Here is a 72089-nt window from a genome sequence, read left to right on the forward strand (position 1 = left end):
TTATTTATAGATTTGATTCAACCATTTGTGTTAAAATTTATCGTATTTCCTAAAATTTATATTAAAAAATGACCTAGGAGAGCAGAAATTATTTTGAAAAAGAACACTACCAGATTTTAGGAATTTCAATAATGGTAGAGCAATCCTAACACTACAGATGGGTTTAATGACTGCTCCATCACCTATATAGATCAGTGCAACAGAATAGACTGCTGACATTTGAAACATCTAGCGTAGGGTAAAAGTATTCAATGAATGGTCTGGAACAATTGGGTATCTGTATGTAAAAAGTGAACTGTGACCTAAAACTTACATACAGACCTACAAAAGGAACTTTGTTAAATTAGACGTCTTAAATTCAAAACATATGCTTATTGTAAGATTTTATGAAGTAAGTGTAAAGAAAAAGCATACGGATTGAGGAAAATATTTGAAAAATGCACATTTGATAAAAGACTAGTAGCAAATACAAAGAATTCTTCAAAATCAATAGTAAAAGACAGACTGCTCAAGATATAATAGAAAATTATTAGAACATTTTATCAAAGATATGTATATGTTACATAAACACAAAAGTTCAATCCAATTAGTAATGGGAAACACATATTAAAAGCACAATGTGAGATTAATAAACTTACTAGAAAGATGAAAAGCAGAAAGGACATAAGAACCTAAGGTCAAGGAATGTCTGCCCTGGTGTGGAGCAACTGGTCCACCTACCCATCATTGACACAAATGCAAAATGGCGGAACCATTTTTTTTTTTTTTTTTTTTTTTTTTTTTTTTTTTGTGGTGCTGGGGATTGAACTCAGGGCCTTGTGCTTGCCAGGCAAGCACTCTACCAACTGAGCTATATCCCCAGCCCTGGAACCAGTTTTGAAAACAGTTTGTCAGTTTCTAACTAAATACACCCTTATAATGAGACCATAATAGTGAAATGAAACATATCATGAAACTAATGCTAATTATTAAATCACATTAAATGAAGAAGGGAAATATTGGATTTTTGTAATAATTGCCAAAATATGGTGAGAAGAATCTACCAGACTTTGAATAGATAACAAGTTGTGGTACAATCATATAATGGAACAGGACTCTGCACTAACATCAAATATTTTGTAGAAGAGTATTGATGAATCACAAAGGCACTATGTTAAATGAAATAAATGAGACACTGTAGCTATGTATGTATGACCTAAAGTAGAAGCCACTCTGAAAATGCAAAATTGTAGAACAGAAATCAGATCAGTATTTTTCAGAGGTTCTGTGTGGGGATGGAGATTAATTCAAAGTTGCATAAAGGAGGTTTGGGGGTGATAGCAAAGTTCTCTGTCTTGATTATGGCATGGTTAGAAGTCTTTTAAATACCTTGACAAATCTTTTTAAAATGTACCCTTACAAATGGTGAATTTTGCTATTTGTCAATTATTTTTCTGGCAAGCTGATGAAAAAGAAAATGGAAATTCTTATAATAATGTGGTAAATGGTAATAATGTGGTAATGTGGTAAATTCTTTCAAAACAAGTAAGAATACATTCTGTGGAATCTAGGGAGTTCAGCTGGTAGCAAAGACAGTGTGGAGAATCATTCCTGCTTCTAGTTGGTTAAAGTAATTAAGATTTGCAATACAGATCTGATGCTCTATTGGAGCTCACATCAGCTATTGTGGTGTGTACTTAAGAACAAACCCCAGAAAGGTGTACAATGTTACATTTTAGTAAAATGACTCACATAATATCATCTCAGCTTAAGCAATGTTCTCATTTTTTTTATGTCCTCCTATATCACTGAACAAATAAACCTGTAAAAAGATACTGAACACGGATGCGAAGACTACATCTCATGTACTAATAGGAATGCTTGCCCCTGAAGTCTTAAGAACTCTTCCTTCTCTGATTTCACAGAAAGAATGTTTTCCTTTGTTGCTACTTATACTGTCTCCAGGGGCAAAGGAATAGATGAGCTGACCCCTCTGGCCCACTGGAATTTTAGACACTTTTGATAATGGACTTAAAAGAATGATTTTTCTCATATAGTTAAGTAAGAGTGAAAGAATTTTCACCACTTTTTTCCAGTTTGATCCACAGTCCTTTGGCATAACTTTGTTAACCAGTATCCTTTTGCCAAGATTTGATTTTAAAATTAGTTTATTTTTAGTTGGCAAGCTGAGAATATTTTGAGAGTACAGTGAGATGATTTTTCCTATGCACACAGCATAAAAGAGTCAACCAAGTGAATACACGTCATTTCCCTAACTCACCATTTTTTAAATGATGAGAAGGTTCATATATATTTCTTGAGCATTTTTGAAATACCCAGTGCATTTAGGTTAAGCATGGTTACAGTGTAGTGCAATGGGTCACCAAAACTTAGTACGAAATAGGACTGGGAATGTGGCTCAGTGGTGGAGTGCCTCCGAGTTCAATCCCTTGTATCCGTGTACCCCCCCAAAAAAAGTATTCCTCCTGTCTCACTGAAACTTTGTCCCCTTTGAGGAGTACCTCCCTCTGCACATCCCAGACTCTGATATTCTCTTTCCCTCTCTGTGTCTATGGAATTGACTTTTAGGGTCCCACACATGAGCAGGGTCATTCGGCATTTGTTTCTCGGTGCCTAGTTTATTCCACTTAATAAGTATTTCACAGTTTCCATCCATGTGGCCCCAAAGGAAAGAATTTCCTTCTTTTCAAAGACGGTATAGTGTTTTAATTGCTTTTGGAATCCCGAGTATCTTGAAATAGCTCATTTTTCACTTTCATCTTAAACAATTGAACATACTCCCTCCTGGTGGCTCTGGCGTCCACTCGTTACCCAACCTAACGCTGTGCTGAATCTGATACCCCAGAGAACAGTTGACAGTCTGCCTGCATTTAATACAGCTAATGGAAATTTAATGTTCGCACAATTGTTTTTGCCCTCCCAGCGGCACTGAATTATTTATGAATAATTTCAGATCTCTTTAAGTAAAGCACAGTTCTTCTAATGAGTCAAAGCCAGACCTGCGATCGCAGTTCAGTCCAGGGGGCAGCTTCTGCCAGCCCAAATAAACACCTCACGTCAGAACCGCTATCTCCTGGTGGATCCCCAAACTTTGTCACACAGTCTCTGCTCCCGCCTCACCTGGTAACATTGCCTTGCTTACATTAAAACTTCCTCTCTCTCTCTCTCTCTCTCTCTCTCTCTCTCTCTCTCTCTCTCTCACACACACACACACACACACACACACACACACCACTCAAGGTGGACATCCGTCTGCCTGTGTGAGAATGTGGCCTCTTCACCTCAAACGCCTGACATCTTCCATCTCTGGGGACACTGTGCACCTCCCCTGGAAGGTAACCTTACTCCCCTGGGACATGTCAAGAGAGCTTAGCTGTCATGATGAATTGTGGAGACAATAGTCAGGTTTGCATCTCAGCTCTGCACCTTGAAGATGACACGTAGCCTGTTCTTCTACAAAACAGAACAAAATAGTAATTACCATATGAGGCTATTGTGAAGATCCAAGAAAATATTCCTAAAATTCCTTATGCATAGAAGATGCATAGTAAGCAGCACCTGCTGCTCTTTCCATCGTATTATGTGTGAATACTTTAAATAATGTTTGTTTGAATGAGCTTTGCCATATCCTGACAACTGTAGCTGTAAGAAAACAAGCAAGGCCCTATAACGTAATGAGGGTTGGATCCTATTAGACATTCACTGTTACTCTTTGAGTGAGGAGGGGAAAAATAATCTATGTTGACTTAATTCTGGTGTTAAAGTATCCTTATTTCTCCACTCTGGTTATTTTGTACGTCCTAAGTATTCTGTGTCCTCTTGGTTACCTCCAAGATTTATTTTTTCATGTACTGGAAGAGGCTAGAAAGAACACAGGTGTTTTGCCCAAACGCAGACCTACTTTTTATCCTTCTATGACCTGCCAGCTGATTTCCTCTAGAAAGGATTTCCTGTTTAAGCTAGTCCAGTATCAGAGCTCATGAGTCTCTATTATGAAAGTGTAGGTGTTTCTTCAGACAATATGTGATCACAAGAATACAGCCTAATCTTGAACAAGAAATGTTAAAAAAAAATGGAGTCAGAATGAAAAGTGAAATTGTTTTTTATATTTATTTTAAAACATTGTTGCTCATTTTTCATGTTAAAATATCTGGAAAAATAACACATAACAAATCACCAGCCCTGTCCTTGCTGTCATCAATAGAAGACAGGAGTGAGAAGTCCGTTCTGTGGCTTCTCATAGGACAGAGTGGCCCATGTTCTGGGAAAGCAAAGAGCCCCCCCCCCCCCCAGATGAGCCAGGCCACTGTAAACAATTGGTGTCACTTCTACATTCTGTCAAAATTCTAGTGGAAATCCTGGTCCTTCAGATTCCCTGCCATGAAGGTGGAGCTGATTCATCATGTCAATTGGAGCCACACCTAGGTAGGATGCCCAAGCACCCTCTTCTGCACTTGATGGGATTTTATATAAGACTAAGTCTGTGCATGGACTATCAGAACATGACTACAACTAGCACACCACGGATTTTAAACCTTAGATAAGCAAGAAGTCATTTAGTAATGTAAAGAGAACTTCTTTCACTAGAGTTCATTTTATTGCAAAAAAAGAGAGTTAATATTATTTCAAAACTCATACAGAGTTCTTTTCATGCTAGTATCACTTGCATGAGTGAGATAAATGCTAATCACAACCACACTAAAGTTACACACAACATAAACTGAAGACCGTTGACCCATTCCTTCATGTATTATCAAATTTCCTTGTATTCTGAAATGCATACACTACATGAGGTCTTAGGTGGGTTGGCATTGATGTGTAAAAAATTTCATTTGTCCTGGGGGAATTAGTCGTCTAAAAAAGAGTAGTCAGAAACATAAATAAATGCTCAGAGAAAGCGACATGGTACTGGACAGACATTTACAAAATACAATGGAAATGAGCAATTAAACATTTTTTTTTTGAGAATCCATATCACTTTATAACATATGTGGTATTTGAAGTGGATCTTAGAGGACTCAAAGGTATTTGGGATGTAGAAATGGGTTGATCCATGAAGAAGAGGCAAAATAAACCCTGGTTACGTCTGGTGATGTCCCCGAGCACTAAGAAGAAACAGGTAGTGCTGGCAAATCCTCATCCCCAGACCCTGAAGATCAGGCCAACAGGGCAGCAGTCCAGTCCGTGTACCTGTGGTCTGACAAGAGCAGCACAGCCCTCCAGGATTCAGGAACAGAGAAGCCAATATTCAAAGCTAAAAGCTGGAAGCATTTTCTGCGGTAGAGGTCTCAGATCCTGGCTCGGCTCTCACAGGGAAATCAGCTGCACATAGGATTTCCTCTGAGAGTCTCTTAATTGCTTTGCAGGTCTAAACATACCCCACACTGTTGTCAGGGATTGCTATGGATAGCCAACGCCATTGTGCTAAACAAAACCAGTAATTTGGAAAAATTACATTCTTGGAAGCTATCATCAGCAACATAAGGACAGCTTCCCCACTAACTGTTAAAAAAGGAAAAAAAAAAAAAAAAAAAAAAAAAAAAACAAAAACTGGCAGCACACCCAACCAAGGGAGTTCTTTTTGTAAATGTAGCCTGTGATAACTCTTTGGAAAGGAAGCATGATAGAACACTGAATATCTGATGATTTCACTTAGGATGGTGGCGTCACAGAAACCTGTCATTCTTTCTTTTTGAACAGTTATTTTGAAACAAAAATGACATATTCTGCTGTCAGTGTTAACCACAGTGAAGCGCTGTTTAGCAACTGTACATAATGATGACTTCTTTGGAATAGCTGATTACTCATGAAACGGATATTTATGGGCTTCTGGCTCCTTTTGCTTGGGACTCCTATAAACACAGGCGGGCGGGCACATTTGGGTTATAAAATCTAAAATAGGATGCCGAGTGTCACATGTTGTCTTTATCCACCTCACTCTTTCTGGATCTGCTCTGGAATTGTGTCAATTTCTGAAAAATCTCCTTAATTCAAAATTCCTTCTGTTTGCCCCACTCAGTATCTTTATTGTGGCAAAAAGAATATTCCCAGCTCTGACCTTGTCCTCCTCAGACATGGTGAAGAGCCATGAAGAGGCACTGGTAGGCAGGTGAGTGAGCACTTCCTGTGAGTGTTCGTGGCAGGCTCAGCACCCCCATCAGAGCCAGAAGAGGTTGGCGAGAGCAGTGATCTGACAAGGTCCTATTTTCCATTCAGGATGAGCACACTTTAAAATGATGTCAGCTGTTCCCTCGCTTCCTCTTAATCTCGAAAGGTGCATGGCTATGAGTAATCTCCATGTAGGAGGGAAAAGTTTATTTTAGCTCACTGTTTCAGAGGTTCAGTCTACAGTCAGCCAACTCTATTGTTCTCGTTCGAGGTGAGGCAGGACATCATGGTAGACGCAATTGGCATAGGAAAGCATGTGAGAACATGGCAATCAGGATGCACTCCCTGGGGAGAAAATATGAATCCCAAAGTCATACTCCCAGTGACCCCCTTCCTCCAGTCAGACCCCACCTGCCTATTACCACCCAGTTAATCCATATCAGGGGATTAATCCACTGATTAGGTTACAATCTGCACAGTCCAACCATTTCACCCCTAAACATTCCTGCCTTGTCTCACACAGGAGCTTCTGGAAGACACCTCATCTACTAACATAACAGCAAAGGATGTAGGTCAAGTCTTCTCTGTTGTCATATTGTCTAAGCTGGGATTTTCATCTCCGTAAGTGTCTTTCAAATATTTAAACTTAGGAATTATTTTCCACCTGACATCTTCTAATTTTTTATATTATTTTTATTTGTCCTAATCAGTTATATGTGACAGTAGAATGCACTTTGATGCATTGCATATAGATGGAGTATGATTTCTCATTCTTCTGGTTGTACATAATGGAGAATCCCACCAGTAGTGTAGTTATACATGTACATAGGGTAATAATGTCTGATTCAATCTACTCACCTTCCTACACCCATACTCCCACCCCTCCCTTCACTTCTCTCTACCTAATCTAAAGTAACTCTATTCTTCTCTAGCACCCACCCACCTCCTGCCACTTATTATGAATTAGCATCCACATATAAGAGAAAGCATTTGGCCTTTGTTTTTTTGGGGGTTGGTGGCTTATTTTGCTTAGCTGCTATAAACATTGATGTAGCTGCATCACTGTAATATGCTGATTTTAGGTCCCTTGTGTATAAACTGAGGAATGGAATAGCTGGGTCAAATGGTGGTTCCATTCCAAGTTTTCTAGGGGATCTCCATGCTGCTTTCCATAATGGTTGCATCAATTTCCATTCCCACCAGCAATGTATGAGTGTATCTTTTCCCCCACATCCTCACCAACATTTATGTTTGCTTGTATTCTTGATCATTGCCATTCTGACTGGAATGAGATGGAATCTCAATGTAGCTTTGATTTGCATTTCTCTAACTGCTAAAGATGTTGAACATTTTTTTTTTCATATATTTGTTGGCCATTAGTATTTCTTCTTCTGTGAAGTGTCTGTTCAATTCCTTAGCCCATTTTTTTAATTAATGAATTAATTTATTTATTTTTTGGCATTCAGTATTTTTGAGTTCTTTATATATCCTGGAGATTAATTTTAACTTCATCATTTTATTTTTTCAAATTGTTCAGCCAATGTTTATCTGATCTTACCTCCAGACACCTGAGTGTTCTTTTCATACCTTGAGGCACTCCAGGTATGGAATTCCAGATTTGGAATGATGCTCTTTCCAAAGCTGTGTGGGAAAAATAAAACAAAACTGTTTCAGGTTAGGTTTTAGGAAGCTATGACCTTTCCGTACCATGCACCCATGAGCTCACATAGGCTTTGGATCATTTTGATGCCATTTCCAAATGTTCTTCCTCATTATGAAAGAGAAGGAGGGAATCCTAATGTGTAGGCAAAAACAATGGTAGATTCAGAGGCACAAAACTAGTGTTAGTGAACTAAACTCAATGGTGTGTTCTACAGGGGAATTTTTCATGTGTTCCTGTGAATTTGGAACTTGTCCTTTTAAATCACTCATAATAGTGATTTAGTCACAAATCACTATTTCCTCCCTCCATTGGCTAATAACCACATGAAAACTGAAGACTGTATCGTATTTCAAACACAAGCCAAGATTATAACACAGTCTCTGCAGAGAGATATTCATATGAAAGTTCAATACAATGTCTGGGGTGTTTACAATGAGCCACAACTTATGTGTAGTATTTTGTCCTTGTTAAAAGGAAATTTGGTACCACATTTTGAAATCTCAATCTGAAAAGGAAATATGCAGACCTAAACAGAAATCCTTAGACATATGGTCAGATAAACATGCAACTTCCACAAAATCTCCATTTCATCTGCTAATCACGATTGTGCCAATTCTTCCTTCTTTATATATAAGCAACTCAATGGAACTGAGTATCTTCGATGGATATAGTGAAAATAAGGAATCCTCAGGGTCTTTCCCAATGTGGTGGGATTCCAGAAATCCTCTATGTATTTAAATGTCTGTGGATTTTGAAATGAATTAATGATTCACCTGCATCTGTCCATTTCAATTTGAGACTTTGGATAATTCTAATGACAGACTTAAGTAAGAAATAGACTCCTGTATATTGTGAATGAAATATCTCAATAAAATGAAGATCAGCACAGAAAGGTAGAAAATTATCTAGTCTGTCAGGACAAAGGACACAGAGTTATGCAAATACTTCCTGTGAAAACAACCAACTATAATGTTCATAGAGGAAATTCTTAGATTCTGTATTAGGAGACCAAATGCCTTGAGGCTGGCTGGAGATTGCTACTGTCACTACTTATGAAATCATTTTTGCTGCTGTTATTACACCTAATTGTTAAGCTGTATATTGAGCTTTAGATTATCATATGTCAGACAGAACAATAACAATGTTTTGAGCAATGATGGCCATACAAGGAAGAAAATTTTACTCTACTTGCTTTGCAAATGAGGAAATTGAAGCTAGGAGGTAGAATTTAGTTTCCCAGGGCATCTCGTTTTTAAGTCTGATAGTGTATGCTGTGGAAGGCTAGTCTGACTTCAGAAATGTGGATCTCACTGCTCCTCTGCCTTGCCAATAGATTGTACTCTGGTTTCCTAGCACTAACTAGAAAATCTAACTATCTGAACAAAATGAAACAATAAAACAAATACAAAAGCTACCTTGTGTATTCTAAAACGCTTGGTTTCAGCAATAATTAATGCATCCATCCACTGGCAATGCTGTCTGTTGGGTTAAAGCTCTTGGCCACCTCATACAAACCTGATTCTCAAAATGTGTCATGTTTACTAATGAAGTTGGGAATGACAGCGTCTTTAGGGGAAAATGTATACAACTGCAGCTAACAAGTAAGAATTTATCTGATTCATAAAATTGGCACCTGCAGCCTTATTTCCCTGAGCAAGTGTTACATAAATGTTTTCAAAACAATAAAATGCACAAAGCTCCAAAGTATTCTGGTGAGTTCAAACTCTGTTTCCCGTATCACGTTTCAGGAACATCAGCTCTTTCCCTTGTCTCTTGGGCCTGAGGACAACCAACTAAATGGGCAGTCAACTGAACAGGAAGGACACTGTCTGGGGCCTGCAGAGATGCTGAAAGCTGGTGAGTCAAGGGGCCAGAGGGCCAGAGGACTGGGACCTGGGACATCTGACTCTGCTTCCTCAACGATGGGATGAAGGAGTTTAATGGGTGCTCTCTCAACCTCATACCAGACTTCAGAATTAGATGCTAGACTTGTGGAAGCCTGCTTCTTTCTAGATTTAACTTTCACTTCAAGAGCATTTCAGCAGAAACAGAATTCCATAGAAAAAGAGTTCCTTACTGGTTAATTCTGTGCATTGATTCCATTAAGTTTGGAGAGCAAAAACTCCCACCTGGTTCCCTTTCTCAAAAACACTCAGTGAATAAACAAACCCTCTGAGTCTCACAAGTGAAGATTTCGGTGCTCTCCATAGCTTCTGGGCTATGTGCCGTGGCCACTCTGTCACACTCTGTCACAGCTGTCCCTTTTGAGGAGTTTCACCCCACAGCTGTTTTCCACTTGCCTGCGCACTGGGGGGGTGCCCTTTTCTCTTAACTGAGGCTGAGTCCCCTTCCCACCCTTGTTCACCCTCCTTGCGGTGAAGTGATATTTTCCTTAGCAAGTGCTTGGCACAGGGAGCCTTCTGGAAGAAAATGGATATGGCAGGAGACGACAGCTCTTTGGAAACACTCTTCCCAGAAAAGCTTGTACTTTATGTGCGGTGGGTCAAACCGCTTTAACTACAAGCAAATATTAAAATCATTTTGGAAAGTCATTCGATTTATTTAAAAATTGTAAGATGTTTGGTTATAAAAAGAGAAGGGGGATAGAGAGGAATAATCTCATAAACAGCCAAATATCCAGGACCCAGAAACGACAATTGCTATCTCACACCTGTCTTATAATTGTAATAATAGACATAAAATATCACAGTGAGTTACATTCTCCAGTACTATCATTGTAAACCCTCAAAAACAAAGCACATTCCTTCTTTAGCCCTGATCTGCAGGTAAGCTATGGATGTTGCCTCTGGCTATCTAGCTATCAAGCTGATGAGGGACCCCTGGGCCCATAGTTATTGCCTATGGGTCAGAGAAAAAGACTAATGACATGTTGCAAATCAAAATACTTGGGGTGCTTTAGAATTTCACCACTGCCCAACAGAGACTTTAGAATTATATTGCATCCAGGAGGTATTTAATGAATTAGTTATCAAGGAATGTGGTTGGCTTCAGCCCCTGTTATGGTTTGGATAGGAGGTATCCCCCGAAAGCCTACGTGCAAAGCAATGCAGAAATGTTCAGAGGTGAACTGATCACATTACAAGAGCTGTGACCTCATCAGTGGGTTAGTCCATTTGGTGGATTAATAATTTGAAAGGACTACTCTACTGGGTGATAGTTGGGGCATTGCTGGAGGAGATGGGACACTGGGGTTATGATGTCCTGGGGGATTGTACTTTGTCCCACGGCCTCTTGCCTCTCCCTCTCTGTCTCTGCTTCCTGCCTGCCATGAACTGAGCAGCTTTCCTCCTCCATAGCCTTCCATCATGATGCAGTACGCCACCTCAGGCCCAGAGCAATGGAGTCTGCTGACCATGGACTGAACCTCTGAAACCATGAGCCAAAATAAACGTCTCCTCCTCCAGGTTGTTCTTCTTTGGTGTTTTGGTAACAGTGACAAAAGGGTGATGAAAACAATCCCTTATTAAGAAGGATGAAGTGCTGAAATTTCTAAGTCCCCATTAGTCATGAATAAACACTGGGTAAATAAACATATTTCTTTATATGGTTCTTCTTGAGAACAGAGTGAAGGGAAAATGTGTTGTGAAGAGCCACAGGCACTGTACAAGTGTGGCTGAGTATTGCAGTCACCACCATCTGGCAGGGTTTGATTTTTTTCAAGTCGAAGTCTTAGGCAGGTATTCCTGATTCTGGGGTTGCAAGTGGCAGCGGGTGTTCTTGTTATTATGAAAACTCATTGAGCGAGGCACGCGTCACTCGCCTCTCTGTCCTGCATGCTACCTTCACAGTTGCAGGCATACATAAACTGTTCAATAAATATTTGTTGATGGAACCCCGAGGGGAGTGACAGAGAACTGGAATTAACATAAGGGGGATGATAAGCGATGCCAGAGGCATTTTCTAGATTGCTGAACCAGAAAGCTCTCTGGAATGGTACCTAGAGACAGATGGGAGAACAAAACACCTACCATTTTATTTTAAAAGAGAGAGGCCCGTGTTTCTTTGCCATTCATCTCCCTCCTATCTCAAACAGCTCTGCAGCTCCTTCCATCCCCCCAATGAGTGCTTCCTTAATCTCCTCCACTTACAGTATGCTTAATGCTTTGCAATCTTTGGACAGGGGGAAGCTTGCAGGATCAGGATCAGAATCATTGGTTCCTACTTCAGCACGCTTTCTGTTTCTACACTACCAACTTAAAAGTAAAGTGGGCACTATGCCTGAGAGCATCCCGGGACTGCACTGCCATGACCAACCTTGTATAGGTTCACTTGAAACTTTGGCCTGTGTATTTCAGGGTGTTTTGTGCTCTTGGGGTTGTGGAAGATTCCATAGCTTACATGTTCAAATTCTTCTCCTCTGTCACATTCGGAATTGCTGAACAAAGCAGCAAGTTTCCTCTCTGTCTCTGGTGCTAATTCATGTTGTAGCCTCTGACTTGCTCTAGATAGCAGTAGGGCCCTTGTGTAGAAACAAGAGCTCATTATGCTGAACAAACCAAAGTGAAAGGGGAAGTACTCTATGAGGTCTTTCTTACGCCTTTTACAGGTGATATAACCAGTATCTGGATCACTGGAAGATCAGTAGCGTAGAAGAGGATCAGGAGGCAGAGTGGAAGGATGGGGTGGGGAGGAAATGCAGAATGAAGACTTTAAAGGTCATGCTGTGTGCATATATAAAAGCACCACAGGGAATTTCACCTTTATGTGTAAGTAAAAATAACCAGTCAAATATAAGTAAATAGAACAGTGCAAGGAACTTTAGCAGAGTAGAGGAAGGAGAACAGGCAGGGGAGGGCAGAGCAAGGGGAAAGGGGATCATAAACTGAAATACAATTCCATACACGGGTGATTTTGTTGGGAGGAACCTAAGTCCTATGTATAACTGTCAAGCTCTAATAAATAAAAATGAATCATTTGAGGGGCTGGGGATATAGCTCAGTTGGTAGAGTGCTCCCCTTGATAGCACAAGGCCCTGGGTTCAATCCCCAGAACCACAAAAAAAAAAAAAAAAAAAAAAAAAAAAAGAATCATTTGATTTATATAGTAAAATAAAAATAGCACCTGCTTTGTGTGTGTGTGTGTTAATCAGTCGTTAACAATCTATGCCTATCCTAAACAGCAAGAATAGTCATTTTTTGTACATACCTAGTTATTTCATATAGGATAATTTTCTTTTGATCTATCACATTCAATCATGAGAATACCCCCTTGGTCTTAATATTTGAATTCTTCCTATAACTGTTTTATTGGTCATTTGATTAATTTTTCCTATAGTTGTCTAATACCTTTACCAAGTTCCACTACACGAAGAATCAATTACATGAAAACTGCAGTTCACTGTAACTGCATAATGGAGACTCAATATCACTTGCTAAATTTGGCTTTCTGGAAGAAAACATCTCAGAGGCAACTTTATTCAACAATACTCAAAATCCACAAATCAGGGAAGACATTTGGCTTTTGTTTTTTTGGGTTTGACTTATTTCACTTAGCATGATATTCTCCAATTCCATCCATTTATCTGCAAATGCCATAATATCATGCTTCCTTATGGCAGAATAATATTCCATTTTGTATATATACCACAGTTTCTTTATTGAATGTTTTCCCTAATAAGTGGATAATGATACACGATGGGGTTGCGGAGTGGGAGTAAGAGAAGAATGGAGAAACTTTTGATCACATAGAGAGAAATGAGAGGGAGGAGGGGGTGGAGGTATGAAAGATGGTGGAATGAGACAGACATCATTACCCTATGTATATGTATGATTACAGGAATGGTGTGAATCTACATGGTGCACTACCATGGAAACAAAAAGTTGTACACCACTTGTGTACAATGAATCAAAATGCAGTCTGTAAAAATTTAAAAATAAATAAATTACCAAAATAAGATATGAGAATAGCTGTTCCTAAAAAACAAAAAACTCATAAATAAAATATCTACAGCTTCTGAAGTTAAATGTAAGAAAATCTTCCCTGAGAAATCACATCTTATCTGAAATAATTAGGTATAAACATTTAGTTTAATCCACTAATCACTTTCTAAGGAGGGATAATTGTGGACACAGTTTTAGGAAGATAATAAACATGTTTTGTAGAAAACTTAGTCTACCTAGTCTAGTAATTACTAAGTGGAGAGATTTTGCAAAATATGCAGAGGACTATTGGTCACTGGACATAACTGACCATCGGTTCTTTTTTTTTTTAATTTTTAAAATTTGTTCTAATTAGTGATACATTATTAATTCTGCCTATCCAGGAGCTTGGGAGATCTTTCCATCTTCTAAGGCCTTCTTCAATTTCTTTCTTTAGTGTTCTGTAGTTTTCATTGTAGAGGTATTTCACCTCTTTTGTTAATTTTTTTCCCAAGTATTTTATTTTTTAGGTGATTGTAGGTAGTGTTCTTCATTTCTCTTTCAGTGGATTCATTACTGATGTAAATTACTGATGATTTATGGGTATTGATTTTGTATTCTGATACTTAGATAAATTCATTCATTAATTCTAGAAGTTTTTTGGTTGAACTTTTTGGATCTTCTAAGTATAGACTCATGTCGTAGGCAATTAATTAGTGATAGTTTGAGTTCTTTCTCTATTTGTATACCTTTAATTTCTTTTTTTCTGTCTAATTGCTCTGGCTAGAGTTTCAAGGACAATGCTGAATAAACGTGGTGAAAGAGGGTAGCCTTGTCTTTTTCCAGTATTTAGAGGGAAAGCTTTCAGTTTTTCTCTGTTTAGAATTATATGCCTTGGGTTTTGCATATATGACTTTTACAATGTTGAGGTATATTCTACTATCCCTAATTTTTCTAGTGTTTTGAAAATGAAGGGGTGCTGTATTTCGTCAAATGCTTTTTCTTCATCTATCGAGATGATAGTATGATTCTTGTTTTTAAGTCTATTGATACGATGAATTACGTTTATCATTTTCCAGATGTTGAACCAGTCTGCATCCCTGGGATGAACCCCACTATCTTTTAAATATGTTTTTTATGTGATTTGCAAGAATTTTATTGCAAATTTTTGCATCCATGTTTATCAGGGATATTGGTCTGAAGTTTTCTTTCCTTGCCTGGCTTTGGTATTAGGGTGATATTAGCCTCATAGAATGAGTTTGGAAGGGTTCCTTCCTTCTCTCTTTCATAGAATAATTTAAGGAGTTTTGGTGTTAGTTCTTGAAGGTCTTGTAGAACTTGGTTGAGAATACATGTGCTCCTGGGCTTTTCTTGATTGGTAGATTTTTGATGGTGTTTTCCATTTCATGATTTGAAATTGCTCTGTTAAATCATGTCTGACCTCCTGGTTTAGTTTAGGAAGGTCAGTCACATCTAGAAATTTATCAATCTCTTCTAGATTTTCCATTTTATTGAAGTATAAATTTTCAAAGTAGTTTCTAATTATCTCCTGTATTTCAGTTGTGTCTGTTGTGGTATTTCCTTTTTCATTACGTATTTTAGTAATTTGTGTTTTCTTTCTTTTTCTCTTCATTAGTATGGTTAGGGGTTTATCAATTTTATTATTTTTTTTCAAAGAACCAACTTTTTTGTTTTTTCAATTGTTTCTTTTATTTCAATTTCATTGATTTCAACTCTGATTTTAATTATCTCCTATCTTCTACTGTTTTTGGTGTTGATTTGTTCTTCTTTTCCTAGGACTTTGAGATGTAATGTTGGTTATTTATTTGCTGACTTTTTATTATTTTAATAAATGAACTCAATGCAATAAACTTTCCTCTTAGTACTGCCTTCATAGTGTCCCAGAGATTTTGGTATGTTGTATCAGTATTCTTATTTACCTTTAAGTAATTTTTTATTTCATCCTTGATGTATTCTACTATCCATTCATCCTTTAATAGTGTATTTTTAGTCTCCATTTGTTAGAGTAGCTTCTATTTTTTATTTTATTGTTGATTTCTAATTTCAGTCCATTATGATCTGATAGAATGCAAGGGATTATCTCCATTTTTTGTGTTTACTAGGAGTTGCTTTGTGGCAAAGATATGGTCTGTTTTAGAGAAGGATCTGTGTGCTGACAAGAAAAAGTGTATTTGCTCATTGATAGATGAAATATTCTATATATGTCTGTTAAGTCCAAATTATTGATTGTATTATTTAATTCTATAGTTCTTTATTTTGTTTTCATTTAGAAGATCTAACCAGAGTGAGAGAGGTGTTAAAGCAACCTAGTATTACTGTGTTGTGGTCTTGGAATTTAGAAGGGTTTATCTGATGTACGGAAATGTTCCATTGTTTAGGACATAAATATTTACAATTGTTAGGTCTTGCTGATGTATAATTCCCTTCAGTAGAATGAAATGTCCTTCTTTGTCCCTTCTGATTAACTTTGGCTTCAAAACCACTTTATCTGATATGAGGACAGAAACCTCTGCTTGTTTACCAATCCATAGAATGATATGATTTTCCCCATCCTTTCACTTTGTGGATGTCTTTGACTATGACTTGAGTCTCTTGGAGACAGCATATTGTTGGGTCTCGTTTTTTAATCCAATCTGAAAGTCTGTATCTTTTGATTGATGAGTTTGGGACCTTAGCATTCAAGGTTATTATTGCGATATGATTTGTGTTCTCAGTCATTTTGGTTAGATTCTGAGTTTTAATTTGATTTAGATTCTCCTTTGATTGATTATTCCTTTAGTGTAGTTCCTCCCTTTGCTGGTTTTCACTTTTTTTTTTCCACTTTGTTTTTATGGAATATTTCATTGAAATATTCAATAGTGTAGGCTTTCTAATTGTGAATTCCTTTAACTTCTGTTTATCATGGAAAGTTTTTATTTTCTCTTCATATCTGAAATTTAATTTTACTGGATATATAAATCTTGATTGGCATTTTCTTTTTTTATTATATATATATATGTCTAGTTGTCAATGGATCTTTGATTTTTATTTATTTATATGTGGTACTAAGTATCAACCCCAGGACCTCACACATGCCAGATAAGCATCCTACCACTGAGTCACAATTCCAGCCCGGTTGGCATTCATTTTCTTTCAGAGTTTGAAATATGTTGTTCCAGAACCTCCTAGCTTTGAGGGTCTGGGTTGAGAAATCACATGAGATCCCAATTATTTTCCCCCTATAAGTAAAGTTTTTTTTCTCTCATGGTCGTTAAGATCTTATCCTTATTTTGTATTTTAGTCATTCTTGTTATAATGTGTCTTGGTGTGGGTCTGCTGTAGTTTTGTACATTTGGGGTCCTGTAAGCCTCCTGTATTTGACTTTCCATTTTATTATTTAGGTTTGGGAAATTTTCTGATATTAGGTTATGGAAAAGATTGTTCTTTCCTTTGGTTTGTATCTCTGCTCCTTCATCTATCTTAATAACTCATAAATTTGGTCTTTTCATGTTATCTGATAATTCTTGGAAGTTTTGTTCATGGAATTTTACCATCTTCTCTGTATGGAGTCAACTTTATTTTCAATATTACATACTTTGTCTTCATTACCTGAGGTTCTGTCTTCCAAATGGTCTAGTCTGTTGGTGATGCCTTCCATTGAATTTATAATTTGGTTTATCAATTCCTGCATTTAGAGGATTTTGCTTAGTTTTTGTTTTTCACAATCTCTAACTCTTTATTGAAGTGATATTTCACCTCCTGTGTCTTCTCTTTGATTTCATTCTTTATGCTGCCTTTTAATTTGCAGGTCAGTTTAACTCATTGTCAGATATTTCTTCTACGGTGTTGTCAGTGGATTCTCTTGTTGGGGGATCTTGATTTGCATGGGGCACTTTGTTCCCTTGAGTTTTTCATGTTGCTTATGTGTTTTCCAATGTAGCTGTATGGATCTAAGACAATACAGATTCTACCCTTTAGACCTACATTGTGCCTGAAGATTTCCAGTATCCGACCTTTAAGAGGGAGAGCAATATTAATAGCACTCAGCATGAACCATATATAACCTTAGATCTAATAAGAGCTTCCACCAAGGCATCTACTTCTTTCTGGCTATAAACAGAAACAACGAGTTCAATCACTGTCTACACTATAAACATAAAATTTGCTAAAAGGGATTATGATTTAAATGGCACACAAAGAGAGAACAGACATAAAATAGGGCATGATGTTCATGAGAGAGAAAGAGAGAAGCTAGAAGTAAAATTTCACAGGAAGAGAGGAAGAGGAACCAACAGAGACTGGCCGATAGGTGGAGAAAAGGAGAAAGGGAATCCAGGAAAATGAACAAGTGAGAGGAAGAATACATATAAAGAGAAAAAAAAATTAAAATATGAGAATATACAACAGAACTGCAAAACACCGTGCATATATCACTGTCCTCAAGAAACTGATGCATGAAAAATACCTTGTTCCAAATATGGTGGAGAGAGATGTTAGAGAAGAAAAAACTAAAAATAAAATAAATCTTGATGGAAAATTGAACAGCTGTCTCTGTTAGTGTATGAAAGTTTCTCAGCCCTGTCTCTGACTTCCCACAGGATTGCCTGGCCCAGACTAGCCCTGGCAGACCCAGTCACTATCCCACTGATCTGGGCCTTAGATGTCCTGGGTTTGGCCACATTGAAGTTCCAAGATCTCAATGCCACTGGAATTTGGAGAGAGACCACCAGGGATGAGCAATCCTGAGAGACAGCAACTAGATGGCGGCTACTCGCACTCCCAAGAGGAAGACCCCAGTTGCAGCCAAGCCCTCAGGCACCCTGACCCTGAACCTCCAGGTCCTGGCCTGTGTTCCCAGACAAGGGCGACTGCTTCCCAAGATGGGACCTCCTGATGCCTGTGGCAGCAGTGTCAGGGGGGCCGTGACCCAAGAGTAAACCCCCAGGTGACATCAGCGGTGTCTGCAGCTGTGCTGACCATCATTTCTTGGTGTTAAATAATGAAGACAGTGAGATTCAAATCTCAGCTGATCTGAGGGAATATTGACATGGAAGGAAGTATGTCACCAACTTTCTGCCTCTGCATCAGGGATGCTGTGTAACAACCAAGCCCATCTTCTCGGAAGACCACAGCAACATGTGTCCTGGCTCTGCCTTGCACTGTCCTTGGGGAACAGGTTGACAAAGTCAACACAGCACTTTCTTCCACTCCTGTTTTATAGGGAGAAGCAATGCAACATGGACACCTCTGAGTTTAGCATGTGGGAGGCTTTGATAGGATCACCTCAGAGGAAAAGGAACTTAGGCATTTAGCACTCAGTAGTGAGGGTGATGCTGGATTCATCAAGTTAATTTTCTTGCTTTGTAAATTGAGATTATTTCTTTTCACTTTAATTTTCCAGCATCTCATTTTCTTCAGTATTTGCAACAGGGGTGGTATCACCTATCTGAAAGAGTCGGTGGAACTTGGTGAGATAGGGGAAAGTGCCTGAAGCTGAGTGTTTTAGTCAGCTTTTTGGTTGCTGTGACTAAAAGACCTGACCAGAACAATTGTAGAGGAGGAAAAGTTTATTTGAGGGCTCACAGTTTGAGAGATTTCAGTCCATAAGAAGGCTGGCTCCATTCCTTGAGGCTGAACATCATGGCGGGAGAGGGTGGTAGAGGGAGCAGCTCACATCACAAGCAGGAAGCAGAGAGAGACCCAACTGGCCAGATACAAATATATACCCCAAAGCCATGCCCCAATTTCCCCCTCATCCAGCCACTCCCCACCACTTCAGTTTCCACTCAGTGAATCTCTATCAGGGAATTAAATCACTGATTGGGCTAAGAGTCTTACAACAAAATCAGTTCTCCTCTTAATTTTCTTGCACTGTCTCACAGGTGAGCTTTTGAGGAATACCTCACTTCCAAACCATAGCACAAGGCATCTAAGACAATCAGTAAATAATTCTGCTCATAGGTGATGCACTTCATTGAGTATCTTGACTGTGTAAGGAGTTTGATTTGAATTATTCTATTTCATTCTTACATGGGCAGGTATTCTTAAGAATTTTATTTTATATATGAAGAAACCAAAAATGAAGAGGTATTATAGTATGACTGAGGTAAAGTAAAAATTAAATGGTGATGCTGGGATTGCCCTGCATCCTCCCCACACCAGGAGAGGCTTCTCCATGTTACACTGAGGATGTTAACACTGTTGGGGCCACAGAGCCTTCATGCTCACCTGCCTCACCCTATGTCCCTGGCTAACAGACTTCCAGGTCCTCCCAGGATTTCCTGTCTTGCTAAAGGTCCTATTTGACTAAAGACCTTTCCTAAGACAGAAGGCCCTTGCTGTGTTCTTGCTTCATAAATGAGGCCTTACTTGGAGAAACTCCATTAAACTAAAGGTTAGAAGATCAGAAAATTGGGATGAGTAGATGAAAATGTGCATCAGAAGCAAAGGTGGGGTCAGGATTTGGAGTCGGAATCATCAGTATTTATTTAGATTTTTCATTCAGCAAGCACAGTGCACACATCATTCAGTTATTTCTCAGGACAGCAGACTATGTTACCTCTGGTTTAAAGATGAAGAACCCCTTTAACATTTAACATTTAAAAAACTTTTTGATTGACACATAACCATAGTATATATTTATGTGGTACAGTGTGATATTGTAAGACCTGTATATGATACATACTGATCAAAGCACTGCAATGAACACTTCCATCGCCTCATCTTTGCTCTGTGTTCTGAGGCTTCAGCTCTTCTTTCCTCCTAGTTATTCAAAAGTGTGTAATAGGCTATTGTGAATTGTGTTCACCCTGATTTGATCATTGCACATTGAATACCTTATATTGAAACATCACCTTGTATCATAAAAATATGTGAATAAAATAATCATTAGAAATGAAATAAAATAAGATGAGAAACCCAAGGAAGGGAGCACACTGGGGACTCACCCAAGTTTGCCCAGCTGGTGAGTGAACTTGTTAGACTTTAAACTCTAATTTTCAACTCCATATTTGGTTTTCTTTCGATTTTATCTTGATAAAAATGATAACAATACAGAAGTTCCTGAAAGATATGTATACTTGCCAGAGTGTGTGTAAATTCAATCAAGCATAGAAACCAGCTTCTCACTTGCAGTCCCCGTTGGTTTAGGCTTGGTCTTTCTGCTCCAGTCTTTCTCAGGCCCGTGCCCTCAGATTGCCAGGGTTGCTTGCCTAGGAGCGATTTGCGTGCTGAACCATTTCTGTGTCCATGAAGTGATATTGATTTGTTTACTTTTTACTAGGATTCTATTAGGTGACAGATAAATTTATTTAATCAACCAAATAGTCCATGCTAAAGGATTCGGTAGTCTCATGAAACATCTCTTAACACATTTCCTGTTTGGAAGTCCTCCACACTGGATTTTGGGATGCAAATATAAATGACTAAATATAGTTAAATCAATAGAAGCAGATGTACAAAATATACACATATCATTACAAATGTATGTAAATTATATACCCCAAATTGCAGAGAAAACTTCTCTTCTTTATTCACCTTATATATCATTAAATTAATACAATATGACACTGGGTATTTTGCAAAGACAAATGCTCTTGTTTCAGTGTGGTTGTTTTTGCTAATAGTGAGATGCAATTGATCTGATTTATAAAGATCTCAAGTCTGAACAGAGGAAAATTTAATGTTTCAACTGTGTGCAGTTTCACAGCCTTGGAGGGATCATCAGGGGTTATTACACAATAACCTTCTCTAATTCTGGACATTCTCTTTTGAAGGACAAACAAACAATTAGAATCAGTCTCATGGAGAAATACTTATTATATGAATGTGTTTTTCTCATTTTTTCATATTTTAGAAATATCCCCAGTGTATATGTGCATATAAACTCATACCATCTAATGCTGTTAAAGGAAAAAATACATGTTTTTCAGTAAATAAATGGTAAGGAAGAGATTATTCAGGATGAGTTCCAGTGAAATATGGCACATTCAGGGTGGTATGGCTGTAGTCTAGGATCATTTCAATAGGGGTGAGATTGAGATTCATTTTAAAAATAAGAAGAACAAGTAGGGATTCAGAGCCACAAAGGTGTGGGATTCCATGGATGAAAAATAAATAAGAGATGAAACCAAGGATGGAACTTCTCCCTAAAACAATTTAGCAGATTTTATTGCCAAAATGGGACTGAGAAAGGACCCTGTCCAAGGTAGTGGCCTTGTGCAAAATTATCAGAGGAGTCAGGTCATGGTTTGGATAAGAAAAGAGTATTTGTCCAGGCATGTAAATGAAGAGGGGTCAGATCTGCATTGATCTAAAGTGAATACATCTAGGAAACTGTGTAATTTACATTTTTCTTTTCCATCATATATCAGAAGTTCTTTACTTAACCTAAGCTTCTTTATTCTAGACATTTACCAAACGTAACACAAGCAGGAACTAAATCTTTCAAAACGAAGTTCAGGAAAGTTTATTAGCTTATTGTTTTTAAAATATAACATATGATTATATACCATTAGCAAATTCTTACCAAGGGCTATTTTTGAGTATTAGTATCCAACATGGAAGATAGATACTAATGAAAACACAAGCTTATTTTTATCTTTCATCTAAAACGTAAGTTTGGGTAAATAGACACAATCTTTTCCATTCATGGAAATTCATTTAAATACAAACCAAGGTGCCACTTGGACCCAGAAAACAAAGCCCTATGCCATGTCATTTGTCTGCCACAAGCAACCCTTCATCCAAATCAGCCCCAGATACCTACTGCTGTTGATAGAGGGCACATGACCTACACCTGCGGGAACATAACCAAGGGCACAGCCCGATTTTTGGAAGAACCAGGCCTTCATGGTCCATTAATTTTCAATTAGATGGTGTTTTTCGTGACGTTTCTCCTATTTAAGTCTGCATCTTCTCAGTTCTTTTCAAGGATTCCCACAAGATCCTAATTATCCCATGATAACATTAATGATCTCAATGTTGAAATACAGAGAATGCTGCTTGGAGAATCAGCTAAAATCCATGGTGACTATTCAGGTTCCTGTGCTCCATCACAAAACTTCAGAGCCTGCATCTCAGGGTGGGGTGAGCATTCCCCCATGGCATGGTGGTTAACTCTTTTCCTAAGACATACCTGCTCATGGGATGATCAAAGGTATCCTGGACTGTTTTACATGGGAAAATGTTGTCTGTTCATAAAAGATTGGGAGACACATGTGGGACATGAGAGAACTGAATTCAGGAAGCATTCTAGATGAGTCTGGAAGTGGATTATTCTTCAAAATTTCCCTGTAAAAAACGCAACTCCCAATGACTTCATCTTAGTCTGTGAGATCCCATGCAGAGGACCCAGTGGAGACCATCCTGACTTCTGACCCAGTGAGATAATCAATCTGTGTTCTTTGAAGTTAATAAGTTTACAGTAATTTGTATCAGCAGCAACAGAAAACTAACACAGAGAATAAACAGTGATATTCTATGGGTTGATGGTGGAAATGGATGATGGAGCATCCCGTGGTTGCCTTAGCTACCTTGTTTGAATCACCAAGGAACCAGAAGTTGTAAATGCAAACTACTTACTGAGTTAAAAGTGATAAAAGTAAGAGACCACTTAAATGGCACAACTTGTACCAGGAGAAGGTGTCAGAAGTGTAACTTTCTCTTCTAAAATCCATCATGACATATGTACATCTACCTGCCTTATCACGTTAAAATTTCCTTCAGCAAGTCACAGGGAGGTTTTACAGTATCTTGTCTGTTTCTTACTCTGATTGGGACACATGGGTCATCACTGGACTTGGGTCTGAGGTTGAGTTGTTTAAACACTCATCGGTGCCCCTTCCATCAGTGGCCTGTCTCCAGAGACAAGGCAGATGCAAACTTCTGCCAGTGTGGGGCCCAATGTCAGATCACCAGATGAACCTGCCATGAGCAATGCCGTCTCCCAGAATCTTTAGGACCAGGAGTTATTAGGTACAGGAGTTATTATCCCAGGTACATCCTGGTGGAATCTACTTTCACCTCCTGACCTTGGGGAGCAGATGCTGTGCGTGCTGAGGACCAGCTGTGACTACTCCTAATGCAGCTCCTCTGCTTCTACTTCGTCTTGCTCTCCACATCATGCCATGGGGATTTCAATGTTCTTCCCAAAAAGGTCTAATTTGGTTTTGATGATGGGGAAAGTATAAAAGTTTGGAACAACAAGACATTTGGGGGCATTTTTTAAGGAAGAGCAAATATGTTGATCAGTCTTTACGTATGTGTGTTTTTCTGAACATGAAACCCAGGAAGTGTAGGCAAAACGAGTGTCCCCAGGTGTTTCTGAGCGTGAGTCAAGTACTGAGAATGACTGCTTCTCAGATCCTTCACTCCTCCTTCGACCCCATGCCAGCTTGTTCCCAAGCTGCAAGCTGTGTGCTGATCTGATCAACCCAGTTCATGCTCAGGTACAAATGGCTGAAGATTTGTGAAACCTTATTACTTTCTTAACTCCAGAGAGTGAACACACTGGCCTTTTCAGCAGTAGAGAAGGTAATGAAGGTTTACTTGCCCCTAACCGCCTCTCATCTCTAGGGACCCCAGGGACTTTTGCCATATGCCTACAGCCAGATGGGTACCAGGGTGAGAGATAGACATGATCAAAAAATGTATCACTGAGGTTGAATAGTATATATTTATGTTCTGAATGCCTATGGGACCCAATTCCTTTAAATTGGATTTTTCTTTTTTTTTTTTTTATTGAAAAACAATGAAATAGTTAAAAATCAATTGGATGCTTGACCTGCATGTAAATGAAATAAAACTGAAGTTCCATCCCATGAGAATGGTGCCCTCGGGTTAGGGTGGAAATTGCTTTGTCATAACGTTGTCAACAACCTCCTGTGATAAAATCTCATTCCAATTCTCTGAAGAGACAAGGAGTGTTATTGGTTTGTACCCTTCTGTAGGATTGATCTCAATTTGTTGTTCCCCTTCAGCCTTGATATTATTCCATTTCATGATTTACTGCTCGGAAAGCAAGTGCACTTTAGAGTCTGTAGTTGATAACCAGGGTAAATAATAAGCAAGCCAAACTGCTAAAGCCAGCTGGCACACTGTGGCTCTGCACTGCTTCCTGCTCAGTGATGTGGTGACATACTCTCTAGGGCGCTGACCTCCTGAAAGATGACCTACACTACTTAACTTGTAATAGTTAAGTCTACACATAGGACATAGCAGATGAAGTAGTGTTACAATATAAAAAGATGTAATAATTAAGTACACGTGTTAGGATGTAGAAAGAAGGAAGAGGGTGGGTGGAGTGTGAGGAGGCAAAGAAGAGGGAGGAAGAGGAGAGAGAGGTGAAGAGAAAGTGAGAGAGAAAGAGGAGGGGAAAAGGGGGATACAGGGGAAAACAAAACATTCATTTCAAGTTTTCAAACACTTCAACCAAATTATGAAACCTATCATTTGCATTTTTGGGTTCGTGATGATGAAAGTAATGCCCACTTCCATTGAAATGCACAGGTATGGGGGAATTTGCACGTAGGTCATGCAAGCAAAAAAAAACTGAAAGTTGGGACCTACTTGGTGGATGATTGTCTGTGCCAGGTGTGGCCTGAGATGGTATTTCCACGCTCCTGGTGAAGAAGTCCATGGCTGCCATTTGTTGAGTCACTGTGATTAGCCAAGTGATAGCAAGGAGCTCTGGGGGACAAGGATACATGGGAGGTTCTCTGACCCCATGGAGCTCAGTGTCTAGGCGAGAAAACAAAAAAAGTCAAAAAGCTAGGGAGCCGCAGTAGAGCAGGTAAGCACACAGGAGTGTCTCAGGGCTGGACCCCACAGGTGGTATAGTCAGAGAATTCTCATGATGGGGGCTTAAGACGACTCCAAGGCTTCTTCTGGGAAAAGGAGTTGGGGCAGCCATGACCCATGGCAGACACCAGTGGGCTCAGGAAATGGCAATGCTGGGCGAGGTAAGCTCTGAGACCCCCGTTCTTTCCCAAGATGGTTTTAAGGATGGTCCTCCTTGTGGGGCTAATGGCCTCAAGGTATACTATCACCAATAGCGTCATACTTTATGGAATGACAGAGATTGTCTGAAGACCTGCAGATATTGACTCTGAGCTGCAAACCATGAGGTGGTGTTGTGAGCAGTGAGTAAGAGGAATTAAATTTGTTTCCAACGAGTGGATTTTATCCACGCAGTGCATCCTCAACTCAACATTCCTAACAATAGCAAGTCACAAATACATTGAAGATTCACTCCCTTGTTCACCTAGAGTCCATCCCCATGGACTTACTCAATGCAACGTCTCTTAGCCAAGAAATCAGTCAGCAAGACCCAGGGGATCTTCTCAGCCCTAGCCTCTCTCAGTGCCTCAGATGTCTTTGGATGTCCTCGGGTGTCCATAAGCCAGAGGCTGGGTGGCAGTCATCACTGTGGGAGAGGTGGTCAGTCATCTGGCCTTGGTGACAATGGCCAATCAGCAATCAGTGATGAAGTGGACAGCAGCCGGGGCAGTCAAGAGACAGAGCGACGTGGAGTCCTCTGGTCACAGAGCTGCTGACAGTTTGCTCCAAAAGTCCAGGGGTTCTAGTAGTGATTTTCAGCCCAGTCATGCTCTGGTCTTCATTGATAAAGACCAGCATGTGACTAGACTAGGAGCCACCACTCAAATCATAGATCAAGGTTCATATCGGCATTGTTCAGGAGTGTTATCCTGCCACATAGCAAGTTTGTCACAGGAGCCTTTATTTTAGTTTACAAATCCAGGCAAATACCAAATACAGTTTATTATTACTACATAACACACAGCTGTAGCAATTCCTGTTATTTCCTTGTCTCTTCACAGATGGTAAACTAAATCAGCAAAACCTTGAGAGGGAAGAATTCTGAAATCTATTGACACACTTCATTTCAAAGTTTAGCATTTCTTGTTCTCTAAATTGTAATTAAAATTATTGTTTTTTTTTCTAGAATATATTTTCTATTAAAATTTGGATGGTAGAAAGGTAAAAGATAACAACAAAGTTTCCTAGTATAGGGGACTATTTTATTTGAGTTTATAGAATCATAACCTGTTTCTTAGTTGAGTTGTACACTCCGATCCCTATGTGGAATTCTTAGGAATTTCACAACTAAATCATTAGCATGTTGAACCTAAAAAGTCTTCAGTTAACTATGAATAAAACGAAACCAAAAGTCATGACTCAAAAGGAAAATGCCTCCCTTTGGAAGCAAATAAATGAATAAGCTTGGCTTTACTTGCTCTTCCTCATGAGCTTTATCCAGCAGTTCTCAGCAAGCTCTTGGTGAAATAGTGCTTTGTCCCTCCTAGAAACAGAGATTTTAATAATACATCTGGTACGTTATTTTAAGCACGTGATAAATGGGGCTAATCTGTGCTGAGTGGACTTATCTACTGTGAGAACATTACCACCTTCATTTCTTAGGGAAGACACAGTGCTGGAACAGTGGACTTTACCTGTGGTTACAACTGCATTCCAGTTGGTTCAGTTTGTCCCTCACCCATGATCTTCACCATTCTGTGCAGTAGATCACTAAACTTAGCCCTCCTATTAAGTGAAAATTCATACTTGACCCATAACTCTTTCTTCCTGTCCCCCTCCAACCGATCCTCTGCTAACCACCATTCCATTCTCTGCTTCTGTGAGTTTGATGTTTTGGTTTTTGGTACCAGGTATTGAACCCAAAGGCACTTAACCACTGAGCCACAGGTATTGTATCCAAAGGTACTTAACCACTGAGCCACATCCCCAGCTCTTTTTATTTTTTATTTTGAGACAGGGTCTTGCTAAGTTGTTTAGGACCTTGCTAAATTGCTGAGGCTCTCTTGAGCTCTATGTCTTTTTAAGATTCCACATATACATTAGATCATGTGGCATTTTGTGGGGACCAACCAACCTTATTTCACTTTCCTTCTTCACTTTATTTCTATCATTTTAGTCAATCTGGGGTTGTTAGTCGTGTAATAAAATGCAAGTAAGTCTCAGCACAGTATTTAAACACTGAGTTTCTGGCTACATAAAGCAAAATGAGTTTATGGGCTGAAGAAGACTAGGTAGAAATTATTCATTGAAATTTGCCAGGGGAAATTCTCCCTTTTATTTTCTATCACATTTAATGTAATCACAATGCATTTTCCTTTTTATATCACCAAACTGATGTATTTTTTAATTCTATGAACTTAAAAATGTAAGCTTATCACTGCATTATATTTTTAATGATTTAGCTGTCCAATTTTTTTAAGTGTTGTATATTTAAAAGCTGTACGCTTTTGCTTCCCAATCAGTGATAGGAAATAGTATTACCATGGACTATAAAAAAAAGAATTGTATGAGGGACAAAAGAAGGAAATTAAGGACCTTCTCCTCTCTGTCGACAATGATGGATATCCATTGCTTTGAATAATTAAGAATCAGTTAGAAATGTACTCACAATTAAGCATCATTTTTGTGCCAAAATCTTGAATTAGAAGAAATATTGTTGTAGATAGAGCAAACAAAACAAAACAAAGCAAAAAACCATAAACGCTTGAAAGGTGAACAAGACAAAATGAAACATATTGCAGATTCAATCCCAGTTGTCAACTGAGTGCTCAAATCATCCCCCCAAAGTTCCAAAGGCCACTATCATTTTTGAAATAACATGGAAAGTTTTTTTTAGGATAATTTTGACAGCCATTAAAATTAAAATCATTTTAATATAAAAGCAGTACTTTCACCTGTTTTGGAGCACCTCCTAAAATAGAGGTGAAGAGATGAAACTTCTCCATAGTCATCATGAAAGAAGCTAACTCTGTAACCAGGCAACACATTTCTTAATCACTTAATTCAAGCAGAGGTTAGCATATCAACTTTGATTATTTTATATGAGTTGACTTTGGGGAAAAACACATGGATCATATGTTGTTTAGTTTAAATGAAGAATACTTAGATTTTCCATTGAAGTTTCAAAGTAGCTGTGATTTTTGTGACATTTCGAAGTATTCTATTATTGTATAGATGCCATTTTTCAGTAAATGCACTTTTGCCCTAAGTCATGATAATCCTCTAGAGATGGAAAGGTTGAAATTTTCCTAGGGCTTAAAATGGGAGAAGCAAGATGTTTAAACTTTCTCTTGTCCTTCTATGAAGTTGGCCATGGCAGTTCTTCAAGATTTTTAGCATTTGTGTTGCTGTGGGTAAAAGAAGGGACATAGGAATAAAGAACGGAATAAAAGCTAAATGATAGAAATTATGCAGACAAGTTTGTTGGTGACTGAAGGGTTTTCCACAAAGAATTCAAAACAGGCAATTCTGTCTTAATGTTGTTGTTTTTGATTACATAAAACTTATCAAAATTAAATTCTAGGCTCAAGAATTTGTTGTGGGGGTAATGGGCAAATGCCCTCCTAAAAGGCCATGCACTTTGCAACTTATACCAGCAAGAAGTGGAGTCTCTTTATCACTCCTTGAACCTGGACTGGTCTTTGGCTCTGATGGATTGCCTGTGATGCAGGTGCTCTCCCAGGTCCTGTGTCCAGTCCTCAAGAAACCTTGCAGTTTATCTTCTTGTTTGTGGAACCATGTGGAATAGACTGTTTAACCTCACTGGAGAATGAGACCCCAGGTTGAGCCAAGATGAACTGTCCTTGTTTGCCCTTGACCAACTAAGTCCAGATTTGGATGTTCACCATAAATACATGAATGACCCTGATGAGGAAAACTGTTGTTTCGAAAAATAATTTTGGTTTCCAGGTTTCTTTAGAGGGACTATAGAGTAGACAGGTCTTATTCATTTGGAAAATAAAACTACTTCTCATCTCCAGGATCCACAGCTGGTAAAAGAATTTTAAAGTACAATGAGTCTGGAGACAAAGGTCAAATCAGTGGTTAGCTGTAGAACCCTTCGTTAGGGCTCTTGTAATAGTTAAAGTGGTGCTGGGTAGACCCTCAAACCTGTACAGTGGAGTTACTAAGAACCTTAGGAAGACAGTTTCCTACAAATTGAATTATGAAAGAGCTGTAAAACTAAAGACTGCTAGAGCTAATAAACAAATTCAGCACAGGAGCAGCTTACAAAATCAACATACAAAAATCAATAGCTTTTCTTTGCACCTATAATGAATCTGCTGAGAAAGAAATCAGGAAAATAATACCTTTCACAAAAAAATACCTAGGAATACATCTAACTAAGGAGGTGAAAGAGCTCTATAATGAAAAATACAGAATATTGAAGAAATAAATTGAAGAAGACACAAGAAGATGGAAAGAATTCCCATGTTCATGGATAGGCAGAACTAATATTTAAAAATGACCATACCAAAAGTAATATACAGAATCAATATAATCTCCATCAAAATGCCAATGATATTCTTCACAGAGCTAGAAGAAAAAAAAAAAAAAACACTCCTAAAATTCATTTGGAAAAATACTCAACACAATTCTAAGTCAAAACAGCAATCAATGTTGGAGACATCACAAAACCTGAATTTAAATTAAACCATAGAACTATAGTAATAAATACTGCATGGGACTGGTATTAAAACAGAAATACAGACCGATGGTACAGAAGAGAAAACACAGTTACAAACCTACACAAAGTCATCAAATCCTTGACAAAGGTGTCAACAACATAGATAGGAAAAAGGACAGCCTTTTAGACACATGATTCTAGGAAAATATGGTTATCCATATGTAGAAGAATTTGACTAAATCCTTCTGTCTCACCCTGCACAAAAATAAATTCAAGGTGGATGAAAGACCTGAGAATTAGACCAGAAACTCTGCTACCTCCTAGAAGAAAATGTAGGGTCAGCACTCTGGCATATAGACACAGCAATGATTTTCTCAATAGGAACCCTAAAGCTCAGGAAATAATGCCAAAAGTTAACAAACGGGATGGTATCAAATCGAAAAGCTTCTGCACAGCAAATGATACAACTAAGAATATAAAAATAGAACCTACAGAATGGGTGAAAATCTTTGCTAGCTACTTTTCTGAAAGAGGATTAATATTCAGAATATATAAAGAAATAAAAAAATACCAAAGAACCTCAACCCAATTAATAAATGGGCACACAAATTAAGTAGATAGTTCTCAAAAGAAGAAATACAAATGCCAACAAATAAATGAAAAAAAATGCTCAACATCTTCACAAATCCAGGAAATTCAGGTCAAAACTATTCTAAGAGTTATTCTCATTCCTGTTAGAATGGCAGCCATTAATACAAACAATAATAAATACTGAAGAGGATATGGAGAAAAGGGAACACATTTACACTGTTGGTGGTTCTGTAAATTAGTACAACCAATAACAAATGGAACCACCATATAATCTAGCTATAGCACTCCTGGGTATTTATCCTAAAGCATTAAAGTCATTATACTATAGCAATACATGAATACCCATGTTCACAGCAGCACAATTCACAATAATCAAACTATGGACCAGGCTAGCTGGCTGTCAGTGGATGAATGCATAAATAAAGTGTGGTATGTGCACACAAAGCAATTTTATTCACCATAAAGAAGAATGAAATCATGTAATTTGCAGGAAAATGGATTGAATTTAAGAACAATATGTTAAGCAAAATAAGCCAAACTCAGAAAGTCAATGGTGGTATGTTTTTCTCCAATATATGGAACCTAGAGAGAATATAGGAAAAGAAAGATGGACAGTTCTCCTGAAAACTGAAGGGGTAATAGTAGAGTAGAGGAAAGGAATCAGGGGGAAGAAAGAGGGATGGAAAATGGGAAATACTGGGAAATGATATTGGTCAAAGTAAACTATTATATTGTGTGTCTGTATGTATTGTATGTATGTATGCATGAATATGTAACAACAAATTTCACCATGATGTATGACTACATTGCACCAATAAAATATGGGCAAAAAGGAAGAATAACATGTCTCAAACACACATTCAGGTGCCACATAACGATATTTTGGTTAACAATGGATTGCATAAGTAATGGTGGTCCATAAGATGACATCACCTAGTGTGGCATTTTGTGTTGGGCACACTTTTATCGTATTTATCCAATGACTGAATAACCTAATGACCTCCTCAGAATGAATCTACTTGTTAACTGATGCAGGACTGTAGCTGAGGGTGCCATTTTGGTTGAAAGGAGATGAATAACTTTTAATATAGCAAAGGACCAAAAGGACTCAAGAGGGTTATAAAGGAAAATAAAACACACCCCTGTGCTGGAAGGGGAATGAGGACTGCTGGAACTCAGAGGCCTTTGGGCCCTCAATTTTATGTGGGTAAGACACAAATTGAGAAAGGCCCTGATGTGCAAAGTCAGTTGTTTCTAGAGGAAAAGGAAAGATCTTGGAGATAGATATTAGAGCTCAGTGGGTGAAACCAGAGTCAGAGTAATCAACAAGAAAGCCAGTCCTAGGAACGTTAGAAACAAATGACCCAGGGTTCCAGCAAAATGAGGGATGGCAAGTTTACACCAAGGAGCCTAGCTGAGGTCTAATTGGAAACATTGCCAGCCCTGCTAAGGGGACCATGGTAATTGTGCCTTGGAGGGTTTCAGAGCTATTGGGAACAGGAATTACACCATTCCTGCCCTATTTAAGTTGGAGTGTCTATTTCAAGTGTGCTGTCTCCAAAATTCCACTCTTTCGGGGTGTGTGAAGGATCGATAGCTTGTCCCTTAATTCACATGTTTCTGGATCAGGCTGCATTCTTGAACCATATATGACATGATGTGACTGACAAGGTCCTCAACTTTGAGCCCCATGTGACCAAAGGATGAGACCCCAGAGGCTTTGGTTGGCAGTGATGGAACTTTACAGATTACTGAAGTCAGAGGCTGAATCAAGATGATTATTGCAGTAAGAGTCCCAGGTGAAGCACAGACATCTTGGTGTGACCCATATTGAATCAGGGTTGGGCCACTTGCTTTGGCTTCAGGACAAAAGCACTTTTGATGCAGGCCCAGATTTGGAAGAACCATGAGACTGGCCCTCAAGTGCTGCTCAAAGAATGCTGTCACTAGGGCAGTCTGATGAATTAAACAAAACATCTGTGGGTGGGACCTGCCCATCATCCCAGCTGACAGCCAGTGAGCAAATATGTGAGAGAGGCCACGTCGGATCCATAAGCCCTTCCACAGTGCCACCTGTGAAATACTCTGTGTGAGGGACAGAACTTGAGAGTAAAATGGTCTGACTTTACTGTAAGAGTTCCAGTTCTCGGATTATATCATCTTGCTTGAAAATAAATGTGCAACGTTTTTAGTTTGTAATGGTGTGAGAAATGTGGCTCTTTTTGTATAGCTTACTTGTTTGATTCAATATTCCATTGCAGTATATGGCCTTTGTGAAACAGAATTTGACAAATGAGTATAGCAGTATCCCTGGGGCAGAATCCCATATGGTTCTTTGGGAACCATGCACAAGGTTAGACCTGGTGTTTGGGGAGAACAAGGGCTTTAATTTTTGTTTTAGTTCTTGCTGAATATTGCAATACTTTTCTGCCTTTATCTATGTGAATGAAGTCTATATGGTTAAGTAACATGTGCTATTTATTGTAATATTTGATAATAGTTGGTAGGTATGGATGAACAAGCTTTATTTATTTATTTATTTAAAAAAGATACTACTGTCAGATTCTGCAAACACTTTCTTGGTAAAATCACTGAGCAGTATATTGACAGTGAGACTCTTATGCATTTAGCAATGCACCTGCCTTATCTAAGCCTTTCATCCCTTGTTCTCCAAATGCTATCATTCTGTGGTTATTACTATCATTTTTGAAACAGGGAAATACATATCGCTGATGGCACTAGCTGAAGACATCCCGGAAATGTGTAATTTCAGATGTTCACAGGCTTGCCATGACTGACATTGGCATTACTTCTCAAGCTGACAGAGCTCTGGCTTGGCTCTTGTAGCAGCAGCAGATGTTCACAGGAGACTTCTCCACATGAGCTGTGAAAGTTACACTGGAAAGACAGATGTGTTGGTATTATTTTTGTTTTCCTTTCAAACACTTAATACAGAAAAATCATGCATACTGGGAAAAAAAATACCCTCTCTTGAATGTATCTCTTTTAAACGTATGTGAGGAAGAATTGGACTTCTGCTTCCAGAAGAGATATATTAACTAACACAGGACTGGCCCTTCTCACCTATGATCACCATGGAATTCAACAAAATATATGAAGTGATTATTTTTCCAGGCTTGGGACAAAACCAGTAGAGTACTGTCACCCATTTGATGGATTTGTGGATAAAAAATAAAGAAACACCAAATTTAGAGGTATACCAAACTTAGGTTTAGATAATTCAATAATACAGAGATATTAACTCTCCCCATTATAATGTATCCAATGTAATATTAGTTAAAATTCTAGGAGGCTTTTGTTTAAGAATTTACTAAAATTTATGAAATACAGAGAACCTAGAATATGCAAAGCAATTTTGAAAAAATAAAATCAAAGTTGGATAATTTATATTTACTAATACATATAACTAATAGATATAATATGAAAATTCATTATTAAAGATACCATAGTCTAAATATAAAAGAGATTATATAATAACAAAATAGGAAATCCAAAAGTAGATTCAAATATATAGACAATTGTCAATAAAAGTGCCTGTAGTTCAATGCAGGAAAAAAAAGAATATTTCTTAAAAAGTGATTCTGAAATAAGTTTTTATCAATCTTTACTTTAAATAATAAAAATAATTTCGCATGGATCATATATTTACATGCCAGAGCTAAATCACTGTAACTTAAGAAGAAAATACAGGAGAAAAGTCTTCATGGCTTTGGATAAAGCAATTATTTTTTTGGTAGAAAAATCAGTAAAAAAACATCAAGAGAGCAATGAACAAAAAATATAAATAAATTCAAGCTTGTGAAAAGTTTAGAAAACCCAACTCTTCAAAAATAACTTAAGAAGTATATGGTCAAGCCATGATATGGGATACAGTATGCCATGATTTGGGTTGAGATGCTCTGCCAAAGCTCCTGTGTTTATGTAGGGATACTTAGAGGTGGAATGATTAGGTTATGAGAGTTGTAACCTGGGTGGTAACTGTAGACAGGTGGGGCAAGGCTGGGGTCTCACTGGGTTGTGCCATGGAAGGGCATTTTCCCAGCAGATCTCTCTCCACACCACCTTCTTGACCTCCATGGACAATGGAGCAGGGCTTTTCCACCTCACCCTCTGCCATGATGTTCTGCCCCACCTCAGGCCCAGAGCAATGGTCTCAGCTGACCATGGCCTGAACCTCTGAAATCACAAGCCAAATTAAACCTTTCCTCCCCTAAGTGGTCCTTGTCAGGTATGTTGGTTACAATGATGAAAAACAAAGACACAACATTTCAAAGATATTTTTCCGATTAAGAACTTGTACCCCAAATTTATGGAGAACTCCTTCAATTAATAACAAGAAGAAACACAATTTTTTGAGATGGGCGAAAATTTGAACACCTATTTAGAAAACAAGATGTAAGCATATGAAGAGAACAATTAGTTATTTGTAAATTTTAAGTGAAAACAATTGTAGATACTGCTGTCTGCACCCTACAAATGTCAATAATCAGAAGACAAATCTTGGAGAGTATGTGGAACAACAGGAAATTAAATAAATCATTAGTTGGAATACAAAGTAGTTGAGCCACTTGGGAACATAATTTGTCAGTTTCGTTCAAAGTTAAACATACATTTACCATATGACTCATTAATGAGTAAATGAAAACAGAATGAATCAAAACATATTTTAACCAAAGAGTTGTACTGGAATGCTCATGACAGCTTTATTCAAATAGACATAATTTATTTTTTCAAAATCCAATGTTAATGTAACCAGCATAGATGAAAAAGTTGTGTTTCTATCAATACAGTAGAAATGTTATTTAGTTCAGAAAAGGCTAATACCACATGTATTAACTTGGGAGACTCTTGAAAGTATTACAAGAGTCAAAGGGAGACACAAGGGAGATTAGGCACGTTGTAAGTTATGTAAGTGAAATATTAAATTTTGTACCTACAAAGCTATGGTGATCAAAGACACAAAAGTGGTTGCAACTGAAGGTGCCATGGGTGGGATTAACCAGGAGTGGGAGGGGGCGACTGAAAGGTACTATGCTGTCCTTGTGTTGGTGGTTACATGGCTGCACATCTTGTCAAAGCTTCAGTTGTGAACTTAAAATGGAAGAATTTTATAAAATATACCTTATTAAAGCTGATTTAAAAAGTGGATCTAGATAAAGACTTTGTCAGGCAAACAGAAGCTGAAAGGAAACATTGCCAGCAGCCCTGCACTACCAAAAAAAAAAAAACTTGTTAAAACAAGTTATTCATGCACGAAGAAAATTACAGCAGATGGAAACTTGTATCAACAGAAAGAAATGAAGAGCAGAAGAAGTTGTAAACATAGACTGAGATATAAAAGACAACTTCATCACTTTTACATTTTTTTAAAGATCGCTGACTCTTCTGATGAAAAAAATACTGGGTTTCTATCTAGATTTAAAATGTATGACAACAAAAGAGAAAAACAGGAGTGAAGAAATGGAAGCACACTATTTAAATGCTCCTTTACTACCTGTGAAGGTGACCTGAGGCCAGCTGAGATGATAATCTAAACCCAAGTGCTACCACTGAGAAGCAAAGGGGTATTCCTGTAGAGCAGTCCCTCAGGGGAAGAATCAATCCTAAGATGAAGAAAATAATGACCAGAGAGACAAACAGAAAACAGGGAGCAGGAAAGTACACTTGAGTCTAAGTATTTTTAAACTACATTAAATATAAATTGGCTACATGCCAATACTTTCATATACATGAACACATAATCAGAGTTTAGATCAAGTCCACATTCATATAAAGTGATTATGTATTATGAACAAGTTTATCTGAAAAATGCAGTTTTTAATATTTGAAATTCACTCAATGTATACACTAATAGACCTGAAGAATATCCATTACAGAAGCAGAAAGAGCATTAGAAAAAAAGAAAAACTTACTCATGATAAAAACTTCTTGATAAACCATAAAGGAAAGAGTACTTATTCAACCTGCCAAATACCATTTGTGAGGTACATACAGAAAAAACCAGGCAGTTACGTTTCTTCTAAGTTATGATATAGGATATGTTTGTCAGTTCTCATCACTTCAGTTTAGTATTGGAAAGAAGTTCCTAGCCCAGGCAATACATCAAGAAAAAAAAAATATTCATAAAGATTGGAAAGAACATGTGAACTTTTCCTGTGTGTTGTCTGATTTTCATGAAGGAACATTTAAATAATTAAAATCTACTATAAGTAATAAGTATATTTAGCAAAGCTTCAGAATATAAGATAGCTGTTAAAATAATTTTATTCTTTACATCAACATCAAGCAATGACAAAATGCTATAAGATAGCATTTACAATAGTATCAAAACCACCTGCAACATAAGGGAAACTAATAAAAACTAAGGCGTACTCTGCTAAAAATTAAAATAAAGGAAAATTTAGAAAACCTTAATAATTAAAAAGTTATACCATGTTCATATATTGGAAGACAGTGTCATTTTATATGAATTTCTATGTAGGTTCCCTCCAAGTCAAATAAAAATTCAAGTATGTTTGATTTTGTAGAAATTGACAAGTTGAGTTTTAAGTATATATAGATGTTCAAAGCCAGAATAGCTTAGAGCATTTTAACTAGACATAATACAATGGGAGGATTTCTACTATCTTTTGAAAGTATTTTAGGACATACTAAAACATATTATGGTTAATGGAGTATGTTCTTTATATAGGATTAGAAGATTATACCAATGGAAAAAATAGTTCAAAAATATGCATACACTAATTTTGAGGTCTTAGAAAATTCTTGTACCAAATTCTGCTTTCTTATAACATGTTTGTGGCTTGTTCTATACCTCCCACCCACATGCACACACACACAACCATGTCCTTTCTCTCTCACACACACACAATCACACACACACGAACACACTTATTTACACCGACAGTACTCTCTTGCTTCACGCACACATCCATTCCTCCTCTTGAACATCCTGCTTCCAATGCGTAATACCCATGGAAAAACCATGATCTCAAGGAGACCTGCCCAAGAAATTAAGAAGAGTACAGATGTCATATCCCATTTAAGTAAGTTCACTTTTTTTAGATATTACAAATGTGTTTTTTTTTTTTTTCTGCCTGGGTTAAAGAGCAAAGCTCAGCATCCTTGCTTCAAGAGTTTCTTCTTCTTCATTGCTCAACAAACTGTGTTTCCATCCTTGTCCAATCTTGCAGAGCATCACTGCCAATGCATTTACAATGGAATCCAACCTCCTCACCCTGGATCACATAAACTGGCTCTGAATTTCCTACCTTTCCTGCAGTGTCCCAAATCACACCCTGAACTATTTCCACCAAAAGCTTTCTAACAGAGCTTCTTTGTTTTCTGGGATGTTATCATGTCCAAATTTTAATTGGCTAGCCTCGTTGGTTCTGTCTCCACCCAGAGGTCCTCCTTGATGTCTGACTCAAAGTTAGACATGTGTTTGCTCTTTTTAATGCTTCTGGCATAAAGTTTTGCATGACAGCAATCACTCTCTGGTTCTTTCTCCTGATCTCTGTTTCTGTATCTCTTCCGATTGCCTACACTAGAATGAATACTCCAAAAAAGAATGGATGTTTACAATTCTACCACCCATGAGGCAGGAGCAGGGCTGTCTGAAAATTCACATAGTGAGATGCACAAATCTCAAGTACAAAGTGAGATTAATTTGGACAAATGATAATCCTCATGAGACCCATAACACTGTGAATATATAGAATATGTTCTTTACCCAGAAAGTCCCTTGTCTTTCTTTCCACTTAATTTCCCTATCCCTAGACATTATGGTGGATTTAAACTTTATCATTATAGACTAGATCTTCTTCCTGTTTCAGAAATTCATATCAAAGGGATCATATAGTTTGTACTTTTTTATTTCCTGGCTCAATTCCCTGAATGAATTAATGATTTTTGAACATAATGATTTTGAGATTCATCCATATTAATTTCTTTAAATTGCCAAATAAATATTTAATTATAGGCCTATTAATGGACACTCAGGGGACTTTAAGTATTAAACCATTATGAATAAAGTTCTAAATATTTTTCATCCAGGATTCTTGTGGGTATGGATTTTTTTTTTTTATCTTTTGCACTAATATTAACAAGTCAACAGTATGGGTGGACCATAGAATAGATGTCTGATAAGCTTAATAACAACTGCTGAGGTATTGTCCAAATCCCACAATTTTATTTTCCAACCAGCTTTGCTATGAGTTTCATTTGTCTCTCACATGTGTATGCAGGTGCGTGCAGGTGCCGGTTCTTCTGGTACTCACTGGGTACTACACTGATAGCATATTTACCCTGGTGCAGCTTAATGATACTCTATGAACAATGTAAGAAACTCACGTAGTTTACTTAAAATCTCCTGTACAGATAGATTCACTTCTCAGCTATAAACCATGAAATATAATTACATTGTATTTGTCTTACTCAACAAGTCTTCCAAAATTTTTATCTCAGATATTCCGTTTTGTATGTCTGAAAATGCCATTATTTGGTCTAGAATATTTTTCTTCTAATATAATATTCTAAGTGACCAGGGTTTATTTTTGTTGCTGTTGTATTTTTCTTTTTTATCTTTTAACAATATGGAGATCTTTCGTTGTTTTCTCCCCTTATTTGTATGAGACAGCAATTCAGTTGTCAATTTTTTTCTCATTGTTTTCTTGTAAGTAATGTATCTTATTTTGTGTATGCTTTCAAAATCTTCCATTCGTCTTTGATTTATTTCAGTTTTCATACTAAATGTAAAAATTTGCCTTGTCTTAAATTAATCTTGTTTCACCTTCCTTGACTCCCCTCCTGAATGTGGGTTGATGCTTTTTATTAAGTTTGGAAAATTCGGTGACATTGTCTCTTCAAGTCCTTCATCTGTCCTACTCTTTCTCTTTTCTCTTCCTTGGACTCTATTGTGCTGAAGTTCATTTTTATCCTGTCTTTTGCTCACTTTTATTGACTTAAATTTGACCTATTTGTTTTCATCTGCAGCTTTCATCGTTTTTATCAAAAGTATGCTTATTTCATCATGATTTCCTTTTGAATTTTTTTGTAATTTTGTTTCTATGTTAAGTTCCCCTTCTGGTAATGTTTACTGTCTATTTTTTTGACTGGCTTACTTACTAAAATTATTTTTCCATAGGTTTCTATGTCATAGGTGGTTGTTTGGTGAACATGTGTGTTCTGTTGGGAAGGAGAATGGTTCCTTCAGCTTTCTCTATCCTGAGCAGAAGGTGAAGTAAGAAGCTTACTAATTTGTGAAGAACTTTGAACAAAATTGGAATAACCAATAGGAAGTAAACACATTTCATCAGTAAATACCACAATGAACTAAAGTCCAATTCTCATGTTGTAAGGAACTGGCAAATGGCATTTTAGAACACATGTCTGTGATCAATACTCTTTGACTCTTCTTTCCTTGTACTTCCGTAGTAAAAATAAGATGAGTTCTTTGTTCCTCTGCACCATATAGCAGTCTTGGATGAAATGTCAAATTTTAATGCAATAGGAGTTCTAATTTTCTTCTCTAGCTTGACCTTCCTAAATTCCATGACAAACCAAATCCATACATACAGTGTTTTGGGACAAGATATGAACGTTACCTGAGGTCACTTAGCAGGCACTTCATAAATAATACTATATGAGTAATGATTAAATCCATTAGGCATTTTTTTCTCTCTACTGGGTAATCTAGTTGTCTCTTCTCTCTTGTCTCTTCCCACATGCAATGTTCAGCTTCATTGAAAACCCTCTCCTGTTCAGTACTTTTCTCCATAAACATCCTATTATGATCAAGTGACCATGCAGAAATTTCTTTGTATTTTATGTAACGTGGCAGTTACCCAAAGTCCCCAACACAAACATCATCTTGTCAGATGCTTAGAAGGCAAATTTTCATCCAAGTAGATACATTTTAAACTTATTAGCGTTGCTTTGATTAGTACATCTATGATTTTTGCCCTTTTTTCTCATATCCATGTGGATGCAGGACCTCAGAACAGGATATGCATATATGACAATGATGTTTGTGGACACAGAACAGATTAGCTACAATGCATTTCAATTCATTTTCTGCACAACTATAATAGAAGGTTACGAAATACTGCCCCCAACCAACTAGACATGTTTGAAAGAATCACACCAAATATCAAAAAGTATTAGAAATTCTGTCTATCATCTTAAAAATTAATTTAAAGGGAGCAAATTTGTTTTATATGAAATACCAATGTTTTCGTGTGTGTGTGTGTGTGTGTGTGTGTGTGTGTGATAGTCTGCCTGTGGATTCTGGTCTTCTCAAAGCATTGCATATATTTTACAGTTTGGGGGGAAGCATTAGAATCAATTATCTTGCCCAATTTCCTCTGCTAGCATGCAAAAATTCCAGACTGGAGATTCCATACTCTTTCACTGGGATTTTAAATTTTATTTAATTCCCATACCTGAATGCTTAGCAAGTATTTCTTTTAGCCTTTATCTTGTTAGCTGTGTTCAGATATTGTAGCTAGAGGACTATAGTCATGTTGAAATTCCCTGGCACTTGGCAGTGTTCAATGCCCTTCATGTGCAGCTGTTAGTGAGAAGCCCTGCCCCAGCTTAGACCGATGCTCTGTCTTCTGCAAGAGGTTGCTGATCTTCTGTGCCCACCCAACCTTAGACTGATTCTACAATTAATGCTGTGATATAAAGTCTTCAAACTAACACACGTTTCTTCAAGACATGATGAGCTCCTGGGATTCGAGGCAGCAGAAGTCCATTGCAAAGTGCAAACTCTTTAATGTTGGAGGACAAGAAGGAGGACACGCCAGGTCACGTAGCCGGCACACTCCCAACAGAGAAAATTGCCACAAAAGTAAAAGTTCAGCTGATGCAGAAGCAAGTGGAATTGTTTCAAACCGGATTTTTACGACATTTTTCCATTTCACTCATCTTTTTCTCTTGACTTTGTAAATTCAAAGTTGAGAGGGGTAGAAGAAAGAAAAATTATAATTACACAAAGAGGAAAACAAAAATTTTAATTTTGCAAACACAAAGAGGAAAACTAGGTGAGAACAAGTGTGCTTTGAAACGTGCAGCAAAGATATTCAAGGGCAGGGACCTTGAGGGTCAGAGGAACATTCTGAAAGGGGGAAACCGTGATCTTATTGAATCTTTGTTTTTCCATTAGAGAAGCCCGTGATGTGGCCCAATGTAACAAAACGGCTGTCTCAGCAATGTTGCCAGCTAAACCCTAATATAAGACCCATGAGAAGATTGAAAAATAAGCACAAACATCAAAAGGGCAATAAAGATAGTAGATAAAAAATAATGATGTCATTCCTAGAGTTTATGGAAACTTGTGAAAAAAAGCCATCAAAAAATTGTACCTCAAGTTTATCCTTTTTAACACTAACAGGCAAATCTCAAAAAAAAATCTCCTTAATTCTTTGTGAGTTTTTACTGATATTTATTATTGCTAAATGGCAAAAAGCACATGTAATACAATCCCTAGCTGAATGTGTTCTAGAAAACTAACTATCTATGCTGATGTTTTGATGGGACTCCATGATGGGATCATTATTAGAGATTTAGGCTAATGGGTTGAATGGCCAGTTAGAGAAAAGCAGGTCACATGGGATACAACGTCTCATTTGATTGTGAGTGCAGTGTAGGCACAGTAAGGAAGGAAATTACCCCTTGACCCATGAATCCAAACACATGGTGCTCACAGTATGTGCAAAAGATTTGCAAAGAAACCGATACCTTGGAGCCATGCTACAAAACACCCAGTGATCAAATGTTTAAGGCACAATTGGCAACAGACATCCTAAATGAATCCACTTTGAGGACTTAATAGTCTTGAAATTAGTTGAAGGTAGTAGCAATTGGAAATTTTGCAGTATAATCATTTGTAATGTAATCCGTTTTGCAGATCACAATGCACATTAGTAAAATATTACAGGATCTCTGAATCCCTGGAGTGAAGAAATCCCGCATGCTTTGTTAAACCCACAGCTTCCTACTCTGTCTTTAATCCACAACACTCCATTTCAAATGGCATTTCAAAAAGGGAAACATCCTGAAATATGCCGGTTTATGGTGAGCATATTTATGGAAAGATGCTTCTCTTCAAATGGCACCAAGGATTATGGGCAACTAGTAATTTTCTTCTTAAGATATTTTCAAGTTTGGGTTAAGCAGCACTAAGTGAGTTGAAATCTGTATTCCATCAATTCTGAAAGAACATCTCCTCTTTAGATTATTTGTGTGACCCTCCACCACCCTAACTTTCCCATGACAAAGACTAGCTTAAAAGGTTAGCTGGGTGTCACTTCTAATAGCAGAACAGGCGCTACCAGAGCTGGAAGCATCCTGGCTTTGGTCTATTGGGGGTGAAAGAGCAGATGGACAGAGGTTCCATCTTGGGCAGTGACTCATTTGTAATCTTTAGATTTGTTTATAATCTTTATAATAATGTCTGGGCATTAGAAGGCTGCTCAGTGGGGCCAGCCTAAGAATTAGACATTTCTCTTCTTTATGAACCTTGGCTTGGAAATAAAAGCAGTGCTTTGCTGGATTAAGCTGCTAACAATTCACTGATCCAAAGCAATCGCTGTGTTGGTGAGACTGATTTTCCTTTTTGGGGTATTAAGAAGTGACATTGAATAACTTTCTGCTGCAGCAGGAAAAAAAAATTCCTGTTATCACTGGCAAAACCATGATAAATTAGAAAGTGTTTCTAAGTTTCAATGTCAATATTTCATTGTGCCTGTATTTTGATTCCTCTTTTGGCCTTCTCTATCCTTAGTAGTACCATTTACCTGGCTGATATGCTTTCAGAGCCTACAAAAGCATGCTCTGAATACTATCTCTAACTTCAGTTCATAGATGCCTGTGTGGATGTATGTGTGTATTTATACATCCTAATATATTGTCTATCATTCTTTCATACTTCTGTTGAAATACTGCAGCAAAGCCTGATTTTATCATTGTCTAAGTTTTAATTTATTTATTAATTTTTCATTTTGGGCCCTGAGAATCATTCCATGAACCCTAAGTCTAGTTAGATCAGTGCAGCCTGCAGGAAGACACTCGTGGCTTCAGATCATTAGAGGTGCTTTAATCCTTTAGAACAAATTTTCAATACTGTTTACATCAGGGGTTTTCTTGTACAAACCCTCTTTACACAAGACAAGAATAACTCAGGAAGGAACTATTTGTCTCTAATCTCTGCAGAGGAAAGCAAATGGGAATCCTTAGGGGTGTTTTCTGTCTTTTATACTTAGCAGGGGGAGATTAATAAAAGATATCTATGCTGTCTGATGTGCAATCAGTTTCATGGCAGTGTTGCCATTGATCAGGTCAGGGTAGAATAGAAACTCAGAGCTTCCACAGCAGCAACATCACTGGAACAGAAACAAACCCCAGGGCAGGTGTGCTGTTCACAAAACAATGTCTGTGACACAGTGTTAGTTCACTATTTCCCTCGAACGTCTCAAAACCATGACTGTCGCCCTCACATAAATTTTATTTTATAATTGTGAAAATCAGTAGTGTTCCCCATAGTGAGACTTAATCAGATTCTTAATCTTATTAGCATTGATTTTCTTATGATTTAAACAATATTTTAGTGTACATTTTAAATACCCAGAACACTTTTTTATTTAATTGCGTATGATTCATTCAATTCCCATAATGATTGTATAAAATAGTCCTGAAAATAGTCAGACTAAGTCAAGACTCTGCCCTCTCTCAGGTTCCTGTAACTGACACACCAAAATAGAAAATCTAATATTGCACCTCATTCTGCACTCATAGTAACCAAAGTCCATGTTTTTATTCATTTAGTCTCTACTGATACACAGAAGAATGGGCAGAGGGCTGAGGAAATACTGGAGACCAGTGATGGACTGTGCCACTAACTGGTTTGCACAAGTTCTTTATAATTTCCTTGCACCTGCTACCTCAATTAAATTGTGATTCTCTTTTGCGTCCTCTACTTCCATTTCTTTCTGGTTTTATTGCTTTCTCTTAAAGATATATAAAATGTTGTCTTTGCTATAATGTTAAGCATATGGATGGACTCTATTCCTGTGATAAATAACTTCTCTAGAGTGAAGCAGCGGGTATCGCAATACCAGATCTTCAACTCTACTACAAAGCAATAGTAACAAAAACGGTATGGTATTGGTACCAAAATAGACAGGTAGATCAATGGTACAGAATAGAGGACACGGACACAAACCCAAATAAATACAATTTTCTCATACTAGACAAAGGGGCCAAAAATATGCAATGGAGAAAAGATAGCCTCTTCAACAAATGGTGCTGGGAGAATTGGAAATCCATATGCAATAGAATGAAACTAAACCCATATCTCTCACCATGCACGAAACTAAACTCAAAATGGATTAAGGACCTTGGAATCAGACCAGAGACCCTGGAGATTATAGAAGAAAAAGTAGGTCCAAATCTTCACCTTGTTGGTCTAGGACCAGACTTCCTTAACAGGACTCCCATAGCACAAGAAATAAAAGCAAGAATCAATAACTGGGATAGATTCAAACTAAAAAGCTTTCTCTCAGCAAAGGAAACTATCAGCAATGCGAAGAGAGAGCCTACAGAGTGGGAGAAAATCTTTGCCAATCATACTTCAGATAGAGCACTAATCTCCAGAATCTATAAAGAACTCAAAAAAATCTACACCAAGAATGCAAATAATCCAATTGACAAATGGGCTAAGGAAATGAACAGACACTTCACAGAAGATGATCTACAAGCAATCAACAAACATATGGAAAAATGTTCAACATCTCTAGTAATAAGAGAAATGCAAATCAAAACCACCCTAAGATTCCATCTCACCCCAATTAGAATGGCGATTATCAAGAATACAAGCAACAACAGGTGTTGGCAGGGATGTGGGGAGAAAGGTACACTCATACATTGCTGGTGGGGTTGCAAATTAGTGCAGCCACTCTGGAAAGCAGTGTGGAGATTCCTTGGAAAACTTGGAATGGACCCTCCATTTGACCCAGCCATCCCACTCCTTGGCCTATACCCAAAGGACTTAAAATCAGCATACTACAGAGATATAGCCACATCAATGTTCATAGCTGCTCAATTCACAATAGCCAGACTGTGGAACCAACCTAGATGTTCTTCAATTGATGAATGGATAAAGAAACTGTGGTATATATACACAATGGAATATTACTCAGCCATAAAGAACGATAAAATTATGGCATTTGCAGGCAAATGGATTAAATTGGAGAATATCATGCTAAGTGAGATAAGCCAATCTCAAAAAAACCAAAGGACGAATGTAATCGCTAATAAGTGGATGATGACACATAATGGGGGGAGGGAGGGTTTAGTGTTAGGGTTAGAGTTAGGGTTAGGGAGGGGGGCAAGAATGGAGGAAGGAAGGACTGTATAGCGGGAAAAGAGGGGTGGGAGGGGTGGGGGGAAGGGAAAAAAAACAGAATGAATCAAACAACATTACCCTATGTAAATTTATGATTACACAAATGGTATGCCTTTACGCCATGTACAAACAGAGAAACAACATGTATCCCATTTGTTTACAATAAAAAAAAAAAACTTCTCTATTTAATTACACAAAATTAAGTGTAGATATATGTTTAGTTAGCTTTTGTGCTATCGTAATCAGAAACCCCAGAAGAACAATTTGGGGGAGGAAAAGTTCATTTGGTACTCACACTTCAGAGGCTTCCATTTTTAGATGGCCAATTCCATTACTTTGAGTTGGAGGTGAGGTAGAACATCATGGTGGAAGAGTATGGCAGAGGAAAAGCACATGACAATCAGGAACAGAGAAAGTGCTCTACTCTCCAGGGACAAAATAACCTCAAGGCATGCCCTCAGTGACCCGCCGCCCCCTCCAGTCACACCCTACCTGCCCAAGGTTACCATGCAGTTAATCCTCCAAGTGGATCAATATGCTACTTAGGTTAAAGCTGTCAAACCCAATCATTTCATCTCTAATATTTCTTGCATTGTCTCACACATGAGGTTTGGGGGGCACAATACATTTAAAATTAGTTATCTCAGAGTAACTGTAAAAAAGAGCATTATACATCTCAGGATTTTTTTTTTTAAATAAAGAAATGTGTAATTGAAGAAAAACAGACTTTAAAAAATACTCTAATGAACACATATTAAGTGGGAATCATTAGGATACTTCCTCACCTGCACATGGGTGCATTGAGTGTGTCCACCCACTCTTCTTCTACCCTGGACTCTTGTCCTGGTCATCAGAAGGAGGTTCTGAACTCTGTAACTGGAGAGAAACAAAAACACACACAAAAAAATAAGCAAACATGATTAAAAAAGAAAACAACTAAAACTAGCAAAGAGTGATGGAGTGTTGTTTCAGAGTAATTTGAACCACAGGAAGTATAACTTGACTTTTGTAAACCAGGAAATAAAGTAAGGAAAGCAACTATGAGCTACGTCTTGAACTTGAGTCTAGCACCAATTAGGGGAAGGGTGGCTGGAAGTTTGAGAGCCACAGCAGGGTCAAGAGGAGGATGAGAACATGAAGTGAATTGGAGCTAAAAACTTGGAAGCCGCCTGGGATCCTTCAAAACATTTCACATTTTTTTTTTCTCTGATGTGCTTGCAGGTTATACCCCAGAAAAAAAAACTATCTGAGAGAAAACATTTTAGCATCGTCACCCGAGTTATATGAGGACTTTGCCACAACATATGAGGGAGATGAAGTTTTCTAGCCAAAGAAAAATATAAGCAATTCTATGCAAGACTTCTGGTCAACAGGCGATTTGTATGGTCAGCTGACATGAAGCTTTGAATGACCTCCTGGGTTCATGCAAGGAGAAATAGGAGAAGGTGCATGGACACACTTCCTTGGTCACCTTCATTCTGGGCACATGTACAAGGGCAGAAGGTCATCCAGAGATGTGCATTTACAGTACGGGAAGAGGCAAAGTCAGAGAGAAGAGCAGAGAGGCCCAGAAACAAGGACAAAAAAATCAGACATCTCAATCACAAATTCAGAAATATCATAACCATTGTTAATAAGCACATGCTTGAGTTTTATATTATATATTAAATACAAGAATAACAATATTGTAAAATACCCAGTTTTTCTTTCTTAACTTTTTTAAATTTAATAACCAAATCAAGAATTATTTTAAAAAAAGAATTATTAATGATCACATCATCATTCTTCTATTACACCAGTGGGGAAAATTCTCAGAAATAATTAAGATTTTCTTATAATTAAACAAGGCAAAACAAAATTCGACCTTTGCAAATTCAGTTGATCGATAAAGAGAAAAAATGTCTGGGTAAGAAAGAACATTTTTTCATGATTCTTCCAGAAGTAAGTCCACCCCCACATATTTGATGAATCAGTCTGGCTGGGGTTGGCATCACTGTCCCTAAGACCCACCTTTGGCAATGCTCTGGTATCACTAAACGTGAGTTTACAAGCATCATGCTTGAAATTTAAAAATAGAACCTTTCCTGAGTGTCACCGTCAACACTGGTGGCTCAATTATCAATCATCCTCACCATTATGGAAGCTAGCAGCTAGTTATGCCTAATAGACAAACAAAAGTTCCACCAGGTCATTTGCTTTGTTAAATGTTACTTTGCAACAACTCTATGAGGCAGATGATATTGTCATGTTCATTCTACCAATAAACAACCTAAAGCTTCTTAAATTCAAAGTGGTATGCAGATGGAAAGTGTAATCGATGGTTTAAGACAGCCTCACCTCAGTATCTAGATGCATCCTTTTTATTAAGTTCACAGTGTACTTTTAGACATCATCCAACACCTCACTTAGGGTTTGTTGGACTTTTATTTAGTGAAAATAATATTTTGTCACAAATTCAAAAATTCGTGAAACTTTGTCATGCGTTTGTGAGAGATGGCATTTTCCTGAATCTTCTGTGTGGAGGTAGACAGAGAATGCATTGCAGAAAATATGGACAGCGTCACTTATATTTTCTCTGATTGTCCTCGAAGCTATCTTCAGTTGCCAGTGGCTTTACACCTTTCTCTTTATTTTAACTGACATTTAAATTCTTCTGTCATTTCAAGAGTAAGTTAGCTCTAGATATTTAGGACAAAAAAGTTCAGGAACTCACAGAACCTAAACATTCTTATGTTAGGAAGTATTATAAGACTCCATATTTTGCTCTTTTATGTTCCAGGGGGTCTACATTTATAATTCTGAGAATATTATAGGGTATTCATTCAAAAGAAGTAGCAGCTGTTCCTGGAGGTTGGGGAGTGAGTTCTGCTCTTCTCCATAGCCTTGGGTCATTTGTAACTTTTGCTTATTTTACTTTGTTTTCTGACTTACCCTGGTTCACAAGTTCTAGCAGCAGGATAAAATCAATTTTTCTATATAGGAGAAAAACAATGGTGGTCAGGAACAGAATATAAATCAGATTCTCTTCTAAAGGGTAGGTCAGGGTAATATCCCAGTGTCTCGAATCACTCCTTCCTTGACTTCAAGTTACATGTGTTATAAGGTTTCAAAACTACAATAGCATTTCCAACTGAACATGACAAAACAATAAAAACCAAACAACAAATACAGTTTACCACCTATGCGATATGTGCAAAGAGCATCCTTTATATACTGACAGGTCTTTTGCTGATAAACATGGGAAAGGATAGCATTGGTATAGCTAAAGTCAAAGGCAAGAAAACAATGTTTTTGTTTCTTCTCTCCCAAAAATATTACATACAGTTTTTCATATACTCATGTAGAGCTCAAAGTTAGGTTCATGTATTTTGTATTATGTAAATAATATTATGTTAAATATTGTTGAGGCCACTTTATGCACTCAGATTGCTGGAAACTGCGTGACCTCTGTGGTTACCATTCGCATGAACTATGATGAGACTCCTGCTTCCTGGGGAACTTTGCAGATGATAATTTCTGGATGCCACAGAGTAACTAAAAACTGTGCATCGCCCATGCTTCAGAGTGGGCATACAAGAGTTTACAATATGAAAGAGCTCTGTCGCATTTCAGACTGTGAGACTCTACCCCTCCAACATCTAAACTAGGGTATTAGGAAGCTACAGTAGAACTTGGGGACACAGGCTTCCTCTGTATTACCCATACAAGTTATGTGCTCTGACTATAGAAAGAGAAAACTCTAGAAATCTTTCTTTTTATCTAGGAGATAATGCATGAGCCCATTTTCTTACAAAATGTCAGAGAAAACTCAAGGAATACCAACACTTCCAAATAATAGGAATCAAAAAATATTTCAACTGTTCAGACAGACCAAATAGTAAACTAGATTTATCTTCAAAATTGGGATAAGTCAGAATTTTTCCTTGTGGGCTCTCTCTCTCTCTCTCTCTCTCTCTCTCTCTCTCTCCATATATATATATATATATATATATATATATATGTGTGTGTGTGTGTGTGTGTGTGTGTGTGTGTGTGTGTGTGATTTAAACACAAAATTTTGTTTTATAGGTCAATTGATTTTTGTTCTTCTATGAAAATTATTGATTTGGAAATACACTTCCCATGAGCAAGCACCCTAAAAATGAGGTGAATCTGCTACATAACCCTCCTTCCACATCATTTACATAGGTAGATTTAGCAGAAGAGATGAGTTTTGGGAACATCCATCTCATACTTCCCATTTCCATTTGGTTGAATTTTCTCAGAAAAATGTCCTTGGAAAACAGTGTCTGTGGAATTGCCTTTCCTTAGATTTGGATTCCTAATATGCAAACATTAAGTGTGTTTCCTAAATAAACATATCTGTCCATATCTTTAGAATGTTGGAGTTCAGTGGTGGCATATAGTTAAATAGAGTTGCACATTTAGTGTTTGTCTACTAAAACAGCAACCCTCTAATTAGTCAAGACAAGTAAATATGTCATAACAATGATAATTCCTCCTACTTCACATACTAGGTAGCTGAAGCATATATTTCTATACAAATCAGTTTTGTTCTGTGTATTGCCTTTTATATACCTCATATCAAAAGCTATATGAGACTCTCCAAATTTCAAAGGGAAAATCTGAAATACTTCAATAATTTATTTATTTTTTTGATTTTTTTTTTTTAGTTGTCTTCTTTTCTTCTCTTAATTAGACTAGGTCATTTCAAAATAACATGCCATTTTGAATTATGCCCACTGGTAATATCTTGCCCTTTCTGTCAGAATTCAGTTGATTAAATAAATGTCATTGAGGACATCATATATTGTATCGATCAATCACACTTTTCCAGAGACAAATATTTATTTAAAAAAAATCACTATGACCTCAGAAAAAGCATTAATCTCTAGGATGCATAAATAACTCAAAAATCTTAACACCAAAAAAAAAAAGAAAAACCCCAATCAATAAATGGTCTAAGGAACTGAACAGATATTTCACAGAAGAAGAAATACCATCGATCAACAAATATATGAAAAAAAATTCAACATCTCTAGCAATTAGAGAAATGCAAATCAAAACTACTCAATGATTTCATTTCACCCCAATCAGAATGGCAATAATCAAGAATACAAGGCACAATAAATGTTGGGCAGGATGTGGGGGAAAAGGCATACTCATACATTGTTGGTGAGAATTCAAATTCGTGCAACCATTGTGGAAAGCAGTATGGAGATTCCTTAGAAAACTTGGAATGGAACCACAATTTGACCCAGCTATCCCAGTCCTTCATTTATACTCAAAGAACTTAAAATCAGCATACTATAGGGACACAGTCACATCAATGTCCATAGCAGTTCAACTCACAACAGCTGAACTACGGAACCAACCTAGGTGTCCTCAAAAGATGAATGGATAAACACACATATATATGATGGAATATTACTCAGCTTTAAAGAAGAATGAAATTATGGCATTTGCTGGTAAATGGATGGAGTTGGAGAATATCATACTAAGTAAAATAAGTCAAATCCCCCAAACCAAAGGACAAATGTTTTCTATGGTATGTGGATGCTAATTCACAATAAGGTGTGTGGGGAGGCACTAGGGAAGAATAGAGTTACTTTATATTAGGAAGGATAGTAGAGTGAAACAGACAGTATTACTTCACGTACATATAAGACTGCATGACTGATGTGATCCTATAATATGTACAATCAGAAAAATGGGAAATTATACTCTATTTATGTATGATTTATCAAAATGCATAAATGCATTCTACTGTCATGCATAACTACTTAGAATAAATAAAAAATAAATAAAAAATATTACCCTGAAATCTTGCCTACAAATATTTTTTCCCAATTAACTATTATGCTTTATGATCCTTACACTAAGATCAGACAATAAGACAGAGAACTTTTGTTGGTTTTGAGCAGTATCACTTCTTCAAGGAAATTTTCCCAAATCTTCCTAGAAAGTATTCACCTATTAAATGATATCACAAAATCATTTTTCTGCAGTGGGGAGGTAGCTCAGTGGTAGAGTACTTATGTAGAATACCCAAGGCCCTGGGTACAATCCCCAGTATCACAAAAATGGAAAAACCAAACCAAACAATATCATTTTGCTTACCCATAACCCCATAGGTTGTAAACACATTCATTGTATGACTAATTTCCCTTTAATCCACCTTGGTGTAACCTATAAAACCTCACATATATATTTTTACCAACAATTAATTTTCTTGTGAACAAAACAGTTTCAGAACTGTTGGGAATACAAAAATGAAAATATTGCCAGAGGTAATAAATCAGGATAGTATTTTAGTATTAAAAAGGAGAATAATTTTCTCCACATTCTTCTTATCTTTATTTCCATCTAATTGTCTATTGTAAACATCATTCTAATAATTCATTCTTAAGAAAAAAAAATTTGTCTGTTGAATTCTGATTTGACAGGGCTTTATCTAGCTACACTGATCTTAGGTCTGATTCATGGTTTGATATATGAAATGATTTAAAACTCTTCCATTAGTTTTCCATACATTTTAGTATCCAAGACTTTTTGTGTATGTGTGCAAAGTTGACTCTCCTTTCAGCTTTGGAGCTAAAAGAAATTCTAATAAAATTTTTCTTAAATTTGTAATTCCATTAAAATTATAAAACATGTCTATTATTATCCAATAAAAATGTGGTGATAATATATTTAATGAGAGGGCTCATTTAAATAACTGAATTAATTTTAATTTATGCTTAGTTTTCACACACTGAAAATTATGTCATTTGTTAATTTCAATATTTCATAATTTAAGAAGAATAAATGCATAAATTTCACTTTTTTCAACAAACAGCATTGCCTTTAAAAATTATTGTGCAATCTAGTGGCTTCACTCTCAGAAGGTGCCTTTTTTTTGTTTCATTTTAGATCAGATGAGCTCATTTCTATGATTTCTGCATCCTTACCAAACTTTCCTTCTTTAACTAATTAAGTCTTTTTTATCAAATCAATCTTCATGGTTTACTATGCTGAGTTATTTCCTTTTTAAAACCAAAATAAAAAATGTGGAAGTGCTTCTTAAAAGGTATTTTATAAAAGCCAAGTCATTCCAATAATTAAATTTTAAATGATTTTTTAAATTTACTTCCATTAGTGTGAATTTACAAGACTTGATAACAGTTTCAAATGTTCATATCCCTCACCTTTGAGGTTAAATGTCAAAGTTCAAATTTGCATCCATAGCTCCTTGTTTCAATTCTCAGTATTTAATTTTCTGTAAAATTTACTTGGTATATGGTAGAATACCTTTAAATCAATTTTATTTATTTATTTTTTGCATCTGTCAGAGATAATTTCATGTGCAAAATCAGTGTCAAAATAAAACCTTCAGAAGCTTTCCTGAGATTATGGCTCAAACTGCAGATTTTCTTTCTATAATTCTACTGACTGTATGATAATTTTATGAACTGTACTAAAATCCAATAATATTTTCATATATTTTTCTCCATGCAAACTTTTTAAGCACAACAAACATTTGTGATACAAATGTATATATTTATTTTTAACTTCATGAGGTACAATCATAAAATAATCTTAAGGTGTGAATATTATATTTTAAAAAAATTGTTTAAGTATATTTGTTTGGAGGAAGTAAATCTTCATAGATCAGTATTGAAAATGTGTTTAACCTCAATTTGATTTTTGAAATTTAATTTTTTCATGAAAATAAACATTTTGCAGCAAGTCAACCAGATATATAGATATTAATGTTATGCTTTGAAGTCTCAGTGTATCTTAAATGCTTAAAAGTGCTCAATTTTTAAAAAAAATTTAGTTATTGATGAACCTTTATTCTATTCATTTATATATATGCTGTGCTGAGAATCAAACCCAGTGCCTCATATGAACACTCTCTACAACTGAGTCACAACTCTAGCCCCAAAAGTGCTCAATTTTTAACTGTTCAGTATAGATTGTCAAAATTTTTCATATTAATATCTACAGGTTTTTAATTTGCTTCCTCAATAAGCTTTGAAAGAATATCATCTTTTATCATAAAGAGCTTTAAGGATTTCATTTGTTTAAATGATTTTTCCACTGATGATTGCAAATTTTACCCATTAGATCCATGACATTAAATCAAATACAATTTAATTCTGGTGAAATATCTAAATCTTAGCACCTTGAGTTTTAATGATATAACTTTTGAGCCTCATTTGGCTTCAGTGTAATATCAGCAGTAGTAAAAGTCCACTCACATATTTCTTGTGGGGTTCAATTTTACTGATTCTTGCTAACTGTCAAAATGTGGTACTGTCTATTCTGACTTTTGACATGCTAAAAATGTTCCAGACTACTTTTCATTGTTAAATATGGTTTTTTTTCCCCAACCAATTTCACAATGTGTACCTATTAGAGTTCAAAATATGAATGTTTAACCAAACTTTGCTGTTTTCTCATTCTTTTTTTCCCTCATTCATGTTCTACTGATGATTACTTAATTTATAAATACATATTGCCTAATAAGTAAGGTTCTATAAATATTGATCATGGAAATATTAAAGGCAATGTAAAAAGTAATTCAGGAGTAGTAGCAAGAGCTAAGTAATTTTTAGTTTTATAAGCGCTGATTTTATTGAAGTTTAAAAGCCATCATAAAGATTGCACTCTCCAAGCTAGGTGTGGTGGTGCAGGTCTGTAATTCCTGTTCCTTGGCAGTTTGAGATAGGAAGATCAAAGGTCGGAGGTCAACCTGGGTAAATTACTTAGCTCCTGTCTAGGAATAAATGAAATGAAATGAACCAAAATGAAATTAAATGAAATGAAAGAAAAAGGAATGAAATAGAAGGGTCAGAGATGTAGCTCAGAGGTAGAATAGCCCTGGATTACATCCTCACTACCATCAAAAAAATTCATAAATAAATAAGGTACTCATTCAATTGTTCCATCTATATGATCTCAGATAAAACTAACAGACAGGAGGATACACTAATAATTTTATCTCTGACTAAAGTAAATGTTTACCAAATGGCACAAAAGTATTTTCAAAAGAATAATTTCTGTGACTCATCAAAATCACTCATCTTGGGGCTGGGGTTGTGGGTCAGATGTAGAGCACTTGCCTAGCATGTGGTCCTCAGCACCAATAAACAAATAAAATAAAGGTGTTATGTCAGCTCTCGTATCCATTAATCTCCCCTGGCCACCAGCCCCAGAAGTCTGCTATCTAAGCTTCATTGTACTGACTGAGCTCTGGGAGAGAACCTGTCTTCTGTGATAACTATCCCTGATATTTCTATTTCTTCTCCTTTTCCTTCTCCTTCTCTTTCTTCCTCCTCCTCCTCCTCCACCTTTTCCTCCTCCTCCTCCTCCTCCTTCACCTCCTCCTCCTCCTCCTCCTCCTCTTCTTCCTCCTCTTCCTCATTTTAGAGCCTTGGTATACAAAACTTTATTTTCACTTTTAAAAATTTTTCCTAAAAATAATTGTTGTTAAGAAAATTATTCTCCTTGAGGCATTTTTAAGTTTTATCATATAGTTTAATCATGGTTCAGAAAAAAATGAGTAAATAGTTTTCTCTGTGAAAATATATTGACTGTGTAGACTGAAGTTATTGGGGGTGAGGGCAGTAGTAAATTATCCTATTTTCTATTCCAAAAATGACAGAAAGTCCCATTTATAATCTGATTATAAAGATATATGAACCTCAAAATGACTGAGAATAAATACAAAACAAGAAAGGCAAAAGCTGTAAAGCTAAAGGGCATGCAATAGACTCTAAGAGAAAAATCTCAGAAATACCCAAAATGGCAACAAGGAACTTAGACTGGAATTTGAAGTTCTTTACAGTCATCTTTGCTCCATGTTTAAGGATGCATGTAAACTCAATGTAATTGAAATTCTCTTTTTTGTCAGTAGGTGCTCTGTACAGCTACGCCACTTGCTCATCTGTAAACCAATGGCCCATGGTGGTCAGCATTTCTGTCTGGTCATCCTCCTGAATGGTGACAGTAAGTTCTTCATCAAAGCCTGCAGAAGCATTCTGGGTTCTGTGCCATTTAACTTCTGACCAAACTTGGTGAGGGGCATGGTGAAGTTCATCGGTCCTGGAGCCTCATACATCATGGAATTCAGGCATTCATTGGCTGGATTTTCCCCAGTGAGGAAAGCATATCATGCAAATCTTCCTCATCACTGAAGCCCTCTCTGTTCTGGTCAATCACGTGGAAGGCCTCTTTGAATTCTTGAGTCTGTGACTGGTCCCATATGGCAAACACTTGATGTTGGGCACTGAGGGCACTTCTTGGTGGTCTTGGTGTGACCTTCTGCTGGACATGGTGGTGGATGAATCCCTACACAGCCATGAGAATCAAGCACCTTAGAGAATCCCTTGCTGCCTCTATCACGGCCCTTCTACTCCGGAGTCGCTGAAAATGTCACTTCGGGTCTGTCTCTCCTTAAGGCATTTTTAGCTTCAAATCATGTGTTTGATTTCTTCTATATTCATGATTTTTTGGTTAAATATATTTTATTTTTTCTGCTATAAATTTTTCTGTGTATTATTTAAAATTCTGATTTTTTTTATTTCCAAACATTTGGGTATTTTCCAGTTATCTTACTATTATGCTTGGTGACGCAGCATATGGTCAGCTTTTAGGTGTATATAATGAGAATATATTTTCATATACATGCCAAGAAGCCTACTTGTCTGCTTCATTAGCAATTATGTTTGTTAACCCTCTTGGTATGATTATGAGGGTGTGATTATGGATGGGCCTTCTTTCAATTTTGATACTATTTGCTTTATATACTCAAAGCCTTGTTAATAGCTACCGACACAGACACGTTTAAGAGTATGATACTGATTAGTCAGGGTTCTTTAGAGGAACAGAATCGACAGGAAGTATGATTATAAAAGAGGATTTATTAGATTGGCTCACGCAACCAGAAGCTGGATAGTCCACAATGGCTGTCTGCAGCTGGAGAGCTGGACGAACCAGCAGCTATGCAGTTCAAGAGGCAGAAGCCCTAGAACAAGAAGGATCAACAGCGCTACCCTAGTCCGAGACCAAGTCTTCTGGAAACTACCTGGAGAATCACTGGCAGAGTCTGCTTTGGAAGAGTGACGAAGCTAAAATCCGATGTCCTCAGGTGACCGAAGCAGCAATCAAGAACCCGTTCAAGAAGAGCTGAGCTTGCATCTGCATCTGCTGCCTCGTTCTTCCAGTTTTGATTCCATCCAAGCCACCATCCTATTGGGCAGTGCTGCCCACGCTTAGGGAGGGTCTCCACTTCAGTTCACTATCCCACATGCCAGTCATTTCTAGACACACCCAGAGGCCTCTTAATCATGGGTATCCCTTAATCCAATCAAACTGACAATTCAAATTAACCACTACAGATACCAACTGGTGTATCGCCCCTTATCGTTATGGAACCTCTCTCTTTGAGCAGTACTTCCTTGCTTTAGGTATTCTCCGTATGTTCTTCATGTAGGTAACTGGGACTCGGAAGCCTTATGAAGAAAGGCTGAGACAGAAGTACATAAGCCACAAGTCATGCATCTGCCAGCAGCTAGAAGAGGCAAGGAAGAAGTCTCTTCCAGAGATGGGGAAAGTTCAGTAGCTTGATTTGGATTTCTGGCCTCCAGATCTATAAGAGAATAAATATATATTGTTCTAAGCCAACACATTTCATTCTGTTCATGTGGTATATTACATTTATTTGCTTGCATATGTTGAACCCTCTTTGCATACCACTGATAACTCTATTTGTCCTTAACTCGGTCTGCATGCTGAATTACAGTTATTGATTTGTGTAGGCCAAACCAATCTTGCATTTCTGAGATGAAGCCCACTTGATCATGGTGCACTACCTTCTTTATGTGTTTTTGAATATGGTATGGCAATATATCATTAAGAATCTTTCCTGCTATATTCATCAAGGATATAGGTCTGAGGAGTCCTTCACTTGATGTATCTTTGGCTTGTTTTGGTATTGGGGTGACACTGGCTTCACAGAAGTGTTTCCTTCCTTTTCTAGTTCATAAAATAATTTGAGGAGGATTGACACTAATTCTTCTTTAAATGTATCATAGAACTTGGCTGAGAATCCACCTGGTCCCATGCTTTTCTTTGTTGGAAGGCTTATTAATAGTTGCTTCAATGCCATTACTTGATATTGATCCACATTTTCCATATGCTTATGTTTCAATTTGGATAGGTCATACGTCTCTAGGAATTTGAATTTTTCCATCCTGCTAGACTGCTCCTCTCTATTGCTTTGGCCAGGGACAGTCAGCTTCCTTTGACCTTTTTCGGAAATGTGCTCTGCTGATATCTCTATGCGTAGTAGGTTGAAGGAAACCCAAGAAACACCACCAGGTTATTGGTAGTCCAGATTCCCTTTCCCTTAACCTTCTTCAGTTTCTCTTTCAATCTTCCCATGATTGTTTGATGTATAATATTGTGGGGTTTTGCTACAGAGAGTGGAAAGTCTACCAGGACTGCGACTCCTTTTTTTTCTGGAATGAGAAACCTCCTGCCTTTGCAGTTTGTAATTGGGCATCTGTGGTTATAGAAAAGCTACCAATTTGGTGTGGAATTTTCCAAGTCGATCACTATATAGCATTCATATAGTTTATGTAATTTTTCAGTTTGATAGATTTCTTAGTTAAATAGTAATATAAATATAATTTTAATATCATTTTACTAAATTTATAAATCCATTATTATGATATTGATAGGAATGCAGAATAATTATATATACTTTCTTATTTTGATATGTCTTTTAAGTGTTACATGACTTCCATTATTTCTGAAAAGTTATCAAGATAAAAACATGAAATAAAAATTTACATTTATTTACATTTATGGTATGTTAAAAATAAAGTGCTTCCTATTTGTTAATTTTTAAGTCCTAGCCCTACTATTACTGGTCAAAAAGTTTTGTGTGATTTTGATTTGATTGGTCTTCTTCCACTCCAAATCATGCTTCATGATGCCATGATTTTTAGCATATGGATTGACATTTATTTATACTTACATTATTTTCTGATTTCAGTGTTTAAAAGTTTTTCCAGCTGTTGAACATGAGTTAGTCTTTTCCCCAAGCATATTTCTTGAGAACAGATCATAAGCTCAGCCGATCTCCTTGTCTCCTTCATAGCACTCACTGGAACCCTGAGAGCAGAGCAGTTGCTGGTTACGTGTGTTTGGAATCTACAGACAGCTCTCATGTCAGGTCCCTGCAGTTATCTAGCTCTTCAGCCCTCTCACACAGTATCAGGCAAGGATTTTAGTTTACTTATTTATTCTTTTGGCATGGATTACTTCCAATATTTTAAGTTCTTGAAGTGAGGCTTGTTGTGTATGCATATATATTCCCTCCTCAGGTCTGGTGTTAAAGGTGAAAGATTGCCTACCTGTGGTTAAAAAAAAAAAAAAAAAAAGAAGCAAACCAATAATTGGACATGAACTAGAGCAGGCCCCATACAAGCCTTTCTCTTGCAACTTCCTTCTTTCCAGGTATGTGATGATTTTTTTCAATATTTTCCTTTTCCCTTGATAGAGCTCCCAAATATTTTAAGTCCCACTCCCATTTTGTGTTTCAAGTTTCTGAAAGTTTTGGAAAAAGTATAAAAAAAAAGAATTCAGTGTGAAAAAAATTAAACTCTAGAAAACTCAAAAGGCAGGTGAAGATTGTATATTTCATGCATATATTTTTATTTTATTTATATTCTCCACCTGTCAATTTCAGGAAAACAGCAAGGACAGAAAAGCAGTCAAGAGTTAAATTATATGGAAATTCACTTAAGATGATTTCCTAGTTTTAAGCTCTTGCACCTCTCTCTGGATGAGCATGAGAAAGAGGGTGTGGAAATTAGCTTTTGGATGGCATGGGATTGAGGAAGATCAGCTTAGTGAGCAAAGCTCTGAAAAGCAAACTTTTGTCTGCCGGAACGTTCACATTGAGGGATATAGCCTTTCCTAATCCTCTATCCTGGGTGTGCAACAATGCAACACCCACCAGGAAATTAAAGCTTTAAAATGACAGTTATAAATTATATTGATGGATTGTAAAGAAGATGATGAAAAATTGCTTTTCCAAAAAATATTTTGCAAAGTCTCTTGATCAGGTTGTATAAAAGATAATTTGTGTGTGGCAATTAGCATTGGATGAATGCAGTGGTCCCTTGCAGTGGTCTGTTATTGGATACAAGCAAAACATTTAGCAATTTAAAGATACCCATATCGGGAGCTGCTGATACTGAAGAAAACTTCAAGGTTTGACATTTTAAGACCAAATGAATATATTCAAGTTCTTGGACTACATCATTAAAAAAAAAAAAAAAAAAAAAAAAAAAAAACCTCAATGTGGATGTGGTAGTCAAAATTAAAATTGCATAAAGTTGCCATGTTCGGGGAGATAACAAAATAATTTAATCAGTCTCTATAAATGCAATATAAATAAAATGAAAAGCAAGGCAGAGTAGGAAAGCCAGCATACAGTTCACTTCCTCACACCTTCCTCAATTTGTTACTGCCTGAAGGGAAATTAATATTAGGAAGCATGAAATTTTAATGATTGGTCTTCAGACTGATGATTCAGTAGGACACTGAATACTTTGAAAATTCATAAACCTAGTAATATTAGAATCATTTTTAATAAGGTGAATACATTGTGACCTTCTCTAATTATATAAAAATTATAACTCTGATAGACATCCTGAAAAAATCAACTATATTAAATGCCACTACTCCTTGACTTTTAATAGACAATAAGCTATTAGCTCTTCTTAACCCAGCAGCTTGACATTATTGTTTAATAAAATTATACATGTAGTTAGTAATTTTTTAAATAGGGCTTTGGTTTTCATAGTGCATTTTGCCTCTTTTGCCCATTTCCAATCCCACCAGATGTATGAATTGAGTGCATTCTCCATTGAAGCATCATGCTAGTGCTTTGCTGCCAAAATAAAATCTCTATGAATGGGCACTGTAGTCTTCCAGCTGATGTATCAGAAACCACACAACCAAGATGATTACTTATCCTGGAATAATTTAATAAAGTTTATCTCATCTAATTATATATGTACATTTGTATAAAATTTATATTTTAAATATAATAAAATTTATACATATACTACATATTGAAAAAAATCATCTATCTTGTTCAATGGTGGTAAGATTTCATAATTAATTACAACATTTGGTCATTGAATATTTTACTGTGCTGCTTTAATCCACAGCATCATAAAAATAAAATAAATTTATATTTAGAGTCAAAAATTATAAATTGTAGTAAGATCATATAACTGACTGGCTGAATATTCCTTTGTGTCTCTTAGGTTTTAAATTCTTTCTTCAACATCTCCATGTAAATAAGTACTTCCTCTTGAGAAGCTTCATGACAGCTAATAAAGAAATGAGGATGAATTTATTTGCCTATATTTTTCATTGGCTTCTTAAGTTTCCACTGCTTTCTCTTATGACACATCCCTTATGAATTGGCTGTCATTCATTCCATTGGATTAAAAATAATTAGAGGGTTGTGACCGTATTCTGGTCTGCTTTTGTTGTTAGCACTTGGCATAGTGTTTTGTGCTTCTTGGCACTCAGCAAAATAGAATATAGCATCAATATACAAAAATAAACAGCTTTCCCATACTTCGATAATGAATCTGCTGTGAAAGAAATCAGAATAGCTATTTCATTCATAATACCCTCAAAAAATTTGGAAATAAATCTAACCAAGGAGGTGAAAGACCACTGTAATTAAGATTATAACACAGAAAAAAAGTTGAAGATCTTAGAAAATGGAAATATTTCTCATATTTTTGAATAGGCAAAATTGTTAGTGCTCGAATGATCATATTACCAAAAGTGATTCACAAATTTCAATACAATCCCATCAAAATACCAAGATATCCTTCAAAGAACTAGAAAAAGCACTCCTAAAATTCAGATGGAAAAATAAAAGATATGAAAAGACAAAACAATATTGATCAAGAAGAACAATGCTGGAGGTATCACATTAACTGATCTCAAACTACACTGCATAGATATAGTAACAAAAACAGTATGGCATTGGCATCAAAACTGTGATGAAGACCAATTGCATGTAATAGAAGATGCAGAGACAAATCTGCATAGATATAGTCATTTAATCCTTGACAAAAGTGCCAAAATTTTGTTGAGAAAATATAACCTTTTTAACAAATGGTGAGTGGAAAACTGGATATCCATATGTAGAAGAATGAAATCAGTTCCCTATCTTTCACCCTGCACAAAAATCAACTCAAAGTGAACCAAAGACCTAAGAATTACACCAGCAACTGCTAGAAGAAAACATAGGGTCAATTCTCCAACATACTGATGGAGGTTCTGACTCCCTTATCAATATCCTTAAAACTCTACAAATAAAACCAGAAATCAATAAGTGAGATTATATCAAATTAAATAAACTTCTGAACAGCAAGGGAAACAATTAAGAGCATCAAGAGAGAGTCTACAGAATGGGAGAAAATCTTTGCCAGTTACTCTTCTGACAGGGAACTAATACTCAGAATATATAAAGAACTCAAACTTACTACCAGAAATAAAATAAGAATAAAACAACAACAACAAAATCACAAATAAACCCATATTTAAATGTAAAAAATGATCTAAAGAGATATTTCTCAAAAACAAAATGGAAATGGCTGACAAACATGAAAAAAATGCTCAACACCCATAACTGGATGGCAATGAAAACAAAATCTTGTTTTCAAGTACTCTATCTAAATGACGATTTGGTATTTGGAGGCTTTTTTATTCTTTAAATCTAAATGCCTTTGTAAACCAGTTAGATGGCAACGTACTTTTAAAACATCATCTCTTTTGTATGAGCCAAGAACTGCTCAAAGTTTCTTGATAACCATATATCAGATATTACAAATCACCAAGATTCTTGTTACCTTGGTAACATTTAAAAGGCAGGAAGTGGATCAATTCTGCCATCTCCACAAGGATTGGGCACCTGTGACTAAGACACAATTATCCTGAGAGCTTACCTGTAATCTGCTTTTACTCCTCTTACCAGAAAGCCAAGATAGCTTTACCCGTTGATACATGATTGAATGTGTTTGAAGGGGAAGGCTTTATAAGATCACCCAAGGTCATTGAAGTACCGAGGTTCATGCTTTTTATAGTTCTTAATTTAAACAATTCCAATTTTTGAGAAATATGGCCTCATGACCCATTTCATTTTCAGTTTCACACATCCACTCTGTAAATCCTTATTTAGTTTTAAATATACGGTTTGTATGGTTGGTGTTATTGGTGGTAACTCAGTGGGCTGGTGAAAATGTCCTTCCAGTGGAAGGCATAGCTGTTACATAGGCAAAGACAGGATGGAACTCTCCAACCCTCAAAGCACTATCGGCATGGCAGAATTTCCACCCAGAGATGTCTGGACACACAGGTTCCAGGAGGTCAACAGCAGAGACACCTGAAGGATCCATCTCTCAATGCTTCATCATCAGGCAATCATCCGAGCCTGCAGGAGGGTTGAAAGGGAGCAAAAGCCACTATCCCAGGTATTATAAAGTCATCTGTTTTCAACAAGTAGAATCAAAGGACAGATAAAATGGAGATAGTGATATTTCCTAGTGTCATATAAATGTTACCAAACTTAATACTGCAGAAGTAGTGAAGTTGTAAAGTCCAAGGAAAAGGAAGAGAGGATTTCAAGTCAAGGGACACACACACATGACTGTTTTACAAAGTGAGGAATCAAGAGGTGAACTCCACATTTGCTGAATGAAAGTAAAAGAATTAGATTAACCGTATAGCCTGAAAGTCCCCAAGGAAATCGACAGATGCCAAACTATATTGAACGGGTGAAAAGAGTAGCCAGGTGGTGGTGGGAAGTGTACAGAAATCACCACACAGGCACACAGAAAATGTTTAAAGAGCTATTCATTTAGCTCCTTATTCCTACTATTTCTTGAGAAATATGGAGGCTACTTGCACAATAAATTCAAACAGAAAGGGTTATAAATATCAAACGTTTTGAAACAGCTTCTTTTGTGCTATACTGTGGGTAGGAAGATTTTAGGTTAGGAAACCAAAGTTTATTAATCAATAACTCTTCAGTTCAATTTGATTTGGAAATTTTAAATTATTTCAAAATGGGGTTAATGTACCAATTAGATAAACATGTTGGTGAGAGCCTGATTTTTACTTTTGAGGATAGGAATATTGAAACACAGAATGCATGTTTGGTTTTGCTTAAGATCTGGGCAATGATGGAGAAGGACTTTGTGCAGGAATTCTTGGTCTAGTAACCTTGTTCTGAAAGAGGAAAAGGAAGGTATGAGCTGGAGTCTCATGAAGACCACTAGGTTGCTTTACGTATCTATCGGGATGTTCTGGGAAAACATCAAGGAGTAGAAGAACAATGGTCAACCCAAACATGGAAGGGAATTGTTCCCATTTACGAAATGCTTTTGACTTCACACTGAGAAATGAAATAGTTATTGTTTCTTCCTTTCCTGTTAGCATGAAAGAGCACTTGGCCCTGTACGAGAGTCTACTATTCATTTTAAGTACTCTGTGAATGTCCTGTATATATCTTTGATGTTCTAGCTATAGGAGAGGAAATTAGAAACCTATGAAACATTTGAACACTGGTTTGAGGTTACTGAAACTACTATCAAAATAAAATACTAACAACATTTATTACTAGTGAGACCGAAGATGTGATTAGATATGTTTTGTGAGTGAACACTGTGTCTCCCAGCAACTACTTATTGTATTTCAGAAGTGTTATCTTTATCACACATAGTCTACATGACTGGGGACTGAATTGTTGGAATATTGAAGGATTGTGACTTACTGAAATCAAGTCTGTATGCAATTTTCTCTCTAGAATAATTTTAAGTTTCGATTGTATTGAAAGAAATGCTTTCTGATAAAGAAAATGTGAAATTTCCATATTAAGGTGGAAAAAATTGACCTCATTCTAAATAATTTTTTTGATCAGTAACAATTTAATATGGAAAAATTTGCTAGAATTTATGTCTGAGTGACATGAAATTAATCACTACTTCTTAGTCTATTAGCATAATACTCATAAAATTAGTATTAATGGGGAAAGCACTTCAGCAACATTGTGTTTTATCTGAGGTTACTTTTCAGCATATCTTTATAAAACATACAACATTCAGAAAAGTGTAATGATCATATATGTGCACACCACTAGACCTCATTCTACTCTTTTCAAACCACTGGCTATAAAGCCTATAATCATAAATTTCTATGTATAAAATTGAAGATTGGTTGTAAGACTATAAATACATTGCTTCATATTTTTACATTAAAGAGTAATAGAGACCCCTTTGGACAAAAGCAAACAAAGCTAAAAACATTCAGAGTAAGAGGAGGTAGATCAAACTATCTGGTCAGAATGTACCTGTGGATTAAAAATATTATTATCATCTTTATTATTTTTACTATTACAAAAATTTCACAGTTTGATAAAACATAGTCCATTCTTGACCTTACCATGAGTTAATCACTGCTATCGGTTTGCTGCATAAATTTTCAGGTGTTTTTTTCTTTATACTATAGACTATATTAAAATCTATTTCCAGTATATGTATTCTTTCATGAGTTTAGCATTTTCATGTATAAATGCTGTGTACTGTAGACATTTTTTTCAACTATGCTTTCAATACACATTGCCATCAGATAATCTTAAACTGCTTTCAGAATATCAACATCTTTCCTATACTTAAGGAGAGATTTTAAGAATAATATATATACTACTATGTTATACAACATATACAACATATGTTATACAACATATGAAAGGGACTATTTTATGTGACTTCAGTCTTGGTATTATAGAAAAAGAGGAAATGGATAATATATTAAGGAAAAGTCAACAAAGACATGACAAGATTGTCATATTCAAATTATATTCCTGCTATACTGTAGGTCTCTATATTTAAAAACACAATATAACTACTTTCTTTATTAAAATATTCCATCTGCTAGCCACCATGTAACATGTATAAATACCAATAGGCATTAATGGAATTTTAAAGTATACTTGGATTTTTTTAAGGATTATCTGAAAGCCTATTCCTTCTATGCTGCCTAGTGAGGCAGAGTCCCGGAGAAGGGTGAGCCTAAATTATAAATTATGACAAACTTTCTGATATTTAATTATTCCATGTTTCTAAGGGCCTACCCTTTAATCATAGAGTAGTCAATAAGTACTTGAATAACAATGTACAGCAAGATGATTTGGATTGAGCACAATGTTAATAACCACATTTTCCCAGTTATCTTTCCCATAGCTATAATTGATGGATCATTCACTTTATTTGAATCAATATTTTTCTATTTAGTAAATAAAGGGTAGAAAGTATTGACTGCTTATTATTCTATTCTCCAGAGCACCCAGAATACACTGACACATTATTCGCCAAATTAATTTAGTAATAAAAAAGAAGAACAAGTTCAAAGTCCTGGTGATTGGATGCTTAGCAGTTTTGGAACAATGGAAAACATGCTGGCATATTCTCTTCATCACGGGTACCATCTTGGATGGAAAGAAAAAGGCCATGTAAGGATGTGGGATGTATAGGTGGGGAAGGGGATAACTGTGAAGGAAGACTTAAGAGGAAGCCTGAAGGTAAGAAAACGGAGCTAGGACATGAAAGAAGATAAGTACCACTAGAAATGACTCTGTCTTCTTAGCAGTCAGCCTACGAAGACACTGAGCCAAAAATCACCCACAAGATTGTGCAGAAAAAGTTACTCTTCCTGTGTTCCTTCTCTGATTTAACCATCATTTATGTTTACTATAAACCAGATCCAATTCCCAACTTTTAAAATATATTATTGGACAAAGACTTCACATTACATAAATGAATTATATATGTCATAAAGTAAAGATGCTATGAAAAATAAGGATAAAGAGGATGATGAAGGCATTAGGGTATTACATATGGAGTCACTTTTGGCATTTTTGAATTTTTGTCACTGGAACAAGGTTGGAAGAAAATAAGGGTGTGAACCAAGAGAACAAAAAAGGCAGTGTCCAGGTAGAGGAAGCTTCTAGAGGAGGGAGAGCATGCTGGGATGCTCAAGGACAGTCCTGAGGCCAGGACTCTGGAGCTGAGGACAGATGAAAGGAAGGCTGGGAATAAGGAGCTTGGGTTTCCCTGGTAAATCATTGCCAAATACTTTGGTACATGACTAGACATGGGTGTGACAGGGAAGTCCAGGCATGAATCTTATCCAGGGTGACTGGGAAAATGTATCTGGCATCACCTGAAAGACAATACACTCAATGAAGAGAGAAAGAGAGAGACCCACACAGAGAGTGGTAGAGAGAGAGAGACAGAGGGAGAAATTTCTTTGTGAGAGGGTTATGTATGTCATTTTATATTTGAATTTGAACTTCTAAAGATGTATCTTTATCTAGCCCATATCTATGTCCAATTTATTTATACATTTAGAATATAAGTGTTATTTAGAGCTGTGAGATGTGATGAGGTTACCAAAAAGGTGGGCATAGACAGAAAATTTAAAAATAAGACCAAGTTCTGGAGCTGAGACATTCCCAAATCAAGAAGAACCAGCACAGAGGATAAAGAGGACAATGAGCAGGTAAGGGGGAGCACTGGGGAGGGGTAGTGAGAAAACACATCCACCAGGGAAGGTGTGGAGTGTGGAGTTACTGTAAGGCTTGGATCCTCCATAACTGTGGGCTCTGGCTGAATAGTTCACCTATGCTGTTGCTACTGTGTTTGTGCTGGACCTATCCTGGCATGAGGAGGAGCTGTAGGCTTGAAGGAGCCCAGCCAACCAACACTGTTAGCCAGCAGGTCAGGGACAGCAGTGCCCATGTCCCAGTGATCTTCTGCATGAGAAAAGGACATGACTCTGCTTTATAACCTTCTTCCAAATCATATGCAGAATATCTCTTAAGGCCCAAGCAGACAGGGCTGTGAAGGGGAGGTTATTCCAGGAAACATGGTACCAGCTTAGATAAAGTGACACACTGTAATTCATCACCAAGAAAGCTAAGAATTGGTGGTGACCTGGAAGTGAAGTCAACACAGTGATTTAAGGAAGAGAAAATGACCAACTATGTTATTTTCTGTAGATAAGCGAGATGAAGACTGAGATGTCATCATTTGGTTTAGTAGAGGCCACTGGTAAATTCAATAGGAAAAAGGTTCAATGGAATTGGAGAGAGGCAAGATATAGTGTGAAGTGGATTTAAGAGAGAATGGGAGCAGAGGAAACTTAGATAGACATATAGACAACCTTGTGCAGAAGTTCTGCTGAGAGAGAGAACATAAGGAGAAGGACTAACAGAGAGGTGGATATGGAAGCACATTTTTTTTTTCAAAGAAAGTATACATACCAACATATGAAAGACTGGTAGAAACAATTAAAAATAAATAAGTTTAACTTCGAAAGAGTTGGTGAGATGGGACAAAGTGCAGGGTGTTTCTGTATCATAGTCTCTAGCAGGCAAGAAGTGGTGTTCTGGGCACAAATGATGGGGTTGTTCTTTTGCATAAGCAGGGCTGGTTCCCCACACAGAGTGGGAGGGCGGAATGTAGGGTGTAGTGAGTGGATGTGCTCTTGATCGTCTGAGCCGTGTGTCATCAGATGTCTCCAAATTGCTCCAGATGGAAGCAGGGCGACACCAGCTAAGGACCAGGATGGGGTGGAGATGGGGAGGCTTGGAGAGAGGACACCTAGTGAAGACATCTAGAGGTTGGGAGAATGAGTGGACCCAGGATTTCACCACCATGTCCCCACAACCTTACAGACCTACTTGGGCTTCACAGCTGTCGTCCACGAAATAAATAGTTGTTCATTATCCCCATTCTTACTTATGGAGAGAAGTAATATTACTTTGCAGCAAATTTGCATTTCCTCCAAAAGCCTCCTATTAGATTTCCTTAGTAGCAAAATGTCACGCTAGGTAGACAGAGGCCATATCCCCTGGAAGTTATTTACATTGAGTTCTGTGTAGCAGTAGTTCAAATTTAATAATGTACTCATATTAAAACTCATAACCTAAATTTGAAAGCCTTTCAAAAGCACTTAGTAAGGTGAAAGTAAAAATGCAGTTCTAATTATAAACTGTAGGGAGTGAGGTTGAGATTAACATACCTCATCAAAAAAATTTTTTTTTTGAAGAGTAAGTGCAAAGCAGAACTCTAGGCCTCTGACTGGACTTGACCTCTTTATTGCTGCTCCTGGGCTCGCGTGGCTGGGGGTGTCCATATTCATTAAGCAGCCTGCGAAGACTAGCACTTCAACACGTGGAATGTACACTGAGATGGCTCAGCTCTTGGCACCAGCATCCGCAGCCCTACGCAGCTGGTGGAGTTTTTTCCATCTCTCTCCAGGCTGCCCACTAAATTTAATTCTTTTTGCCAAGCTGTGTCCTGTGCTTGGTTTAGAAACAAGGCACAATATTGCACTTCTGCCTTCACACTTAAAAAACACAGTAGAATAATATTGATTTCTGATCTCTTTTCATTTGGGACTCTATTTTTAAGACCCCATGTGTTTTAAATGGGAACCAGAGGGAAACAAAGACATAACAAATGACCCAAATGGTTTGGTTCAAGTCCACAATATTTGAGGAGCATGAAAATGCACACATCTGAGAAAGACATCTTTTATTGTCCAGAGTTAAGCTTCTGTTACCATGTAAATTCTGCATGTTCCTGGAAGTAGAACACTTTTTCTTTCATCATCTGTGGTAGACACCCAGGCAGCATTTAGTGCTTTCAGTCTAGACGTTTTTGGAGCTGGGCAGGGAGTACTGGGGATTGAACTCAGGGGCACTCGATCACTGAGCCTCATTCCCAGTCGTATTGCTTTTGCTGAGGCTGGCTTTGAATTCAAGGTCCTCCTGCCTCAGCCTCCTGAGCTGCTGGGATTATAGGCGTGAGTCACCGCACCGAGCTCAGTCTTGATGTTTTTGTTGGCTTATTTGGGCAGGTGCGTGATTTTTACGTGACTGTGGATGTGATTGGTATTTTCCTGAGGGCTGGTGACTTCAAGTGCCCTTAGAAATGCCCATTTGCTACTTGGAAATACGTGTGTGTGTGTGTGTGTGTGTGTGAAGTACTTAAGACTTTCCATGCTCTTTGCTGTGCTATTTTTTCATTAATTTGGCAAAAATACTTTGTATATTTTGGATGCTTATTTATTTATTTAGTTTTTTGGTGATTCTAAGTTTTGAAAAGTTTCCTCTTGTCTATGGTTTGCCCTTTTAGTCTCTTAAAATTCTTACAATTTATTCTTTTAAGAGCATTTGCCATTCAACAGGCAGAAATGCTTAACTTTAATATGTTCTAATTTAGCAGTATTTTGAATGTTAATGTGTCTTGGGTTCTGCCTGTAAATTGTGCCTCCTGTAATGCCATTGATCTATTTTCTTTCGTTGACTTTATTAATGTTCACCTATAGCTATGTGGACTGTTATTATTTTGTGGTTATATTCTAGATCAGAAGTCAAAATACTTTTATTTCATATGAAGAGCCTTCTATCGGTTGTTCATTGTCAAGATGATGTGAAAAAGCACCATGAACTCAAGAGCTCAGCGGAGGAAGAGTTCACTGGGCTGGTGAGGCTGGAGTCAGCGAGGCAGGTGGGACAGGCTGAGCAATTCTCCTGGCAGCTGGCTGTGGGTCAGCTGCAAGGTGCCCAAAGAGACAGGGCTCTGCCCCAGGCCTCTTCTTTTCCTCTTTGTCTCTGTGGATCTCTTTTTATCTTGAATCAACTTGGCATCGCCAAGGAAAATCTAACGTGGACTTCACGCATTATCCTTCTTTGTGCATTTTTGAATTATATTTGTGTGAGTTAATTTTACGTGTAAATTTGGCTAGGCTATGGTGTCCAGGTGTTTGGTTAAACAACAGTCTAAATGTAGTTTTGAAGGTGTTTTTTAGATGTGATTAACACTTTAATCAGTAGACTCGGATTCAAGCAGATCAGTCTTCATAATGCGAGTGAAAATCATCTAAATAATTGGAAACCTTAAAAGACAAAACTGAGCTCTCCTGAGAAAGAAGGATTTCCTGTCTATCTCTCCATCTGTGTGTGTGTGTGTATAAGTGTGTATATGGCTTATGAGAATTATTTTCCACTCAGTATACTATTGTTTTAAATTTTTTAAAAGATATCTAGTCATATCAAATATTTGTATTGCAAATAAACAAGAGCTGACTGAGTCTACCCATGAATACCGATTCGTTCACCAAAATATTCATACAGATGAAGAAAGCCCTCCCTGCCACCCCTTCTGTCTTTCTGTATCTGTGCTCCCGGCCTCGTTCACTTTACAGCACAGAAGTCCGAGGCATGGCAGCCCCTAGCTGAGGCTCGCCTTTGTGAGTTCTTTTACCTCCCTCAGGGAGTGATTGACGCACAAACCTTCAAAGCAATAATTTCCTCAAAACTCTCCGCGAGAGTGCTTACTGACCACTTGATAAAAGCTATCACGCGGTGAGTAATGCAGGACATGACATCTTTCCCTTCTGAAGCCCAACACCTTTGCAGAGCGAGGGTGCAATAAAAGGACCCACAGCAAACATAAACAAACCCCTGTCCATGCACAGAGCTGAAAAATCAGAAGCACACGAAATGGTCACTCCTGAGAAAGGTGGAGATCCACTGAGGCCTGAGGTAGGAGGAAGGGAATCAGCCAGCTGGGGAAGACACTATGGCAGCTCTTCCCTTAGCTTCTCCACCAGTTTCAGCGTCCCTGACTGCTCCCTGCTCCCCTCCCTAATCCTTTTCTCTGCATAAAGGCAGAGAAAGATGGGGGGACAAGCAGAAGATGCAAAGGGAATTAAAGTTCTTATTATTGCAACTTTAGACCTGAAAACAAAAGGAGATACTTCTCCTGTCCGGTCACGATTTCTTGGTGTGAGGGATTC

The 72089-nt window shown here is 37.1% G+C and overlaps 1 pseudogene across 1 annotated transcript; it reads right to left on the reverse strand.

Moving 5' to 3' along the window:
- Positions 1-18734: 18734 nt before the first annotated feature.
- LOC306641437 (myosin regulatory light polypeptide 9-like) lies at positions 18735-56452 on the reverse strand (annotated as a pseudogene). The gene is made up of 3 exons: positions 55918-56452; positions 25219-25389; positions 18735-18814 (listed from the first exon to the last, which is right to left on the reverse strand). The product of its transcript is annotated as a myosin regulatory light polypeptide 9-like (transcript).
- Positions 56453-72089: the final 15637 nt, after the last annotated feature.

Source organism: Sciurus vulgaris (genome assembly GCF_902686455.1).
Source record: "Sciurus vulgaris genome assembly, chromosome: 12".
In the NCBI taxonomy this organism is placed as follows: Eukaryota; Metazoa; Chordata; class Mammalia; order Rodentia; family Sciuridae; genus Sciurus; species Sciurus vulgaris.